The sequence below is a fragment of the Cyclopterus lumpus genome, chromosome 15 (genome assembly GCF_009769545.1).
Source record: "Cyclopterus lumpus isolate fCycLum1 chromosome 15, fCycLum1.pri, whole genome shotgun sequence".
Classification (NCBI taxonomy): domain Eukaryota; kingdom Metazoa; phylum Chordata; class Actinopteri; order Perciformes; family Cyclopteridae; genus Cyclopterus; species Cyclopterus lumpus.
In genome coordinates, this window is record NC_046980.1 from 21,613,572 (window position 1) to 21,685,660 (window position 72,089).

General features: G+C 43.6%; 2 protein-coding genes across 5 annotated transcripts; one reads left to right on the forward strand and one right to left on the reverse strand.

Moving 5' to 3' along the window:
- Positions 1–10,347: 10,347 nt before the first annotated feature.
- pik3ap1 (phosphoinositide-3-kinase adaptor protein 1) lies at positions 10,348–23,928 on the reverse strand. The gene is made up of 17 exons (XM_034552083.1): positions 23,698–23,928; positions 22,666–23,082; positions 21,826–22,070; positions 21,459–21,603; positions 21,213–21,355; positions 20,483–20,615; positions 20,032–20,228; positions 19,771–19,948; positions 19,625–19,687; positions 19,290–19,544; positions 19,142–19,198; positions 18,270–18,463; positions 18,097–18,169; positions 17,804–17,977; positions 16,467–16,537; positions 15,220–15,317; positions 10,348–11,090 (listed from the first exon to the last, which is right to left on the reverse strand). Exons 1-17 carry the CDS (start codon positions 23,726–23,728, stop codon positions 10,973–10,975), a joined length of 2,592 nt encoding a protein of 863 aa, XP_034407974.1. The 5' UTR covers positions 23,729–23,928; the 3' UTR covers positions 10,348–10,972.
- An 18,487-nt stretch (positions 23,929–42,415) lies between these two features.
- On the forward strand, positions 42,416–57,821 carry fam204a (family with sequence similarity 204 member A). 4 transcript variants are annotated; one of them, XM_034552586.1, is made up of 7 exons: positions 42,416–42,767; positions 43,265–43,358; positions 43,677–43,707; positions 44,279–44,384; positions 46,027–46,116; positions 57,015–57,124; positions 57,377–57,821. In XM_034552586.1, the coding sequence occupies exons 1-7, from the start codon at positions 42,543–42,545 to the stop codon at positions 57,426–57,428; spliced, it is 708 nt and encodes a 235-aa protein (XP_034408477.1). In that variant the 5' UTR covers positions 42,416–42,542; the 3' UTR covers positions 57,429–57,821. The 4 variants fall into 4 exon arrangements, with proteins under 4 accessions (XP_034408477.1, XP_034408478.1, XP_034408480.1 ...); XM_034552587.1 differs by having other exon boundaries at positions 44,282–44,384; XM_034552589.1 differs by having other exon boundaries at positions 43,271–43,358.
- Positions 57,822–72,089: the final 14,268 nt, after the last annotated feature.

Consider the following 72,089-nt stretch of genomic DNA (forward strand, 5'->3'; position numbering starts at 1 on the left):
GGACACGTCCCGACCAAATATCCAGCCACTACTGAGCTGTCTCTAGCAATGCGTTGGACTGAAAAGGTTTCTCCAGTAAGCTGTGAGAAAAAAGAAAAAAAAACGATTTAAACATTTACAGAATAGTTTGCGTGTTCTCCCCGTGTCAGCGTGGGTTCCCTCCGGGTTCTCCCGGTTCCTCCCACAGTCCAAAGACATGCAGCTCAGGTTAATTGGACTCTAATTGTCCCGTAGCTGTGAATGTGGCCGTGGGTGGTTGTCTGTGTCTATACGAGTCCTGAGATACACTGGCGACCTGTCCAGGGTGAACCCGGCCTTCGCCCCACGTCAGCCGGCATCGGCTGCAGCGACCCTGAGTAGGATAAGCGGTTCGGATAATGTAATGTAAAAATGGAATGGAATTTACATAATTAAGTAGAGTTAGTAAGCAAAAATTACAAGCAATGACGTGGGACAACTTTAAGGGAAACTTTTCTTTTTATATTATGAAAATGACGACTTCATTCTCTTAATATTACGAGATTAAAGTTGTGACTCGATCCTCAACATTTTACGACTTCACGCAGATATGTAGGATATACTTTGAATGTGCATCGAGTTTTAAACATGAGCAGAAATCGTGCTGAAACACATTAAAACTAATTAAAACTAACTCATTAAAAATACATCATGTATCATGTATAGGGATTACTTCCCCAGACAAAAGACACAAAAGAGGGAGGAGTAGATCGTGTTGACTCAGCAGAGATAATATGAAATGAAAATATTTAATCTACAGGTGAACAAATATTTTAAAGCAATACAGAACGCCTGAGAGCCTTCTGCATTGCATTAGATGATGAATTGTCCTTCTCATAAATAAAAGTCATTTCCACCAAGAATGGGTGCATAGAAATTCACCAGAACGCAGGAAATTAAGAGTTTGAAGCTCAAAATGTCCCTGGGGGAGGACCCCGAGACTCCTGCTTCATAAACCGTGTGAGCAAGGTGACTTACGGGGAGTTGTGCTCGGTCTCACGCTGCCCCCTTGTGGAGAGCCCTGGAGGAGACACACAAGGAGGCAAATATTCAACAAACCTGATATCTGGGAGGACAACCCAACATAAAAAGAGTGTGAATATACAGGAAGAGAGTGTCGCGGAAAACATGCAGCGAAGACAACCACGTGCCACAGTCAATATCAATATTTGTACAGGGCAGTTAAGTTATTGAAATGCCCTCTGGCTGCTTTGTTGGTTTTCAAGCTCCATCCCCGACCGACACGTGCGATATTAAAACGTTGAGTATTCATGTAGCGAATGTGGAAGTGTGGTAACCAGGCCAGTGCCTTGCTGCCGCGCCCTATCGTTGCAATAACGCTCGTTTCCTTTTATATATATAGAAATATATAAAGACAGAGGACATAAAAGATATCGGATTGTAATTTTGAGATTGGAGCAATAATCAAAAATAAGGAAAAGGAAAAAAAACATTCAAAAGAAAAGAAAAGAGTCAAATGAAATAAAAAAAATTTGACAGGGATAAAATTGAAAAAGAAACATAATAATAATAATAATAATAGGAACATAGTGCGTTTTGTATTATGCAAGATGTGAGTACTAGAGCAGATCCCTTGGCTGTAGAAAGAGAGCCGTCATTGGGGAACGTACACAGCTAATGAAATTGGGTTCGTACGGTGGTTTGGGGTTTCACACCGAAACCAGATACAATGCAGCCGGACGGGAAGGCGGTGGTCTGTTTAAATCCAATCCGGGACACACAAGACTTCATACTTTATTAGTAATCAATCACACGTTCACAGCTTTAACGGCACCATTCATGGGACAGCTTGCTTTGATGGCGTTACAAAGATCTACTATATAGAAGGATGGTTTCTTTGCTATAAAAATAACCTTGCTGATATTAAAATGAGTTAGGGAATGGTATTTTCTGTGTGTTATGATTCGATTTTTTTTGTATTTAACCTCCATGGTGACTCTGTCATCAGTTGTCGGAGCGCTTCCTCGCTTCGCCGGCCTCGAGTTGGATTTGGAGGACGCTTTAGAAGCAACTGTATCAATTCAAACGTGCAATCCGCCGTTCCCCTTTAAGGGGGAGGAGGGGGAGGACGTGAGGGAGAACAAACATATGTTAATCGGAGCTGCATCAGTAGAGCATGCGGAGGCAACACCAAGGCCACGGAAATTGGCTGTGAAACACTTCCCACTGCTCCTGTTGAGCTCGGCCAGCACGACCGATTTAGGAGACGTCCCATTTCAGATGCCGATTGAGTCGAGACACAAACACACAAACAAAAAAGGCACTCAAACGGTCAGTGGAGCACACAGATGATGGGGGACAGAAAAAGCAGGACTTGCCAAATCCATCTAGAATTCCTTGGACGGTGTCAAACTTGAGGTGCTTTTTAAAGTCTGTATCTGTGCTCGTGCCACTCCGAGTTAGCACGGGACGGCGTGTTTACACACGGCGGTAAATAAGCCAACCTGCAGAACAGAGGACTCGTGTTCCAGCTGGAAATCTCCAAAAATAGGCCTAAATGGAAGAAGGAAAATGGGAACGATACCAAACAAGCCCCCCCCCCCCCCCCCCCCGGGGTCACAAAGCTGCAAACCTTATACAACTTCTTCCAGTCTTGGAGCGGAGCTTGTTCCCTCCGAGCATCGGGAACTTTAGTTATTTCCCTTTAGAATAAAATTAACTTTAAACCCCCCCCCCCCCTTAACGGACATTCCTGTAAGGAGTGCTTACACAGGGGAGGGGCTCAACTCGCTGTGTCCTCATACGAACCCCGAGATGGTGTATATACAGAATAAAGAGTCTTTAAACCCTCTTACATGTGATAGATAATGGGAAGATGACAGTGTTCAACTGGCTGTATAAACACACCAGAGCAAAGACGCCCCCCCCCCCCCCCCCCCCCCCCCCTTTTTAGGAAGAGATGCCTCAGAGCAGAGCCAGACAAAAAAAATGACGTCCATCCAGCCCCGTGAAAAGAAAGAGGAGCGAGGGCTCTGGGACGTCCCGTACAGGCTAATAAGAGTCGACTTCTGTGAAACTGCAACATCATCAAATCTGAGAGGCTTTTGGCTGTCTCTTCTTCAAAAATGGGCTCAATTTGGAGAATGTCTCCGACAAATGGATGATGCTGTTAAGGAGATAGCAAGTTAAACCGAGGAGCTCAACAGATAACAGCGTTGTCGGGTTGACGTTGTTACATTAGACCAGCGGTCTCAAGACAGAACAGGATGAGAATCACGCAAGATGTTGATGTTTTCTTTAAAAAACAAAAAGAAGCCCCGATCTCAGACGTCTCCTGGTCGTCTCGAGACCCCAAATTCACAAACCCAACAAACCATTCGTATTCATGCACTAAACTAAAATGCCAAAACAAGCAACTGTCAACAAGACCACGGTCGTTCCAACACGTCACTGTGGACCGGGAGGCTCATTACCTACTGAATGATGGGCACAGCGAGTCCTTAGTCCACGTACAGCAGGTCCCTCTGAAGCCTCCTGGGGCGTCTGGCTCAGCTTTGAGGGTCTTGTCTGGACGGTGACGGTCCCAGCTTTGACCTTGACCCTCGCTATGTTACGGGGTCTGTTTGTTTTTGACAACAGGCGTGCCCAGATGGACCCGTCACCACATGCCACCTGGGAATGTGGCACCCACTCAACAACTGTGCAGACCACCATATAAAATCCCCCCCCCCCACCCCTCTGGAAAAAGCTCCAGCAGGGCCAATAGATGAGAGACAGACAGACGGCTGGAATTCACTACTGGATGAGTCAACCGCCCGCGAGGTCTTAATACTGCATGACGAACGACTGCAGTGACTTTTACTGACCGCATGCTAATCTTTAAAAATAAATACTTTTTTATTATTAAGATACAATGTATGTGGATACTTCAGTTTGAAATATATCAGGTAAAAAACTAATAGTTATATTCATTATCATTTCCACGACAAAAAAAACCTCTTCTAATTGCCATCAGTTCGAAAGCCAAAGACAATCAGGAAAGAGTGCGTCTTTACATTGTCGATTAGCTTAGCTTAGCATGAAGCTAGCCTGGCTTTCCTAAAAGCACAGCTTCCTGTTTGTGTACGAATTTACCAAATCGGATAAACCGTGATAGTGAGTGGGCTTTTAAAAGAGTTACAGTTACCGTTCATGCTAAGCTAAGCTAACTGGTTTCATATTGAGCGTACACTCATTAGACAGGCATCAATGTTCTCCTCTAACTATTGGAAAGAAAGAGAACGAGTGACTTGTGGATTGGGAAGAGATGGGATTGTCACTTTATTGTAATAAATAAAATAGCAAGAATCATCTTAAATGACCGTAATAAATTAAATAAAATGACCGCTTCTATGTGGCTGTGATCAGAAAGGAACTTCCATCTTATTAGATGGTATCCAACAAATGTATCTGACCACATATATTTGTTTGGGTTATTGATTCCCCCCCCCAGGAATGCTTAACGAGTCAATGTCCAGTGGACCAGAGCAGCAACAAATATCAGGCTCCAGATTCTATCTGCCCCCCCTCCCTGTGAAATCCACAGAGACCCCCCCTGTGATGGGTTTCACACAGGGGGGGTCTCTGTGTCGCGGTCAGAGGCCCCCTCCAAAGTGAGCCATGTTAACACAAAAGAGCTCTCGTCACACACTCAGCTGCTCTGGATGGGGGGGGGGGGGGGGGGGGGGGGGGGGGGGAGGAGGAGGGGGGTGTTGCGTAACGCCGCTTGGCTTCTGCTTTGTCAACAAATGGCAGAGGGGAGCGAAGCTGTCCAGCGCCGTGCGTGGATCCCACCAGATAGCTCCAAACATGGCTCGAAAGGGCCGCTCCGGAGCAGCAGCTTATCCCCCTAATTGAGAAGAGCCCCCCCCCCCCCACACACACACTCACCCACCCACCCTTCCAACTCTCTTCCATAAACAGCCTCCACGCTGGCCGGGCAGCCTGGGATTCTACACATTCCTCGACCGAGCTATTTGAAGTTCATTTCAAACAAGTGCAGCATAAAAGGAAATGTATGTAACTTAAAGGCCGCAGTCATTACGGGCCTCGAGGTAGGATTACGCATTCATGTTGATAATGGAGGAGATTACGCCGAGTCTATATGAACGGCGCTTCGACGGCTTCATTCTTCCGAGCTCACCTAATGAAATTTCCCAGACTTAACGAGTTTGTCGGGATCCAATGGCATCGCCGTCATGTTTGTGACCTTTAGGCATAAAATATCCTTTATCTGAGGCACCAAAAAAAACAAAAAAAAAGAGGGGCCCCCCTCAGAGTCCCTCGCAGCCTGCCAGCGTGTCCACGAGAACCCCCCGACGGTTATTGGAACGTGACCGTGGCCAGATCCCCGGGACGGGGGGGGGGGGGGGAGAGACGGACACTCGGCTAGCACGGTGTGAGGGTCCTCGGGGAGGACTGCGGCCTCGCTCCTAACGCGCCCTGCTAGGCTTTTAGAGCCAGTGGAACAAGAATGCCAGTGAGCTGACAGTTTACCCAGGGTGATACATCTTCACAGCGAAGGGCTCCAGGCTGCACTCCAAGGAGTGAGAATCACGGGGTGAACGTTAAACAGAATACTCAAGTAGCCCTGCAGTGTGGATGTTTTGACCCTAAATATAGCTCTCTGGGCACCTATGTGACAGGACCACTTGATAATTGAGTCATAGGATATGGCGGCTGAACGTGAATATGAACGGCGATGTGATAATCCAGCAATTCAAAGTGCCATAAAGGCATCTTCGTGTGAAGGGAGCGCGCGCCAGGTCTCCATCATCCGTCTATTTCAGGAATGCCGGCCCCGTCTGACTCGACTCCGTCAACAACGGCCCGGGTTCATGCGTAGCTGGCGGCGCAGATATTACAGTTTCATTATTGTTCGTCGTGAGTGATTTATAAACATGCCACGCATCGCTGTCGCCTGTTAATTCTGGTCCGGTTCGTGTGATGATGAGCAAGGACACATGCGGGTATATTCCAACAACTGGCGTGGTGATTGCTGTTGTTTACCCACCAGTCACATGTAACATGGGGGGGGGGGGGGTGGAGTGCTTCTTAAAATCCACCTCAAGCATAAATTGTCTTTTCACTGCCTCGTTTACATGCGACCCTGATGGGGGGCAGGGGAGGGGGTCTTGTCTTTGTGCCACGAACCTTGGAAAATCAAAGCATAACACTTCACTTTACCATCCACTTCAGCCCATGGCAGCAGATGGAGAAACCAGACGACTGCATGGGGGGGGGGGAGATGGGGGTTGCTAAGCAACCTGTTGTAACATCAAGATGAGTGAAAACAGAAACCTGGTGTTTAAAGCTATCTGTAATTCACAGCAAAGACAAGGCTCTGGTCCACGTCGCACCAACCCCCAGCTCCACTGGGCGGATCTCTAATAAATGAGGGTGATTTTAAGAGATTTACCAAGAAGAAGAGTATTTAATATCATTAAATCATGTCTGCTATTGTCCAGTTTTGTTCAAGATGACTCTCATTCGGAACACATGGGTGCAGTGAAGACAATATCTCTCTCATATGTGTCAAAGTGTCAGGTAAGAGGCGCTCGTTTGGCCTCAGCGAGCAAATTCTAATGGCGTGCGTGTTGATTGAACTTGAATACACTGTATTGTTCATCTTTTCCAATGTTTGGTGTCAGATTTCCAAACCAAACGGAGATCATCTTGGAAAAAAAGGAGGCCGACCTCCTCTGGTAAATCTTTGAAATTCAGTTTGTGAGATTCATGTCCCCGAGGGTCGCTGCTCTCAAATCTCGGGGGGCCTGCGTAACTTGACTCTGAACAAGCTTCATGAAATATTAACAAGTGTGCTGGGTTCATCCCAACAAGGTCCCCATGCTTACTCAACAGGTTATCATTTCTGTTCGTCCAGCTCAATAAGACTGAGATGCAACACGGTGACCTTGATTCGTTGTCTCAGAAACACCTCGATACTAAGTAGTACTCAAGTGCTACTTTTTGTTTTGTCAATCTCAACCGAAAACTCTGCTTCACACAGTTCAGATTATGATTTGCTGTAAATGGGGGCGTTTGCAGTGGGCCTCGGGGGTCCGGCTGCTCTTTGAGTTAATGACAAATAGCTCCCGGCGGAGCCACTATAGGTACCGTATAGGACTTCCATTTCCACTCGCAAATCTCCTCCGCTGAACGTAAACAACCCGAGGTCTGCTTCACACGCATCTGATCTCCCACTGACTTAATAATACTCGGTAGTATCTGTGAACAGAGTGAAATAGTGTTCCACAAAACGGAGCAGAGCACGCACACTGTCTGTTAACGAGTAGCTGACTGAGGCCCTGTTGTCTCTGGGTAAACACTGGCTAGAAACACTATCTCTATCCAACGTGTCCATAGGATAAGAGATATTTATTCCACATCGCAAAAACATTTCTTTTTTAGGACTTAGGCCTCCGTCCTCGAAGCGGTTGATGAATTATTTGTGTCGTGGGTTAATATTTCATCACGCTTGTGTAGCATCTTGTTACTCACCATAAAATCACCATTGTAGTAAAATAATGAACGAAAAGGCAGGCGAACAAGACGCCTACGTCTGCTGCGTCTACGACTGTGGAGCTTATTTTTATTTTACTGGGAGGCGCAACGCTGCACTAAGACATATTCTGAAATGTGCTAAAAGGACATTAGTATATTATGGATTATTCCAGTATTTGTTGGGGGCTTTTTATTGATAATGTTTTGAAGTGAAGCATTTGTTTTTCATATTTTCCTAATCCATGTTTCATTTCACACTCTAGAGCTTCCTCTCTGTCAAATATTTTGTGTGGGAAGAAAGAAAGAAAAAAGGCCTATTCTGTCCGCGCTTTGTAGCGCTGCAAAAGCAACAACAAAAGGGTCAGTATACTTGATTGTCTGCGTGTCTATATAGGTCCACACTTGTGCTGTGAGGCAGTTGTTCGTGTCACATGCAGTTCATTATGATGCCTCAGGCGGACCTGTCAGACTGGAACAGGAAGTTTAACATGCAGGTCCACTGTGTCAATAGCCAATAGCTGCAGAGACTACACACTAATACTATGGTGCAGTTACACACCACAGCTGCTGGTGCAGGCAGGCACGCACACACACACACACACACACACACACACACACACACACACACACACACACACACACACACACACACACACACACACACACACACACACACACACACACACACACACACACACACACACACACACACACACACACACACACACACACACACACACACACACACACACACACACACACACACACACACACACACACACACACACACACACACACACACACACACTACAACCTAAAACTTGAAAAAAAAAGTATATTATGGATTATTCGTTTCGGATATTTTGTGGGGCTTTTTAATGCTAATGTTTTTAAGTGTTGAGCTTTTGTTTTTTATATTTTCCTCAAGGCATCTCCACCTTCAAATCTATCCGATGAGGAAAAAAAAAAAGGCTGCGGTGCCATCTGACAACACTGTGCTAAAAAAAAAAAAAAAAAAAGATATTGAAATGCTCCTCGACGAACTTGTTTTTTTTTTTTTTTCTCCTCACACCTTCGTGCCGCATAACACGCGTCCATAACGGTCCCGATGTCACGGCCTTATTCCCCCATGCCTCCCCGTGACTCACTGGGACAGTCGCCGATGAGGCTCTCTGCAACCTGCCACCAGTAAAGAAAACAACCGCCTCATATGGAAGGATTCATTCAGTCATTTAAAGAAATGATACCGGGGCAATGTCGAGTCAGACTGGAGCATGGGGCTCGCCTCCTGGGCATTTGGCTTGGTCGCCCCGTGAGGACTGCGGTAACCGTCCCAACGCAGAGCGCCTCTCTCCTGGCGAAGTCTGCTGAACGCACGCTAAGTGGATGAGTGGTGACTCAGGCACATGCATGAAGTGGCGCTAGTTGTGCACGACACGGTAATAACACACAGTCAGCTGTTATGGTGCCAATTTAACAAATAAATTAAAAAGATGCAACTAAAAATGTTTAAAAAAAAAAAGAAGGTAGGCATGTAAATAAATAACCCATGTCCAGAAAACCACCAGAGCCGCAGCATCAGTGACGCAGAGCAGGAGCGTGCTTACCTCCGTGTGACGGTTATCCAGCGTTCAGCTCGCCGCCGCTGCAGACACACTTCGCTGCGCTCTGCCCTCCACCGGCGTCCCGTCAGCGCTTCAGCCCTCACCGGCTCGAGGCTGCGTCAACGCCGCCGCACTACGCAACCTGCACGGGGGGCTGGGCCACCGCCTCTTCACAATAAAAGACCTGGACTCAAGTCACTTTGTAATAAAAAAAAAAGTTGCAGCTACTAAAAGTGTTCGACCTGGTATGATGGAGCGTTATTATTGTTGTATTTGTTTGGGCCACTTGGAGGCGGCTGAACAACATGGCTACCACATGGGCTAGTTACCTTAAGGCCTCCAGGAAACAGGGGGCCTTATGTGACATCATTAGGAGTCCCGTGTCATACCACTTGATGAACACGAGTCCCGAATAGACTCCCACGAGCTCGTGTGTCGTAGCCATCGAGCCCTGACAAAGAATTAGCTGCTAAACGCACGCGCCGTGCTCACTAACTGTTAGCAGCTAGCTAACAGCTAGCTTTACCCAGAAACAGGGCTGGTAGTGACGGAGGAGCCTCGACCCAGCAGCGTGAAGCTGAAGAAAACTATTAGCTAAAGATGCCGACGTGCTCAGTGGAGTTGAGGGGAACTACGGATAATTAATTAATTAAAAAATATCCAAAGGGTTTATCATCATGAACACAGCCTTTACATTAGAGGTCAGAGGTCACTTGAACCATCTAAAACAGCCAATGCAGAGAGTCATTGATCAGCTTTGACTGGAGCACACTTTTTTTACAATCACATTGTCAATAATCTTTTACACTGAACATCTGCACTGGGTTATCAATCAAATACATAGTGAATTATTCAATAAACAGCACACCCTGTAATTTAAAGCATGGTTTTATGTATTTTACCGGTGAAGATTTTATTTTGAAAGTTTTGACCAGAAGTCCCAGCTGGCGACGCTCTCTCTCACTTTATACAAGTGTCTCTCTCCCCCCACAGCTTTAGAGGGGAACGATTTGGCAGCCAGGAAGATTCTTTCATATTCATAGCAGTGAAGTCATTTGAAATGTCTTTACATTGCTGTGTGCTTACAAATCTAAAGTTTGCACATTCATGTTAAATGTTAGTGAAATCCAAAAAGAGAATATGGAGCGCCATCAAGTGACCAAACGTCATACTGCACAAGAATACAAATACTGGTTGCAAAAGAGCCAATTAAGAGAACACATTCAAGTGCAGAAAATAAACACGTTTTTTATAATATTTTATGATGAAATTCAGAAGTTAGAAAAATTCTGATGTACAAAGAATGTACTTCCTAAAAGGTTATTTTATCATCGATGTAAGAAAGATATACAAATATCACAACCAAACTGTAAGTTCTTTCAGAGGCATAACAGTGACATCATTTGAGGTAAAATAAGTACAATATAATGCCAAAACAACTTGCAATTATGTACCAGCATAATTATAAAACAGTTCAACTCAGTTATCAGGATACACACTACCAATTAAGATTACAATTACCAAACCAATTATTTGCCTTTTTCCCTAACACATTAAACTTAAGCTCAATAAGAAAATGTTTACTTTACAGTTGCCAATCAAATCTGTAAATGTCCCATGGTTATTAGAGGTAAAACACATGTTTTTACGGTAAAAACACACCACACCACTGGATATCACAGACTCACTCCGCCCCCCGACACACAAACATTATGGGAACTCAATTAAACCGATACATGAAAATAACTAAAATCAAAATTCATTCATATTCGCATTGTCTTTACAGTGGAACACACCGTCCTTGTAAAATAATCCTAACTTTAGAAGCTGAAGCCGACGCGTGTCAATCAGCGCAGGCGTCGAGGTACCGGGGGGGCCGAGTTTGTGGGTCTCTGGCTGGGTCTTTGAGGAAGTGCTCGAGTCGGGCAGGATATGTAGCGCTCGTTTAGCATCTTCTCTGGCACCCTGCGAGAAACAGACAGTAAGGTCATCGACACGGATGCAGTCGTAGATGTACAGCTAAGGATGGCTAGACTGGGACTTCCAATTCTTGCCACATAGAAACAGAAACATCCAGACTTCGAAACTACTGGTTCATCCAATATGCCGGGCCATTTATTTATCCCTGAAATTCTGACTTTACAACTCACTTCACTAAATCCTCGATAAGCACATCATCAGGAAACACTCCATAAACTTTCATTGTTATGCAGACGATACTCAATTATATCTATCGATCAAACCAGAGGAGACCAACCAGCTCGCTAAAATTCAAGAATGTCTTAAAGACATAAAAACATGGATGACCTGCAACTTCCTGATGTTAAACTCAGACAAAACTGAAGTTATTTTACTGGGCCCTGAACACCTCAGAGATCAATTATCTGGTGATGTGGTTTCTGTAGATGGCATTTCCCTGGCATCCAACACCACTGTAAAGAATCTAGGCGTTATCTTTGACCAGGGCTTGTCCTTTAACTCCAACGTTAAGCAAATCTCAAGGACTGCATTTTTTCATCTACGTAACATTTCAAAAATCAGGCACATCTTGTCTCAAAAAGATGCAGAAAAGATGGTTCACGCGTTTGTTACTTCCAGACTAGATTACTGCAACTCCTTATTATCAGGCTGCTCTAATAAGTCTCTTAAGTCCCTCCAGTTGATCCAGAATGCTGCAGCTCGTGTACTTACAAAAACTAAGAAAAGAGATCACATTACTCCTGTATTAGCTGCTCTGCACTGGCTCCCTGTAAAATCAAGAATCACATTTAAAATTCTCCTCCTCACCTACAAAGCCTTGATTGGTGATGCACCATCATATCTTAAGGAGCTTGTAGTACCATATTGCCCCACTAGAGAGCTGCGCTCACTAAATGCGGGGCTACTCGTGGTTCCTAGAGTCCTAAAAAGTAGGATGGGAGCAAGAGCCTTCAGTTATCAAGCTCCTCTTTTATGGAACCAGCTTCCACTTTCAGTCCGGGAGGCAGACAGTCACCTCATTCAAGAATAGACTTAAGACTTTCCTGTTTGATAGTGCTTATAGTTAGGGCCGATATGAGCCGGCCTCCCACCTTGGCCCTGCTGATGCCCCGCCCCCCCTCCTCTCTACCTCCTTCTGTTTCATGGATTGGAGTTCCATTCATACATTGTCATATTCATGTAATGTGTTTATGTAACTTTGTAATGCTGTTCATTCTGTACACATGACATCTATTGCTTCTGTCCATCCGGGGAGAGGGATCCTCCTCTGTTGCTCTCCTGAAGGTTTCTTCCCTTTTTTCCCTGTGAAAGGTTATTTTTGGGGAGTTTTTCCTGATTCGATGTGAGGTCAAAGGTCAGGGATGTCGTATGTGTACAGATTGTAATGCCCTCTGAGGCTAATTTGTAATTTGTGATATTGGGCTATACAAAATAAACAGAATTGAATTGAGTCACACCTACGCGGTCCCAATGACCTTTGACCTATAGATCCTAATCAGTTCATCCTTGAGTCCAAATGGATGTTTGTGCCAAATTGCTGCAACCACGGCTATCGCCGGAGCGGAGGCATAATAAAAAAGGTACAATCTTGTTATGCCTGTCCAGGCTGATTATTTAACCCATAACAGTCATCGCAATAGAACCTACACGGTACCTACAAATAGGGAAGAAGAGACTAGAGGAAGAAGAGCAAACGTCTCCGCAAACAAAATGTGTTCTCTCAGCTCTCACATCCATTTGAACGGAGTTTGAACTGAAACCATTACAATAAATCTATTTACAATTTGAATACATTTAAATGTTTGATTAGTGTGGGACAATGAAGCTCGACAAGAACAACAACAACAAATCCCATGAATCAGGTGTTGAACGCTCAGCTGGCGGGTAATGCTACTCTGCTAAGCTAGTTAGCTTTAGCAGGGGTTTAACTGGGTTAATGGGGGGGGGGGGGTGTTCTACATCCTTGCATGATTTAGCTGCTGCCTCATTTAGTTATGTGGAGTAACAAATTGTGTGGATGTCAATTAATATATATATATTTTGTACTGTAGATAACAGCTAGTGTCGGGGTAGATCTGATTATGAATCTCTAGTTTTAGCGAGCGGTGGTTATCACTTCCTCTCACACTCACAGGTGACGTCTAGTCGGTTGTTGTGATGCGTGACGGCGTGTTCTTCCCTCCACAGATTACACCACCCGAGTTCAGTAACTGTGGCTTTGGGTTTTCAGCTCTGTTTGTTAGAAACAGCTCTGCTTCCCAACAGACATTATACATTTCTAAGGCATAATAACGGTCTAAAAGTCAGATTCTAAACACAAAGACGTTATTATAGCATTTTGCCGCTTATTTGAATATCCTTTGGCGCGTGAAAAGGTTATGATATATACATAATGTACTGTCTCGTGTCGTATACGCTGCATCTTATTGTACGGGTTGTTTAGTATCATATGGTGTCAGTTTATTTGCTTGTTGTGTATGATACAACTGTATCGCTGAGAAAGTAAACAAGGCAAATAGAATATATATATATATATATATATATATATATATATATATATACACACATACACACACACACACACACACACACACACAGTACATTATAACATGATACATGTAATGTTTTCAATGGCTGAACCAACTAAAAGTGCATCAGACTTTATACCTTCTTTTGCTGCAGTACACTCACGTATCACACTTTTTAAAGAGATACTAACACCTCTACCATTTCCCATCACACGACTGTAACTCTGCAGTCGGTTGCACAGAAAGTGATAGGAATTCATTTATCGTTAGACCACTTTGAGATGAGCTTTCACTTCCAAGTGTTGTCAGGTTGTGCCGTTCTCACCTCTGAAGATAAATATATCTTCACACAGCGTGAACGTCAATGCCTTTATTGCTTTCTCACGTAGGCTTCCTCCCTCATGCACAGCTGCGACTCACTGGTGGGTGAGCGTTTCCCCTTTATCATTTATTGTAAATGCTGCCCGTAGAGTATATATGGGTAAACATATAGTTAAATATGTGTTGGTTTCCCATTGGCTTTCTGTCACCAGTGAGACGTTAACGTTAAAACGAACGGCAGACAAAAACAATACGATTAGTTTGCTGCGCCGCATTGTTGTATGTACAGTTGTGTCAAACTATATTATTCGACGCTGCGTCGCATTGTTGTATGTACAGTTGTGTCAAACTATATTATTCGACGCTGCGTCGCATTGTTGTATGTACAGTTGTGTCAAACTATATTATTCGACGCTGCGTCGCATTGTTGTATGTACAGTTGTGTCAAACTATATTATTCGACGCTGCGTCGCATTGTTGTATGTACAGTTGTGTCAAACTATATTATTCGACGCTGCGTCGCATTGTTGTATGTACAGTTGTGTCAAACTATATTATTCAACGCTGCGTCGCATTGTTGTATGTACAGTTGTGTCAAACTATATTATTCGACGCTGCGCCGCATTGTTGTATGTACAGTTGTGTCAAACTATATCGTTCGACGCTGCGTCGCATTGTTGTATGTACAGTTGTGTCAAACTATATCATTCAACGCTGCGTCGCATTGTTGTATGTACAGTTGTGTCAAACTATATTATTCGACGCTGCGTCGCATTGTTGTATGTACAGTTGTGTCAAACTATATTGTTCGACGCTGCGTCGCATTGTTGTATGTACAGTTGTGTCAAACTATATTATTCGACGCTGCGTCGCATTGTTGTATGTACAGTTGTGTCAAACTATATTGTTCGACGCTGCGCCGCATTGTTGTATGTACAGTTGTGTCAAACTATATTATTCGACGCTGCGTCGCATTGTTGTATGTACAGTTGTGTCAAACTATATTGTTCGACGCTGCGCCGCATTGTTGTATGTACAGTTGTGTCAAACTATATTATTCGACGCTGCGTCGCATTGTTGTATGTACAGTTGTGTCAAACTATATTGTTCGACGCTGCGTCGCATTGTTGTATGTACAGTTGTGTCAAACTATATTGTTCGACGCTGCGTCGCATTGTTGTATGTACAGTTGTGTCAAACTATATCGTTCGACGCTGCGTCGCATTGCAACGTCAGTGAACTCAACCAGCGGTCTTGAGACTGACCTCTCCGGGATGCGCGGAGGAATCCTGGGTGGAGAAGTGAGGGGCGCCGCGTCAGGCGGCCGCGCGGGGCGTGGCGGGGGGCCAATTTCTGTCATGTCCTTTTGGATAAAAGAAAAACACACTTCGATAAGGCCGACCTTCCGTGACACTCCCATCACAGCAGAAACAATCAATTACTGGACAATCTTTTGAATTGACAAAAACATTTGAGTCATTTTTCAAGCAGTAATGCCAAACACGCTCTATTTCAAACTTCTCAGTTGTGAGGATTTTTGCTGCATTTACTTTCTTTTCTTTGGATTATTAATTTGTTTTTTTTTTTATGGCTTTTATTGCCCTTATTAGAGCCGATGAAACAAATCTGTAGGATGCCCCTGTTGCCATAAAATATGTGAATTAAAAAGAACACCTCAGCTCACCATCGAGTACCAGCTGCTACTTCTATTATAACGTCTATTGTGTTTTTAATGTACGTTAGTTTTAAACGCTCCTGTCTGGATGTCAACGTACCCTTTTTAATATGTAAACTATGGACACATTTCGGACTTTTAGACTCAAAAGGTAGACGGCAAAGTATTTCCTGTTCTATATCGTGTGTGACATTTTTGGGTATTAGTATCATTAATATTATTTTCAAGGCAACGCCTCGGGTTTTAGGAACATATTGATGACATCTAATCGTTTTTGTATCAAAACAATATGAATAAGATGAATGAATAAAAGAAGAAGAAAATATTTGTTGGTCGCAGGCCTATCCACCGACATCAGATAAAAAACACTTGCGATACGAGTTGGGAGTTTAAATTAGTTCAGTTCTTATTACACTCTGGTGGTTTCTGAGAAACCGCTGGGCCGTGCGTGCCAAGCTTCAAAGATTTCGCAAGAAAGAAAAAAAACGTGGGTGTTGCAGAGTGATTCTTTTTAATAACTTTTAAATTATAAGTACATCTGTTTTAGGAACAGAGGGGCCGAAGTGCCCAGTGAATCACAGTGAAGACCGGACCTTTACGTCTCCCTCTCTGTTGCACATTTAGTCACGTTGTGCATGTTACTTGTGCAGAGGACGGGGTCAAACACGTGCAGCGCCACAAGAGAGGGCGGAGCTAGGCTTACAAACATTAATGCAGCAATAATAACCCATCATGGAGCATCTTAGTCTCCAGTGTCACCCTTTCTGATGTAAAAAAAAAAAAAAAAAAAGACTGCTGTCTGCACTGAAAATGCTCTCGTTGTCGATTCAGGCTCACCTCAAAGTCGGGCTCCGTCCCGCTGCTGTAGCTCAAGGTGCTGTGAGTGCTGAGTCGGTTGCTCTCGGTACCTGATTTAAAAAAAAAAAATGGGTCAATGCGGGGAGAAAACACGTGATGTTGAGCCTCGACGAGGTCAGCGCTTGTGGTGAAAGACGCTGAACCAAATGTGGATCGAAATACCCGTTTTGACGCTACGGTTGTGTAACGATCCAAAAGCATATTCATTTGCACTTTTCTGGTCATTTTTCTTTTAGTTTGAAGCAAGTTTGAGAAGGAAAAAAAACAACTAACAAATATGATATTCAATGTTATTCAAAAATGCAATATGGGCCCAATATAAGTGTTTAAGGGACATTTTAACATTTAAGAGCAGAGCATTGACGCAGACTTGCTCTCCGGGGGGGTTCTCAGGAAATCTGTTGTGTAATTGGTCTTTGATGCATAGATTTACTTATTCAGAGACAATGTCGAGAATAAGGAGCGAACCTCCTCGAGACTAAATACCCATTTGTATTCTCTGTTCTTTCTCCCATTCAATCTAAATTGTATTCATAGAGGGAGTGGAAACAGATGCTAAAGTGTCAAATACATCTTTTGGAGGTCAAGACACCTGTCGAGATCAGAGGGGGAATCCTTTCTTCAGAATAATTTGTGAGCGTCTAGTTTCCCAGTGCGGCGAGAAACCAGTATCGGATCAGGATGCATTTCAAGACCGTCAGAGAAGGAATAGCAATGGTGTTAGGATGCCAAAATACATGCAATGAAGTCTCAGTGACATGTAGTCCTTATTAATTTTTTTTATGATTCATATTTGGACTTCGTTGCCTTCACTTTGGGACCTCCAAAGACAGACAGGTAATTGGGAGAGAGAGGAGACGCCACTCAGCAAAGGGCCCCGAGTACACGGTGGTGCTGGCGATAAACTAAATTCACTGAACTCTTAATATTTGTATGAGTGCCAGAAGCATTAAGTCACTAAAAGGGATTTTAACATTTTTTTTATAAATGGTGCAATTTAGTGCATTCTGTCATATGCAACCACATGATTTTCATCCCTAGAGAAGGCACCAATTCATGCAGGAGAATATCATAAACTATTTTATTTGACCAAACTATTTCTCTCCTTACTAAACAAACAGCATTTTAACTATACAACTTATTAGACAAATTAAAACAACAAAAATGTCTGTTAAGGTAACCAGAGTCTACATTTTGTAAGTGACCAGGTTGTGTGGTGACGAGAGCCAGAAGTCCCTGAGGTGATGGTGTTACTGGATTTAGTTACAGTTCTGACCACAAACAAACAAAACAAACAAACAAACAAACAGACTCACTGGATGTGCTGGACGTGCTCCCCGTCTGCCAGCTGCCTCGCTGGATGCTGTGCGGCGCCAGAGGAAGAGGAGGCGGAGCCACCATTCTGGGTGCCGAATCGTACACAGAGCACTTTAACGCCTCATTGGGGCCCCAGTAAAGGTTCCTCTGCAGCGGAGCACTTATCTCATAGTCTAAGAGGGGAGAGTCCACATCAAATTGAAGCATTTATTCTAAATAGACGATCTGCATTCAAGCCATTTGATTCACAATGAATAAAATAAATATTCAAATAATAGTCAAATTATTCTACCGAGGTCCTTTCCGGTCTTCTCTCTCTCCTTGTGGCGTCTGGTGATGCTATCTCGTAATCGCTTCAGATTTTCCTGAATAAACAAACAAAACCAAACAGCACCCATGTTAGACACCCTTTTATTGACCACCAACCAGCACTGAGCGCCCATGAAGTCCACAGCGTGCATCTACCTGCTGATAGCGTATGGAGCTGGATCTGCGCTCATGGTCAAACTGCCAGGCCTTGAACTCTTGGACGGCCTCATCCACGGTGATCTCCCCCACCTTCACCCTCTCCTGCAGAGAGATGAGCTGCCTCTGTCCAGGTGTCTTCATCCCAGCGTAGGGGTCATAATCAGGAAAGGGCGGGTCCGCCCCAGACTGAGCTGGAGGGGTGGAAAAGGTCGTCGTGAAATGTAATTTCATGCCTTACTAGAAAACAACGAAAGGCCTAAATAAACCCCTGAAATGTTAACATGTACGGGCGATTAGATGCAGTGGCGGAGGAAGTATTCAAAAATGGTTCTAAAGTAAAAGAACCAGCATCAAAATGTACTCAAAATACCCACTTTAAACAGGAACAGTATTTTAGAACAATTGATGTTACATTACTGGATTATAACTTGATATCTTTCTCTACACTATGAAGGCGGGGTTAATCTACGTTACTTTATATACTGATATAACACATCAGATTGTTTTGGTTTACCTGGTAACTAAAGCTGCCAAACAAATGTGGTGGAGTGGAAGTATAAAGTAGCATAGAGTGGACATTCTCCTTAAGTCGAGCACTTAAGTAAATATACTCGTGACATTCCACTGGTGATTGGTGTACAGATTGTGTTTTCGTACATTACTTTAGTGATATATTAAAAAACACCCCGACGTACTGACGCCACATTGTTAGTATTCCGAGACAACGTTTACAAGATAATAAACTGGAGCTTCTGTGTCTGTCTCTACGGCCTGTTCTACTAACCTTCTTTTGTAGTACGTTACAACATCAACATAATTATGTTTGGCTCCTTCCAGTTTGACTAAAGAAACAATGACTCAAACTTTACCTGCAGGACATCCCGTTTCCATCGTTCTACTCTGGGATGCAGCTTTATCTGAAAACACTGTCAGAAATATGACGTTTAGGCATGGAGAGCTATTTGATGAAAATCTGATGTGATTTTGGGACAAAGAAAAAAAGAGACCGCTCGATACCTCTGGAGATGTAGGTCTGATGCTTTTCAAGATCAGACATGGACTCGGGTCTGGGGATGGGGGCTGGTGGGCGGTTCAGGATTTCTGGGATGCAGCTGCTGTTTGGATCCACAGTATCATAGATATCCTCCGGACAGACGTTGTAAGGATCCTCCTCTTCTTCGACTTCATCCAAGTCATTATGACTTCCCTTTTCCTCTTCCTCACTTTTAAGGCGGTCGTTGTCGTCCTGGTTTACACCTGCATGTGGTTTCGCTGAAGGACACATTCACCCACATTATATTATAAATGTTGCTTTTAAAAAAAAAAAAAAGGCAGATATTTCGAACGCATACCTTGGAAGAACTTCCTCAGCATTGCTTCTTCTGGGTTCTCGTCTACTGCGGTCATCACCTCGTCTGAAAAAATGCAATTGTTTCACCAGATGTTTTGTCAACGTCGCCATTGTCAGAACGAATGAATAAAACCATGTTAATCTTACATAGGTCCTCTGCACATTTAGGGTCAATCCCCAGCATGGACTCATATATGTCCTCTGAGCAACCCGAGTACTTCATCATGATATCTTGAGAGTTCTCTGACATCAGCTCATACACGTCGGCACCTTCCTCCGTGTGGATGGAGTCCTCAATGTGGGACTTGAGCATGTCTGCCGTCTCCTGGGTTAGTTTGGACACGAGAGAGTGAACACAGAGTGAAGTGAACACATCCGACAGGTCGTGCGACGCGTCACCGGACTTACGACAAACTCGTCCATGAACTGTCTGAGCTGGAAGAAGCCGCTCTTCTCTGCCAGCGTGTTGGGGTAGTCTCCTGACTTGTTCATCACGCTATAAGCCTGCAGAGCCCCGGGACACTGAAGCAGAATGGTGGTCAGCTTCTTCAGGCCGTACTTAGCAGCGAAGTGGAGCAGCGTGGGAAGCTCCTCACGACGCTGATCTGAAGGACAAAAGGCAGTCAGATAAAAAAATGCTCCAAAGACTGTGTGTTGACTCCTAAAATAAGCTTTTACGCTCCGAGATCCAAAAACAGGCATAGCCGATGTGGATCTGATATGCTTTCAGATGCTTCCAGATATGTTCTCCTGACAGATCTGCAACAACGGCACATCTGTGTCGCCACCCCCCCCCCCCCAAAAAAAATATTTGGGGAAAGCCCTCGAATAAATTAGCTTTGGCATGTGTTGTACTCACATGCCGCCATATTGTCTTCTTCAATCTGTCTGATTCCAAACAGCTGAAAACCGGTTGCAGGCATCATGGACTTCAACGAGTCCGTGAGCATTTTGTCCAGTGATTCCGTTGCATTGGACGTCAAGTCGAAGGCCTGAAAGTACACGCATGACATGGAGAGCTATAAATACGATCCATAAGTTTGACGTCATAATGGGCCTCATGCAGGAAGCAACATTTCAACACATTTCCTCTTATTTGTGTTCTTATTTTGTTAGCAGTTCCCGTAGCATGTCTATTTATGATTTTTTTTTGTTGCTGCCGTCTGGTTGAAAGATACGATGACAAAGAGGCCTTACATTGTTGATCCAACACGAGGAAGCATACGGATCACAAACGATGCACAAATATGTTCTTACAATGATTTAATTACTAAATTGTCGTGGGCAAAAAAAAATACTTCTGGTTGGTTGATCCCAATTAAAAGTATGACTCAGATGACTGGCTCTTCGATGCCTTTGGTTTTTCCTGTAAAAAGGCATCTCACGTTTAGGTTTATTTAACGCTGCCTCCACTTCCCTACTGCTGCAGTTCTTCTTCTTCTGGCTTTTATTGAGGGGCTTCTTTCCAATCGTTGGACGTGTGCCAGAGTATTTAACACAACGTGTTGAAAGGAGGCGATATCTATGCCAATAATACGCAATAAGCCAAATGAGAAACGAAGGAGGATGATTCGCCGTGAGGCTCCCACCTGGCAGATGAAGTCCACAGGATCTGCAGCATCTTCAAGAAAGCGACTGACTTCCCCCATCTTGGTGTAAAACATAACGGGCGTCAAGCTGACGCAGCATTGGGAAGTGTACATGGTGAGTGACACCACTCCGGCAGGCATATCTAGAGGGGAGAAACAGAACACGCAGTCATCTCGGATTGCAGTTTTAAAGATGGTGCCACCAACACACAGCTGAAGGTCCGCTGACTTTCTGGAGACGCTTACCAGGCGCAGTGACACTTATAGTGTACTCGTTCTCCACAGTGCCCGGGACCCTTTTTGGAGCCACATTTTCAGATGAAAACTCCACCTCCGGTGCCGTCCGATCGTCTGCTTTATGCGTGAAAATGATAAAAAGTGTCTCCCGTCCCTAGAAAATAGAATGGATAAAGCTTCTCAGTGATTATTTTACCTATTCATCAATGCATATTTCCACGGGTTAATCGTCTATCTCACTCAATGAAATTCAAGAGACAAAAAGTACGAATTAGTGCTGAATCAAACCGTAGTTACACAACGTATCGGCACGGAGGCAGCTGTGGTCCGTATGTTATCTTTTGATGTTCTTATTATGTAATCCCTGCAGTCTTACCCCACACAGGAGCCTGTTTGGCTGAATGGTGAGACAGGTGAGCTGCGTGGGTGTACTCGGGTGCTCGCTTGTTGAGTCCGGCGCGCTCGCCGGTTCTTCGTCCCTCTGGGCGGCTTCTTGGCGCTCGCCTGACGCCACTTGCCCCGTTTCACCGGTGGCGAGATTTTCAGTGGAAGAGGCAGCTGTGACGGGCAGCTCTGACGCAGCGACAGCCTCGCCCACATGTTCGGCCTTCCGTCGCCCGCCTTTTGAAGAGAATTATAATCCAAAATGAATTACTTTCATGCTCACCCAGATATCCAGTGGAAGCTAAAGGCTCAGTTTATGCACAGAAAATACATTTCCTCTGCCGATTGTTTCAGTTTGATATGCTGAAGTACCTGAAACTTCTAACACAATCTCAACCCGATGTGGGGGGGTGGGGGGCATTTGATAAACCACAGTTCTATTCTGAAAACTGCTAGTCCTGTGGATCAACCTAATTAACCAGGTCATTGTTCCTGGGAAGGCGAGATGACGATGATGAGTATGAGTATTGAGTATTGACTGACGAGCAATTTTCAAACGTTTCCTGTTTTCTTGTCAGATACTGTATGAAACTGTCTGCTGCAGTGGCGTATAGTTCTACCTTTAACACATAAACCAGTAAATGTGGCGTTTTTGTCGGTTGGCTGAACCGTCTCTGTAATCGTTTGCTCTTTGGACCTCTAATCAGCTTTATCTGAACAATAAAAAAAAGTCATAACCTGTTGGGGAGGGGAAGCTTCAGAAATACAGCTATAATAAAAACGTCTTCAGAGGCACACAAACAAATCAATAAGTGCGATGGGCTTTGCGTACTGTCAGCGATGGCCTCCAAAATGGTGGCGACGTAGAGGGCGGGCTCGTCCTCGGCGTACAGTTTCCTCCAGCTGGGCCAGTCCTCGAAGCAGTCCGCCGGCACGTCGTCCTCCGACACGCCGCACAGCAGCGCCACCATGCGGTGCGGCGGGCGAAGCGGCCTCCGCAGGGGCTCCCGCGCCCCGGGGTCACGGAGCATGTCGAGGAGCGCTCCGGTGAGGAGCAGCACGACGCACCCGCAGCTCCGGAAGCGGTCAAAGTCGCCCCCGCGGAGCCGAGCGTCCGGGTCGAGCGCGTGCAGCCAAATGGACCGCTTGCGGAACTTTCTGGAGGATTTCAAGATCTGCTGCAAGTAGGTCGCCCACTCCTGGGCCTCGGCCGCGTGCAGAATCAACAGCTCGTGCGGTTCGGGTTTCCCTGAAAAGCAGAACGATCAGTATACGGACAGAGCGTGCATTCAGACGGGGCGACATCGATCGCCGGCTCCCTAAACACTGCTGCCACGTGCCATCAATCACAACCCCGTCCACTGATGACACGACACCCGCCATATTGTGCGGCAGCAGCTAATGTTTGCTGTGGAAAAGGGGGGGATGTCAAGGTGACTGGCTGGAGAGTGAATGTCCGATTTGTTTGACATACCAGCGCCGAGCCGGCAAGGAGCAGTGCAAACATCGCCCCGTGTCAACACTGTGGGAGTAATTTAGTTTGACTCATTACCGTGTAATCAGGTCACCTCTGTAGCGCTAACGGGGACAGGAACCGGGTTTCTTAATTAGAACGTGGGTCCAAGTCAGACTCTAAAATAACCTTCATGTTCATTTGACCATTCAGGAAGGCCGAGACGCCGGCTTCCTCTTTTTTTTCTTTCATGAAGCGCGGAGAAGTGTCAATGGGAGTTAAATTGCGTAAAAATACATTTCATGATAAGACATTGTTTACAATCCATGTTGGCGTCAAACGAGACATTTTCTTCACCATGTGAAAGTGACTAAAAAGACCGTTGCTCTGTAGAAGATGTGTCGTATTTACCTGATCCAACACCGCGGTGGGGTTCCTCCATGGTCGCCGAGTGTGCAAAAATCACCCCACGAAAGGCATCATTTGTCCAAATATGTCCTTTTGGTGTCTGAGGTTCACTGGAGCTTCTGTCCTCTTCAACTGAGACAACATCAGCTTTCACCAGCTGCACTGCAGCCCTCTGCTCAGATGTATTAATAGCAACACTTGGTTTCCTGATTTTGGTGACACTGCCCCCACTTCCTGAAACGGTTAAAGAAGTGAGTAAATGCACGTCTTGTAACGCATAGCATTATTCACTTGTAGGCTGTGGATCATTCAGGGGGGGGGGGGGGGTGGGGGGGGGGTGGGGGGGGGGTGATTTAGGGGATACAAAGAAGGGGTAGCTGGCTGAGTTCAGGCACAGACAGTGACGCAGAAAACAGATTAATACAACGCCTTTAGTCTGTTGTGTAGGACGCACTTTTGCTTTCTGTGTATTAAAACACACACACACACACACACACACACACACACACACACACACACACACACACACACACACACACACACACACACACACACACACACACACACACACACACACACACACACACACACACACACACACACACACACACACACACACACACACACACACACACACACACAGTTCACCTGTTGTGTGAGTTGCATGTTTCTTCCGGTTTTTTTTCACTTCCTTTACCAGGTGGCGTGTGCCTGGCGTTTTAGAGCCGATATAAAAGTTACTGTTAAACTAACACAGCGGTACTTAAATGGCAATAAAACTGACTCAACATGTCGATGCATTGTGTGTGTACTCGCACACGCACACGCACATGTAATATGTGTGCCGCTACACTCAGGGGGACAGTGAAGGTGTGTCTTTAGGCTTTTTGCTGTTTAAATGTTTAGGATGACACTATTTCTTCCATGATGTGATATTAAGTACAGTTATGTGCTTAGATGCTGACTGAGGTGATCACACACACACACACACACACACACACGCACATGGACACAAGCGCACACTGTATGTGTGTATCAAGGTGAATGAATCGTCTGTGTGGTGTCACAATTACTACGGACTCCACTAACAAGCGTCTGCAACATCACGAGGCACCACACCGACACAACCACTGGAGGGCAGCAGTGACTCACTTCCACGGTGCAGACAACTGCCAGAAGAAAGCAGTGGCTCCAAGGCAGGTACCTCTAAAAAAAACTGTGGTACTCTACTTCAGCAGTAATATCCCACCATAGGTATTATTGAAAGGCATTTGGAGGGTTTTAGACAGACTCAACGACGTAATTCTAACTGTGGGGAGTCTTTATAAAACACCAAGACTCTCTCTTCAGTTTAAGATGGAAGACTGTTTGGACCTCTGCAGGCCAGGATGATGGGAATGTGGATGCAGCCTGTCTTGCTTTGGAGAGGCGGACTTCTACTGTTCAAGGGAAAGGCCAGAACTTTACTCATTTCTAGAGTATTCGTACAGAATTTGGGGATTTGTTTTGCTTGAGCAGTATTTTCCTTGCGTGGATTGGACCACTGAGCCACTTTACAGGCGAGGTAGCTGCCAATAAACACAGCAATCATCAGTGATCACTGGATGTGGATTGATAGACCGACGAAACCACTGAAACGGCTTGAAAAGAAAAAACACGTCTCTTGCAGAATTTCTTCAACGAACTTCCAGACGCGTGTCGATCCAAAGCCGAAAAAGCCGTTCTTTAAAAGCCTCTTTCTTGTTGGTGTTTGGTGTATTTTGGCATGCACGTGTACGTTTGCCCTGTCTTCAATCTTCATTTTCTTTAATTACAGTTACAAAACCACGAGACAAGAGTTTATCGACTCGCCTGACTGTGACCCTTTTTTTCTCTCTCCAATAATGCAATTAGTTTTGTTTCTGCTTTGACCTCTTTTAGACCTTTTAATGGCCGCAGCAGAAGTTCACTCTCCGGCTTCTGAAGCTGCCTGTGAGGAGCAGGGTGATCCATGACCCGCCTTTAAGCACAATTTCCTGTTGGAAAAAAAAATCCCCTAATTTCTTCTAACTCTGCCATTAGCTACCATGAGCATGACCGGCCCGTTACCTTTTGTTTGGGCTTCCTTGAAACCACTATCTATTAGGTGGCTCAAATCAAATCCCCGCAGCCCGAGTTTATTAAGGGAATATTTTCGCTCCTTTGTTTTAACCTTGTTATCCAATATCCTGTCTTTTTAGTGAGCGGTGTGTTTCCAGTTCACAACAGAGACCTGAGATCCTGCCTATCGGAGCACAAAGGTTCACGCAAGGAATAAAAGCTTGGTGCTAATGCGCTATGCTGGCTCTGGATTAGTCACTGATACATACATTAACAGTTTAATACTGACTAGGCTGTTTTTAGTTCAAGTCTCCCTGAGCCTGATGGTCTCAATCGCTCGTTTCAAGTCTGGTCATGGTGTCCATTTAGTAAATTATGGTCACATTCAGAGTCAAATAGACCGTAAAGCAGGGTATGCTTTAGGGCGGGGCTACCTTGTGATTGACAGGTTGCTACCACGGTGTTGTGCGGTCCGGAGTTTGTGTTTTTCGCCCCCTCTCGGTGGGTTACTTCTGGTTGCAAAGTAACAAGATGGCGGCGGCCCGAAACGCCGAACTTGAGGCTTCGAAACTGACACATCACTTCTTATATGCAGTCTATGATGTTAGCTGCACCGCTAAATATGAGATTCACTACGACTCGACTGTGTTTTGCCGATTTCTTGTTTTTTTTCCAAGAAATTAAACTTTACATTTCCTTTTTTACGAGATATTTTAAAACGTCGCAGTAAGGATTTTGCAACTTTTCTCAGTTGAACCTGTTGTTACTCAGGAAAAAAAAAAGAACGTCCTGTAGCTAACAGACACACAGTTGATCAGTTTTCAGTCCTCGTAATGTGCCTCCTGGGTGGTAATTTCCCAAAATGTAATTGGTTGAGTAGCGGAAAGAAGTGCGTATGTATTTATAGACTTGGAAACAGTTCCACGAGCTCACGGAATTCGCTCAGTTCACAGAGAAGCGCCTAGAATGACTATAAATCGTGACGAGTGAAGTTACGGAGCCCCCGAGCACTCCCGAGGGAGGGGGAGTGGAGTAGGCCCTACTGTACTTCTAATATTGCCGACATAACGCTCGCGTTACCGTCTCGTTTTGCTGTACCCGTCTGTCCCGGGAAAGCTCCACCTCATATCTGCACCGCCTCCGAGGCCGTCCGGGAGACTTTTCAAGCGGAGGAAGCCCGAGACAAAAGCACGTTCCGAGAACACGGAGTGCAATCTTGAAATGGAAAACTGAAAATGTGGGGGGGGGGGGGGGGAAGGGTCCCGAGCTGAAATGTTATTTGGATGATAGCCTGCATAAGAAAAGGAACTGTGTTTGGTTTCTCATTGAGAGTCACCAGCAGGGCTCATTGTGATAAGAAAATAAGTCTAATGTTACCTGATCTGGTATAATGTGGACCAATTACCACTCCATTGCACTTCATTACAGGACTGTAATAGGGCCGGGGGTCAGTGCTTGAGATGGAGTGGCAGAGGAAAATTGAGTCGTCATTGATAATATGATAAAAACTGACAGTGAGAGGCCCCTCCGACAAATTATTGAAATTTACAGTTGATAGGGAAACACTATAACCTCATTTGGTAAGCAGCTGGCAAGCACTTGTACAAAGCAGGTCCTCGAACACAATGGGAGGCTTATGGAGAGGGAAATCCAAAACTATCACCGAATAGTTAGAGGCTCCTGCTCATTGGCCTCTGGCACCGAGTGCGCATGGATTCCGTTTTTAGAAATATCTTAAGTCACACAAACACTGGATTGTGTTTGTTTTCTTCCATTCTCTTGAGCAGGTACAGGCGGATTGAGGAACCCATTAAAAAGGTTGCTAAAAAACTAAAAATATATATAAAAACATACGTGTCCGAGCGACGTTATCTTCACTCTCAGTGTCTCGCCGCAGTGGAACAGAGAAGTGCGTATAGGCTAACAAAATATAAAATCTCAGCGTCTCCTCAAACCACTCTGCTCTTGGGGAACGCACGGCGGCCATTTGTTTGCCTCACTTAAAGTGCCTCCATTTGAGGCCCCTTGAATAAATAAATCAAATAAACTACCGTCAGACATACATTTCCAATCCATCAAGGTAATCAGATTCTGTTTACCTGAATGGGAACTATTCTAAAATGTTATTAAAAACTTAAATGGAGTTTAGGTGTGGAATAACCAGGCACAGGAAATGATGAGCAAACAGCAGGATAAGATTCCAATTACTATTAAACAAGCATCGCATTGACTAGTAAAGAGGAAAATAGCTTTGACATTTTCCACAGCCGGAGCTCCCACCTGACGGGCTTTGTCCTATGAGAGCACGGCAAATTCAATGCATGGGCTTCAACGCTGGAATACCTCCTTCTATATATCGTATTAAAGTATACGTGTAGACGAAGACATAAATATGAGCACGTTTCATCATCACATTGCAGGTTGAAAAATGTGTCTCTTCCAGTTCGTGGTGGTTTTCCCGAAAAGCATTTACAAGAAGTCCCAACAGGAATTCAACGAGGCCGTAAAGTCATTACCTCGCACTGGAGGAAATATAATTTGCGAATCATTTAGAGGCCCAGTTAAGTTTATCTCACATATCTAAATAGGCAATATATTGAATGCATGCTTCATTGATCAAAACTGTTGTGGAACAACTTATCACGGGGGCCATCTTTAACTCGTATTTAAAGATCATTCCGCTTTCATCTCCAGTGCCCACTCAGCTGAAATCACTTCGACATGATAACGCAGTCAATTTGGATGTCAGCTCTGGCTCCAGTAATCACACCGGCCACCAGATAAGTGTGACTTTATTTATTTATATCGAGCCCCGTGCGTGTCTAGTTGGAAGATAATGGTTTAATTTTGCTAGAGAAAGTTTGCCAGCTGCCCTCATTGCGGAGCAAATGTGTCCCGATTTCTGCTTCATTAGGATTCGTCAGACGAAAATCGACAAAAAAGCAAAAAGCACGAGTCTGGTTGCATTGTGGTGTATTTAATAATAACTCGTGGTAACTTCCGTTGCGTTGTCAGGATTCATAAGCGGCCTGAATATGGCTTTGAATTGATCTCGCAACTTGCTTTCTTTTGAATTCGAATGATTTATTGTGGTAATATTCATAAATATTGTCGGCTTCTTGAAAGGGAGCTCAGTGTGGGTATTGGATAATATATAGCAGGTTAAACATAGTTGATGAACTGCACATTACATCCGACACGGACGTTGGCAAATAAAACTAACAGCCTTTAGACTTGATTTTTTGGGATCATACCACACTTGTAAACTATTATTTAATGATTTTAAAAAGCCCATAAAAAGGGCATAACCACTTGAGTTTGTTTTGTAGAAACAGATACAGCAACACTTAGGTGATACAATGCTTCCACATCAGCTGGCGTTGTTAATGGAGGCTCCATCAAACACATTTATTAAGATTCACGTCTCCTTTCCGTCACTATATATATATATATATCTTCTGGCATTTTTTGGAAATCTTGGACCTTTTGGTCATCAAACTGGCCGGTCATCTGAGGCCTCTTTCGGGGACCATCGGTGACGGACTCCTGGTGCTTCTAGTTGGCACGGTGCCAGGCGGGGTTGTTTGTCCACGTTAGCAACGGTAACATTGAGAGGTAGGAACTCATCCTGCTGCTTCACTGCACCTGCCTGGAGTTAAATCAGTACTTTTGGACGGTTATGTAATATCTAATGGCACCTCTGCTTTTACCTGTGTGCGGGAATGACGAGTCGGGGAGGTCAGAGGTCGTGGAACGATAGAGCCACACGGCACCACAAGACATATACCTTCATTAAATGCAGATTTGACGATGACACCGGCTCCATATTTAGTTCCATTGCGAGTGGCTTCGGTGTAGCTTCGACCAGCACCAGCGTGCGTCCTTTCAGAAACTGATAAACGCTCCTTCACAGTTCCAGTGTGACATTTTTCTTTTGGGCTCTTCAGAAATGTGACCCAGCCCGTCCGTGTGCCATTGTGGGGGGCTTTTCTGGAAGTCACCAGAGGGGTTCATAAAGTATATGGAGACTGGTGAAAGAGGCCTCCGAGAAGCTTTAATTTTTCAAAGTGCATACTTATAAGATATTGCATTACAGAGCCCCCTCATTGCCACCACTGCCTGGTGTAGCGTGAGGATTTTGCACTTCCACAATGAGGCACAAGAGGTCAGAGCTCCACTACAAATACTGCGAAGCGCCTCGGCGTCTAATCCGCAGCATGCGAGACATGTCACCAGGGCCATTGCCTGAAAGATGTCTGCTGAAATAAGTTTGCTTAAAACATCATTACAAATCCAATTAATAGCGTCATTAAACGAGATGAAAAGAGTGACAACATTGTGCCATGTGAATTCTCTGAAAAGGCAGGAAGCCCAACGGCTGAATAGCAGGTAGCAATCGACCTCATCAGGGGCGTTTTAAATGTAGACGTTACAGAGGAAAAGCGACCGCGATGACCAGCTGCACCGCTTACACCGAATTATCAGATGGATTGGAGATTTTTTATTATTATATATATATATAGCTGGAGAGTATGGCCACATTATATTTGTTACCACCAGTAATGCTACATCAATCATATCGAATGCAGTGTGAAAATCACATTTGTGTTAAACTCACTTGTTTTCATTAAAAGCCCACACGGTCCGCGGCGTGCAGGCGTGACCAGGCCTCAGCACACAGAGACGCCGCAGCATCATCATCATCATTCATGCCTCGACATTATGTACACAGCACATCCATCGTTTGGTCGTATGGTAGCGCTTGTTGTTATTTCCTGAAATGATCTTACGTTCATATGTTTTGTATTTTTTTTCTCGGGACAGCTTATTACTGCATCTTGTATTGGACTGCGAGGCACAATGTACTTTTGTATGAACGCAGTAATACTATAAGCTGCCGTTATTAGTCTTGAACCTTAAAGCGCTGCAGCTGTGGCCGAGGACACGAGAACAGTATCTGTTGTCTTTGCTGTCACTCTCCGATTTTATACACGACAAATAAACTGAGAAAAAAAAAAAAATAATTAGAAATGTAACAAAGACCTGTGCATGTATCCGATGTACAGAAGGACAATGCAGATGTGACAACTCACGGCTGACAGCAAGCATTAAACAATTCTTAAATTAGCAACAAATACAAGCTCGATAATTATCTTTGTCGGCCAACGTCACACATTTCCTTAAATATTCTTCCATTTCCAAATCGAGTAACCTAACTCTCTCACGTGGAATCATCCGACTCCTTTTTGCTGCATTCTGAGACACCTACAGTATATAAATAACATTTCAGAACACTCATTTAAAACAGTCATGATAATTCATACTTTTATCTTATCCCCCCCCCCTCCCCCCCTCTCTCACTGAACTTTCTGATCTCGTTTGTAGAAAATGGAAGATAAGCGCTCACGATTTAACACGAAATTAAAACACAATGTTCTCAAAACGTTAGCTCCTCGATCATGCGAGCTTGGTCTTAAAAAAAAAACAGCCTTGGAGCTAATATTTTTTATTTTTTTCCGGAGTGCCACACGTCCAAAGCCCACAGGAGAACATGAATCCCATGTATCCCATTAAAAGCTAATCTGTTGTCTCCTTCTGCTGTCAGAAAACGTCCTCCATCTGACGCGCCGCTCCCCACTTCCTCCTCCGTCATCGACGCCATTGACACTGAAGAGGATTACGAGGTAAATCAATAAACACCGGCGGCTTCATGAATGAGCACGGTGAACTGATACCTTCACACCAGGTCAGGTCTATTTACCTACGATACCAATCCACAGAATCCTCATACGGGTAAGATTAGACGTCACAAACCCCCACGGCAGGTGAACACCAGCTCCCCCCGGTCGGAAGCACCGTGAGCCGCCATATCAATAATGTGATCTAACGCAACAGAGCCTTTGTCATCCGGCTCATCCTCTTCTCTTTAATAAGCTCGGCATCTTTTGCACGTCTCCTACTTTGGCGCCTCGGTGCTCGCGCGCAGCCAATAAATCGAACGTCTTCCACTTGGCGTTCTTCACTTCCTGCAACTTTGGCAACTTCCTATGCTATTTTTTATTTATTTCCCCCCGTCCCCCCCCCCTTCTCCTTCCAGTTGGAAAGCAGATCTCTTAACTTTCAGCAAATGGCGTGGTGGGACAAGAGGAGGCGAGGCTGCCGACCAGACAGACGAGCGTTCCACTCTCCAGCTCTTAACAAGCATAGTAATACATCAGTCAAAAGCAATAATTTTACTATTAATGAAATTCCAATTTGCCTTCAGTGCATTTCACGTTGACATTTTCCACATTGCAACAGTGCTTTGATAAAGTTTTTAAAATGCAAAAAAGCATCTAAGAGGCTAAAGACCAGCCGGGGTGTCAGCGTGCCTGGCAGAGGACTATGGTACTTAATTTTTATCGCCGTGTGCCCGGGGCATTGAAAGCCTGAATGTTAACATTGGCTCCATTTTCATTATCATCACATGATTATGGATTTTACTGCATTTAGCTGATAATACAACTAGGAGCTCACCTTAAAAGAAGTTGCTCGAAGGTGTTTCATTTCTGCCCAAATGAAATTTTCATTTGACAAACAAGTATAATTAGGCTGCACTTCTTGTTCAGTGTCAGTCTGTTTTCTGATTGAACTTAGACCAATTTGCTGCCACTAAATGAGTTTGAATAATTTCCATCCCGGATGTCTCGGGGACATTAGCTTTAGGAGTGCTAAGTGGCCGCATGCTTTTTGAAGTTGCTGATTATTTGATGCCACCCCTGTCTACCTATATGTTGGCTTTTTTTTTAGCTTACTTCAAAGTTAACGAGGAAAAAGGAGGAAAAAAAAGGAAAAAAAAGCGCTCCACGGAGCTGTCCTCGGGAGCACAAGGAGAATTGGAAAGTGTTTTTGGCCAGGTCTGGGAGGCAAAGGGAAAATGACTTTAATAAGTGTGTAATACACTTCGTTAGCTTCAATGCTCTTTGCTTCTTCACTTTATTTCTTTCATGTGGCCACACATGAAAGAGCGGATTGGTTTCTGTTGAAACTGTGCACCTAATAACTAATGTTGCAGTATCTGTTTCATTAAAAGCGCTAATTATAAATTAATGAATTATGAATTATGAGAACTGCTGCAGCCGGCGCTCTCTGTTATTGATAATAAAGTGACACCACAATGTTTAGTATACATTAGGAGAAGTGGTGGAGCTGTTTACGACTGGTCGGTGTAGCCTTCATCCACGTGAAGTGTTTATTTCCTACAACACAATAACCGTAAATATATTAGGACATAAAACTGTTGCAGATTGCCTACTATTAATAGCGCCGTAAGCCTCAAGAGCAGACCACTGTGGATGGCAGAGAAAAGTGGGGTTATTCGTACATTTTCCCTTAATGGATTTGGTAGATGACCTAAAATCTGGGTAACAGCTATTTCAGTAGGTTTAATCCAGTCATCCTCCAAAAAATAAATAAAATAAACAGCAACGTGGAGTGAAATTGAACGAGAGAGATGGAGGGAATGAAACGGGGCGAGGGCAAAAGAAAGAGAGGATCACAAATAAAGCTCAACGTAGGATTGATGAGAGGAAACGGGGATTTTGACAATGTGATTTAGTAATGCTTTCAAAATGTGGAGGAAACGGTAATGTCAATGAAGGGCGGAATTACATTTCATTATCACATATAAGGAAAAACCAAACTAGGCTTAGTTATGAGGAGTTTACACGCTGGTGAGCCGAAGACGCTCCTGCCAGATTTTCTCCTGTTGGTTGCATTTGAAGATTTCCTCATTCATAAGAAGAAGAAGAAGAAGAAAAATGTCTGCGGCACTGAACAATTTAACAATACTAAAAACACATTGTTGAGTTAATTCTATCGATATTGAAAAGAGTATTTTCAAAGCAGCAAATCCGGCGTCATTATGTGATCAAATCTATTTTCCATGCTTTTTGCAAAAAGGATCTCTGTGTCCATAAAACACAAGATCAAGCTCTCTCCTGTCTGCACGTTCCCAAAGTGGCAGTAAATAACAGAGCAACGCCGGTGCAGTACAGAGGACCCATTGAAGGCACACGACAAAGGGCTCAGAGACCAAAGTGGATATCATGCTGTGGGTTCCACTCAAAAAGGCAGAATGACTGTGGATCCAGAAAGGATCGCGGCACATCTGCGATTCATGAATGAAACCGAGTTGGACTTACACCACGATGTCCCGATCGACACAGGAAGGCACATTTGCGATGCACTTTAATGGGACAATAAACGCTGGCTTTTTACATTTGAGCATCCCAGCAATTTTGCGCCGACTTCCCGTTTCCCTTTTTTTCTCTCGAGGTCCCTTCATTTAGCTGAATTCCAATAAACTCCGTGCAATCATCGTTATGAATTATGTGTCAGAAAGCGGTGAAAAACACTTCTGAACACTAGAGTACCGACTTTTAATTGACATGTTGAAATTGTATGCATGACTTTTTATGTCTAGAGTAATTCTATGCCAGAAAGTGTTGACTTTTGTAGGTCTTACATCTGCCATAATGATTACCAAGAGCTCCGCTGCATCGTGGAGACAGGCTGCTGCGTGTTCCTCTACCTGCTTTTGACATGTTGGTGCTGTGTGCCAGAAATAGTTGGAAAAGAAATCATGACATAAATAAATCTATGCTGACGACTTACTACGTCTCGACCAGAAGCCACACACACACACACACACACACACACACACACACTATACTATACTGCCGTTCCCGACACCCAGTAGCGTCTCATTAGCGGACAAGAATTAAAAACACACAGTTGCAGCTCCAATGCCAAGTCAAAGATATGAATTATTTACTGGATACCTCAACCTGACCACCATAACCCCTTGTTACCTCTCATAATAATAAACATAATTCAACTGTGCTAATGCAAGCATTGAGAGTGCAGCGTAATGACAGCATTACATGCCATCCTACGTCTACCTTTTGCCGACTGCAATGCAAACCCAAAAGTTTTTTAGAAGTAATTAGAGCAAGTTAGAGATGATTTGTCATCTCCCCATGTACGGATTTCCAAAAGATGAAATCTCTCTACACCCCACTCCGCAAAACACAGACAGCGATAAAGCCCCCCAAAAATCAGATTTGGGTATCTCCAGCGCACAGTTTGCATCCCCAACCAAAGCAAAGCTGCTTAGCCTAGCTGGCAGCTAGCGCGCGCGGATCGCTCCGGCGGTAACTGGTGCAGGAGACCTCTGAACCGAGCTGCTGGGAGCGTGATGAATGAATGGGAGGAAACAATGCAAACGATTTATAGCCATAATTACTGACGGCCTTAAGTAGCCTTTTCATCATTAAAAAGGCAGAGCTGGTGGCGCGCTATTGCTGCTGGGAGTTTACCCGGCTTCAATGAGCATCAACACTCTCCCTCCATTCAGATCTATGGCTAAATCCCAGGTGAGTGACAGGTGCCAGCTACAGGGCTGTTAGGAGAGAGCGTTTGTTGATAGAACCGTGTTTTCCTCTTTGAGCGACTGATCTGCAAAGGTACACATAAAGGCCCTCCTTCAGCAATGTACACAGAGCACTTCGAAAGGAGTACATAAAAATGCCCCCACCTCCTCCTCCTCCTCCTCCTCGCTGCAACATTAAACAGTGTGGAGGGGGTGCAATGGGAGGCGTGGGCAGGGGAGGGGGGGGGGGGGGGGGGAGCTGGGGGCCTCAAACAAACGCTTGGAGAGTGGCAAGTTTGCATTCGCCCATACCAACAAGCTCCTATCTCATTAACAAACCGCTGAAATAAAAGAGTGCTTTTTTTTTTTTTTGGCTCACAGCTATAAAAAAAAAATTATCATAGTGATGATGTTCCTCAGCCGTCAACAGAGCTGTGATAACGTTGTTTGATGATGACTTTCCCATGAATGTTAAGCAGCCGCCGCGGCAGAGGAAAGGAGCTTATCAGCGTCTAATGCCCATCTCTAATTCCTGCCCTTCTTGAACTAGCCATTTTCTAACAGCGTTAACTGTCAAATTTACATCCCGTCTTAATGCCACTAAAGAGTACGGGGGATGAAGAGTAAATGACAGCAGTGTAATGAGGAAGGCAAGGCATTCCTTCTTACTTTCTCTCCCCCTCGCTTTCTCAAAGGGGAGAGAGATTTCCACAATATGGGGGCTTTTTCTTCCTCCTCCTCCTCCTCCTCCTCCTCCTGTGCCGTGATGGAGGGCTTACCTGTGAACCTACTGTAGGTGCACATGAGCTTAATTAGCAGTGGGCTCTTATGTGGAGGAGGAAAAAAATATATATTTATTTTCTAAAATGCACTGCAAAACAAATACAGGCATACATTTTTTTTTTACAATTACACATTATTGTTGAGCCCTTTTGAGTGATAATAATACTGCCGCTGCTCTGATAAACACAGTTGTATCTTAAATCATATCCCTGTTCCCCGATCTCTTCTCCCAAACTCCTTCCACGTGTTATGCATTACGAGTCCGCGGTGCCCAGTGCACATAACGGAAGAAAACAATGAATTACAACAGTGTTTGGATTCAGCACAACTGAGCGCGTCTTATCAGCCAACTGACCACTTTCATTCCCTGTTTTTAAATTGGCATTTTGTCCATTAAGTCAATTAAAAATGCTGAACTTCTGAAGGAGACAATCACTTTTGACATTCAAAGCAAATAATGGGAAAATAGCCACAACTTCATTGTAAAAACAAAATTAGTTTTAAATTGATAAGGGTTTATATATATATATATCAAAAGGTTAAACTCTTAAACATTTTTTATATATAATAATGTAATCCCACATTGTCTTATCAAAAGGTGACAACAGAAAACACGTCATATATGTAGAAGAAACACATCAATCCGAGTTGAGACATTTAACCTATTCCTTCTCATTACTGCGACATATAATTTCCACAATAAATTGGCCAGGCTTCCCAGAGACAGTACTTGCCCCTTTCCCAAGGAGGCTTCCTATTTATGCACACTTCTGCTTCTTTTATGCAAATGAGACAAGTTGAAAGTTTTCTAATGCCCGCATGTAATTTAAGATGGCATTTAAGCCTCCTACCCTAGATGCTATCGTGGTAATTAATTCATCAGGTAATATTTCCCATTATTTTATGTCAGGCAAGGTAATGAATCTCTACGAGGGCACGCACACTATTTAGCTACAAAACGCAACGGTGTCTGCGGTCCGGATGAAACGGAAGACTGCTGGAAATGACAGAATATTCAAAAACCACACAATCAGCGGTGCGGTGGCGTAACATGCGGACTGGGTGGTTGTGTGCAAGTGAATGTGATTTCTTCATCATTTAATTTGGCCCGGTGAAAGATGAGTTCCATGTCATTGTGTCCTTAGGTTTCCCACTCAAATCGCATTCAATATTCAATCTTCCGTCTCGCACGGGAAAATTGGCAGAAAGATACACAGAAGAAAAAGGTCGTACCTTCCATCTACGCTGTCATAATCAGCCATGCAAGTGAACCTATGAATATGTAGTCCATTTCATCTGAGGGGTCGGACTCTGGCGGGGCAGGCCGGCCGAGATTAAATCTGGGCCCGTCTGATTGGACCGTGCAACGATTCAAACTGAGCTAATTTCATGCCAATCTGGTTGCCTCCAGTGAAACTCTCCGAAAGGCGAGAGGATGTCGTGATTTGGGGGGAAAAAGGGAGAGACAACAGATAAACGGTAAAAAATGGAGTCGAGGGGGCCTTCTTACCTTTGAGAACGAAAATGTTTTAATTTAAATGTATCACTTCATCGGGGGGGTGGGGGGGTGGGGGGGGGGGAAGTCCTCCAGCTTCGCAGCTCTGAGATTACGCCAATTAAACATCAAATATGGCAAACTAACTGCGAACGAACGAATGCCCCGCGTGCTCCCGTTTAAAAGGTCGGCTTCGGGCCGCTCAGAGGCGTTCGCGCGCAACCACAATTAGTGCCAGCGTCACGTGGTGGGCGGGCGGGCGGGCGGGGGGGGGGGGGCACGCAGCGGTCGAGTCGGTCAACTGCAAAAAAAAAAACGTTCGATTCCAAAGGCCGCACCTCCATTCACGGTGTCAGTCATTTAGAAACAGTAAATATGTGCATGCACATTACTGAGTGTAACAAGATGCATCCTTGTGTTCGCTTATGGAGGAAGGAGAGCGCGTGGGCTATGCTGTAAATATTCGACACTCAACAGCCACCTCAATATATTATTAATACATTTTCTTTCCATTGTTCTGTACCACAACCCTTATTCATACTGTACAGTTTCCATCTCTCGTTTGCTTGTCTTTGTTTGGCTGCATGTCTTTTCATCCTCCAGTAAATGTGTCTCTATCCCTCCGATTCCACATTTCGAAGTGAGATTCAAGACTCGCGCTTTGGGATCTGATCTCATTTTGAACTCATGATCAGTGAGCCAGCGTTTTGACCCCTCACTAAAAGTCCATGGCTATTGCACGAGCAGGTCTAGTGGCGAAATGGTTTTTTTCCGCTCCGCCAATAGGTAGGAGGTCCCCCGTGTCGGCGTGGGACCGACTGAGCGAAGCAGGAAACATCCGGAGCTGAGCTCCTCCTGTGAGCACAACAGATTTGACACAAGAGTGCTGATGAATCTCATCAGTTTAATGTGTTTATGCTCGCTAAGCCCTAAAAGCTTATTGCTGTTCAATGGAGTGCTACAAAGGTACCTAATTCCACCCCCCACCCCCACTCACACATTCGGTTGTTTCCTAGCACGCTGCCATCGCAGACTCCCAATAACACGATGCAGTCTGCAACCTGTGGAAGACCGAGGCCACGCTGTGTCTCCATGATTTGTGTTATCGGGCGGAGAATAGACCTTGACAGAAATATAGTGAGTTTTCTTTTTTCCCCCACCTTAAATTCAGCCCATGACTGTCTCTCTCTCTCTTTCCACATTGATCCCTTTTTACAGCCTTTTTTTCCACACTAAGTACTTTAGCCTTATCTTCGCTGCCCCCACCTCGCCTGTCTCATACTCTACCCAATGATGCCGGCTGCCTATACGACAGCTAACACCCAGTATTAATTAAAATGTCATGCCTCCAAATCAATATAGTAAAACAGTTCAAACACAACTCATCGCCACTGCTGTGATAAGTGCTTTTGGGTGACAGGTAAGTGCAAAGAAAGAGATGCAGGAGAATGGTATGACGGAATTATCCGGAGCGAACATGTAACATTAAAATGCATGCCCCCCTCCCCCCTCCCCCGCCATATGTTACTTCATCACTCACAATTGCAAATTATCCACACTGTCATGAAGTGTGCGCGGTGCTAAACTGACAGATCCATAAAGTCAGCAGCAACAGGCCAGGAGGCTCGACGCGAGAACTCTTTAGCTTCAGACGTCTGACTGCGACGCGTTAAAAGTGACTAATGCACACTCATTTGGGAAGGAGGCTGTCAGAAGGGGGATTTATCAGTGCTGCTAAAAGGAGCTCCACTCCATCTGATTACGCTGGCGTTGACGCCGCTCCGTTAGCACGAGGATACGCAAAAAGAGAAAAGGAGGCGAGTTATCGGAAAACTGTTTTCAGAGGACTTCTGTGACATGCTTTTTTTTTGCCATAAAAAGTTTCCTCGAATGAAGCCATTTTTCTCTCTCTCTCTCTCGCAATATTCCAACTATTATGAGTGACAAATGGGGTTTGATTCAAAACTTTGCGAGGCCGTACGCGTCGGTGCATACACACTGAAAAGACATTGTTCAAAAGCAAACGCTCGGGATACGGATAGAATGTGACAAATTCTGTCGGAGTAAATATGGTTTAATAAATGAATTAGCTTCATAAATAATGGCTGTAATGACATTTTAGGGGACAATAAGCCTCAGCGTTGTCAGGAAATAGTTGATGTATGAGTTTCATGCCTCAGCGGTTCCTCAAAATGAATAGGCTTGGGAAGATAGCAGGGGCCTGCAACCAGCCTATTTCCTCGAATTATCTACTTGTTGTCAATTTGCACAGTGGAATTACACATGCAAATTGGACTGCCTGCACAAACACCACTTGGAGATGATAAAAACAAATTAACAAAGGCTATAGAAGGAGGATTTATTTCACTGGCTAACCCAGGTCAAGCAATACATGTATTTTACAATTGTGTGTACCCAATTTTGGTGTAATTATATCAGCAAATTATTCTTTGTAATCTTATTATTTTCCCCCCAACCTTCTCCTTACACACATAATTAACTTCCTCCGTATCCTCGCGGGGAAGAAAAAAAAGAAGAAAAATCAAGCTCGCCTCTGCATCAGAGCAACACGGTTTAATCTGATTCTGGGGGTTTGGTCCTCGTCACCTTCGTGCAGCTGCAGCCGAGAGGAAGGTGAGAGGTGGACAGTTTAGCGACACTGTTTAGTGTAACCGCTCGGCGAAGGAGCCGACGGATCTACAGAGCAGAAGTCACAATGTTAAAGTCGAAATAATCGCCTCTTCACATCCTCCCTCGTATTGGGGAGGAAATTAAGAGTCCCCGGACCTCCACGTTTGCTATTAGATATCTCATTTACTTTGTACACACAGTGCTAATCTGCACTAATGAATTCTGCCACACCAAGCCAGATCGAGATGACTTAAGAATTATTACCACTTGCAAAGATATGCCTTTCCTCATTTAAAGCTCAATTTGGCTGGCTCGCAAAAAACAGTCTGTCACAGTAAGATACTAATAATTAGGGTTTTAAGATGATTAGTTTATCTCTGTGCTCTTACGGTCCTGCCGCTTATCCGCCATGGCCAAAACTTAATAAGAGGCTCTAAGTTTTAAACAGCCAACTCCAAATTACCAAGAAATGACGGAAATAATGAACTGGCGCACATGCCAGAGAGAGAGAGAGAGAGAGAGAGAGGGAGAGAGAGAGAGAGACACAGGGATGGATGGCGGGAGAGCTGAGAGACATTAATTCAAGTGTGAAATAGAACACAAAGTCGAGTAATCAATAAGGAAATGATTCAGACCTGTAATGCCAAAATTGTTTAGCATTAACGGGACTTTGTGACTCTCATTTTACCTTCAGACGCCGCCGTGCTCATTAACTTGTCACACCAGTAATGGAAGTCACAATAATGCTGAGTGAGTGGTACCAAGTTAGCGGGTTCCATATTTTAGAGGATGAGATCGAGATTTTGCATGTTGGAGACGACGATTCAATATAGCGTAAGCCTTATCATCCCGGGTTTAATAAGCACTGCATTTTGCAAAGCCGAACTGCACGACTCTCGTCTTCGGGGCGCAGGAAGGTCAAGGAGAGGTCAGGGTTATTTTGGTAACATTTGGGCAACAAGAAGGAGCTGGTTGTCAAAACCTCAATACCTTTTTTCTTCTTCTTCTTTTTCGCGACAAACGCGTATCAAAAACAGAAGTCTTTCCGGTTTTCGGACGGCTGCAACTTAATATTATTTTCATTCTCGATCAACCCCGTCGATTAGCTTTTCAATTAAACCGTCTTGTCTTTAAAAACGTCAAAAATAGTGACATATGCCAATCACAAGATCGCATGGCCCACAATGGTGTCCTCGAGTATTGTGTTCAAAGACCCAAAAGAGATCACGTTTAAACTGAATTTAGTTTATCGTTTCAGGAGAATGCAGCAAAATACTCTGTAGGAATGTTTGACTTGATAAATTGATTTAAATGATTATTCATTTGTCAATTTTGTGGTTTGTGGTTTATTGGTGTAAATGGGCAGTTGTTTCAGTCCCATCAGCTTTAAGTCACTAGATGCTTCACATTCGAGACATTTTGGCCTCTTACGTTGAATTCAAAGAATAGTAATCATCAAAAAAAAGCTGTTTGTTTTGGCATTGGCACCAAAATCACACTGCAAAGTATTGAACCAGTATCGAATCCTTTCACACACGTCCCAGTCAGTCCTGTACAACCTCACCTGAGATACTTCTTCTTCCTCACGCAGCATCCAGCCTGCCTGGGCCTCTTGAGAGATATATATGTATATACACACACACACACACACATATTGGTGCTATAGGTCTCACTCTTTATTCTGCATTCATATGGCACACAAAATAGAGGCTATAATTTATGTAGATTATTGGCTTTGCAATAAGATGCAACAGAAAGAAAGCCTAATGTGAATGAGTGTGAAAGAGCAATTTAAGGGTAGATGTGCCTGTGCCAGTGCCAGGGGCTATACAAGATTTGCATGCTAATCATTCTAATAATAATGTAATGCCCGCGGCGCTTTGAGCAAATTGCTAACCACTGGTCATAGAAGGCCGCTTATCTCGCCGAGAACATGACACAAATATAGGTTAGCCTTCGAACGATTCCTGGTAATTCACGGACCTGTCAGCAGCCAGGCTCACCTCAATTAGAAAAGCTCCACAGCAGCCGGCTCTTGACTTCACGTCGCTGCAAAGACTTTCTTATTCGGAGCTTGTAAATGTCACGAAAACCGAAAACCTTGCAGTATAAAACCGCTCTGCTAGCCCCCAAAAAACCCCTGCACATTAAAAACCAATACTGTTAAACACGGTGCTTAAAAACAGCCAATGAGAGCTTTAGTTTGTAGCCCTCGTGCTTCGCTGCCCAGCGTTTGTAAGTACGGTTCCGATTGGATCGTGCGCCGAACGTTCTGGGTTTTCAGCCAATCGCTGCTCGCTTACTATAAACGTCACCGTGTTTACCCGGAAATGAGAGCCTGCTCCGAAAAGCTGCTGTCAAAATCCCTAATTTACCCATTTCTGGCCGTTTATAGTCCAGCCAAATGATACATTAACGTCTAATCCGATTGTAATCTTCTGACTCGGAATGTACAGCGGACTCTTGCCCAAAGGTTTCACCGAAGACGACCTCAGTCCGGATGAAGAGAAGGGTGGCGTGGAGGAGAAGAAGGAGGGAGAGAAGTGTGAGGGCTCTGCTGGGGGAAACGCATCGGTACCGGTGGCGGAGGCACAGTCGACTCACACTGCGGATGATGCAGACAGTGATGCGGCGACAAGCAGTGTGCCCGGTGTATCCCAGGAAATGTGGCAAGTACGTGGATTTGGCACGCGGAAGCTAAGATTAGCATCCATTCTGTGAAATACAAGCTAGCCGTAGTGTACCTGTGTTGTTGTTGTTGTTGTTGTTGTTGGTTGTTGTCTGCAAGTGAGGGCTATTTCTTAAAGAAAACACGTTTACCACAACAATGCATTTATAATTTCTGTTAAATCCCCAGTCCTTTTTGGGTTATCGACATGTGAATAAACGGGGTTTGTGTCGCCCTGTTGGACTACATGTGTGTATCGTAAAATAATGTGTACAGCGGAAGTAGATCAAAGGCTGTAGTAGCTTCAGTGTGTGTGTGTGTGTGTGTGTGTGTGTGTGTGTGTGTGTGTGTGTGTGTGTGTGTGTGTGTGTGTGTGTGTGTGTGTGTGTGTGTGTGTGTGTGTGTGTGTGTGTGTGTGTGTGTGTGTGTGTGTGTGTGTGTGTGTGTGTGTGTGTGTGTGTGTGTGTGTGTGTGTGTGTGTGTGTGTGTGTGTGTGTGTGTGTTTAAGAAATTCCAGGATCTACGTAAGAAGAATGACGAGATGAAGACAATGAAGGGCCCCGGACGGAGAAAAAAAAGAAGACCACATAAGAAAGGTGTCAGTGATAATATAGCTTGATACCGTCAGTTGATGTTGAGCCGCAAGGGTTGCTCCTGTAAGTAGCCTGTATGTATGTTGAGAAGTCCAGTGGGTACAAGTTTAATCAGTCTTTATGACTAAAGGAGAGAAACATAATACAATAATTACACTCTCACTCATATTAAAATGTTAGCCCCCCCCCCCCTCCTTCTTAATACTAACAGAGCACCTTACTGGCCACCCTGTTATACTTGAACACTGCTGTTAAGCTGATGCTTATTTGTATCAAAGTATCCTACAAACCAGTAACTGTGTCTCTTGTGTCAATCAACAGGAACAGGGAGTGAGGAACCCACAGAAACCAGGTACCACATTATTAATATCCAACGAGTGAAATGAATTCATAAAGGAAAAAGATTCAGGTACTTCTTTGCTGCCAGAATCAAAAAGCTTGTAAAATGCAGCCAAATCTCAGATGTCAAACGGCACGACCACGAAATGACAACTTTCTTGAACAAAGAGAAAAAGCAGACGTGATTGCTGTCACGGACGATCTAACACGAACCAGTACGCTCGCTGTCAGCTGACGTTCGTAACTAAAAGGACCGGAATAGAATACAATGTCTAAAAACATGTGAAAATGGCAGTAGACGTGATTTGTTGTCGGCCTGCAAGAAACAGATCATTTATAGTTAAATCCTTTTCTTAATCATCTAGTTTGGATCATCATTTAATGAGGCAGAATGTGCCAAAATGATGCTTTTGTATTTTTCACCAGCACTGATGGTGTTGCCATGCTGCGCGGTGGACATGCATATGTATTCTGACATCAGGATATAGCGACAGAAGTCCAGTGGCAAGATGGACCGCGGTAGTTCACCTCATCGCGGCGCCGGGCTGCATGTAACAATCTTTAACTCGCATTCTGTCTGTCAGCAGAGAGCGGAAGGAGGAGCGGGAGAAGCACTGGGACGATCTGAAGCAGCACTTTGGTGCCAACGATCGATTTCACCCCCCCGCATGCTCCAAACCCCCTCCGAAGGTAACAGAGGCTGCTGCCTCCCAACTTATCCGCCGAGGTTTAATGGTGTGTCAGTCGTAGCTGTTCGTAACACCTTCCCATCCTTTTGTGTTTCCGTGCCACTGTATCCCCTCATTGTTTTACATGATACGACATGTGGATTAGAAGAAGCCTTACGCTTACCCAACCTGACACCGAGATGAATATTAGGGATTATGTTTGGCTACATTTAGTGATAAGATTAGGTTGAATCTCCTTTCTCGTGTGCCTGAGATTAAAGTGAAGTCTAGGTTTTTCCTTCTGCGCGAAACCTAATGAAAATCAAAATGCTGCTTGACAAAGAAGAGAGGGATAGAGCACCTGATGCTGTGGCTGCGGCTAGAACACTTCTATTAATTGTCAGATAATATATGGGCTGTGGAATTCATAATTGAAAGAAATAATAACTTACTTTCTTTCATTCTGATACATTTCTGCACTTAAAGCTGAATGAACGCTTTGTGCGAAGGCTTGCAAATTGCCAATGAAGCAAAAAAATAAATTTGCAAGCTTGATGAACATTATAGCTGACCCAGTGAATGGGAACTGTTCTCATTTCAATTTGAAATCCTTTTAATGATTATTTTGGAGTATTTTGTGCTTAATTTATCTAAGAGCAGCATAAAATTGAGTTTTTGCTGATTTTAGCCTCCTTTTGAATAGGGCAAATATGAAAGGATACAAAGAAATGATTAACAAGCTGAATGAAACGGAACTTGTCACATCAACATAATGAGGGGGCTCCTTCATCCCTCAAATGCAGTTCCTTGTAATTAATATATCACATTTTTTTGTATTCTGCCAAGTCTTTCACACAGTCATTTGAGGAAAAAGCTGTCATAGCAGCCAGATGTCATTAATTCATCTCCCAGCGTTTCTTCAGTGACCTTAAAACGTGTTTCATGGCACAAAGGATGATGGGCTGTCAGTTAGAGTTGTGCGATACAATAGACGATAATCGAGATCACAAGTCAGGTTGTGTCAATGTCGGCTTCAGTTTATATGCAGAGTAATAAACTATATAAAGCAAAATCAAGCAACTGGAGGTACGGAGACATTTGTGATACTAATTCTGCGTTTTTAAGCCTGATGGCATCGTCCTCGTACTTTTAACAGTTGAGTCAAGGTCCTCAAACAATACATCAGAGGAGACGCATTAATAATAACACCCTCTTTCCAGTGTATTTTCCGTCTTCTTTTTTTTTTTTTCCTTCTTTTTACCATGATGACATTTTGGAGGCAGAAGAAATCTGGTGCTCCGCTTCCTCAGATAGGCTCATCACAGCAGAACTGCCTCGCCATCAGTAACCGGGGGCCTCTCTGCACCCCCGTCTGCTTAGGCCTGTAATGGAAATGTGTAATTAAAGAGTCACATTTATGTTTGGTAATCTCCTGTAGCATTTCTAAGATTTCCCCACTAATATCCAATCAAAAAAGGTTTTCATTTGTGAAGGAAAAAAATCTACATATTTGTAGTAATGGCAATCATATTAAAAAAAAATAAGGCCCTGGGGACTTTTGAAGTTACTCTTTGATTTTTTTCTCTCTCTCTCTAACCCTATTTCAAAAAAAAAAAGAACAGCATTTTTTTTCTTCTTCTTCTTCTTCTCCCCCTCTTCTGCAGTCCGGCCTAGAAAAGAGCATGGAGACGGCCGTAGCTGAAGGGGACATTGCAAAGGCGGAGGAGATGAGCGACAGACTCGCCACTCGAGAGGTACGTTGTGCTGATAAGAGATCTTTGGGGGTGCTCCCGCTGTGACAAATCGGGCTAATGGATCCGTGGCCATTTCTGCTGCAAAGACATTGAGGAACAAAAACACACACGCAGACACCCACCATTCAGTCCTGCAGCCCTTTTCCATTGAGTTAATGGAAAGCCCTCCCCTTAGTTTTGAAGTGCTGCAGTGTCTAAAGGACTTTTGGCTCTGCTTTTTAATGAAGGGTACATTGCTTTCAAGCCGACTGTTAAATCATTCTCCAGGTAAGAGTTTCATACCTTTGAAGTGTACATGTCCCTAAATGCAGTGCCTGAAGTTTTGTAACTAACCGCCTTGGCAGGCATCAAGGATCAAGTGGCTTGAAACTAATTTTACATAAAATGTAGCCCACACACACACACACACACACATGCATGTAATTGGGACTAAAAAGACATACAGCTGCGGTGTTACTCCTCCACCGGGGGAATCGCCGTACGCATCAAAGTTAAACTTCTTTGTTTCATGATGCATGTTGCTCACAGCATCCCATAAGCCTTTTCATTTTGTAATGATAGCAACACAAACGCGCGGGAAATTGTTGGATTGCGATCGTTGCAAAGAAGGCGGGGCTGCTGGTTCAGGAAATATTGTACCTCAACATGTCCCTATATTGTGCTATATAGGTTTATGTTATGGCCACCAGGTAAGAAATCCTATTTTGTCAGGACAATACCCAGAAGCCTCTGTTGCCGACGCTATGGAGGAGAAGCGAGTTAATTCCAAACGTTTCATTGTTACAGTTGCCATAGTTGCTGAATTTATTTCAAAGAATTTATCAAGAATCTAAAAACGTAATTAACTTTCTGGCAGAGAGAGATGAGAAAAGACTGTCACGCTAAATATGAAGCGGGAGCCAGTTAGCGTAGCTTAGCTTAGCATAAAGACTGGAAACCGCTAGTTAGGCTCTGCAGGAAGGGGACTAACAGCACCTCAAAAGCTTTAGTGCAAAAAAATAGTTTGCCATTTTACATCTTAGTGGTGGCCAGTAACTTCCTGTTTGTTGCCAGGCAACTGCTCCCAGCCACATGACCGAATGTTTAACCGCTGTGATTAGATGTTTCTCATCGATATTCACCTTTTTTAAGAGTTATAGTCAACTTCTTTCCTCGTGTTTTATTTGGCTTGTACCTTTTTTTTGGTTCTTTTTTTTGTGTCTTTTTTTATCAAAGAACCTGGGTTTATGTTGTGTTTTTTTTTTTGCACTGATGCAATCCAAAACGGACTCCTTCGCTTCAACTATACTATAGCAGTAGGCTATCTGACCGTCAGACGATAGATGTGTCGCCCAATGAGATTCAGTCAGCAAAGCCTTAAAGCCTCACCCTCTTTAGTGGGCTCTGACAACAGGGATCTGTGTTTAGACATTTAGAGTTGTACTATTCATTGAATTGGCACTACGCGCGTGGCCCCCGGTATCTGCAGTGTGTAATGGACATTAGTGTGCAGCATCAGAGCCCTTTATATTACCATCTTAACCGCTCGCAGAGTGGTCAAATACGGGGACGTTAAATGAAAGCTCTAGCGAGTGGCACCCGCGCTGTACTTTTGAGAAAGCCTCTTAGAGCGCCGGTGGATTGTTTTTTTTAGCCTGAGCCGAAAGGTTCTCTCCTCCCTGGCACCTGCCTCGCGTCTTGCCAGAAGCGTGATGGGAACGTGACAGCAGTCTGGCAGCCACGGCGCATTGTTTAGCAGCGGTAACTTCCTTTCACGAAGAGCCGAGTCAATTGAAAGTTCTTTATCGTTGGCTTTGCTGAATATAAGGGGAGCGTGAGGGGAGACCGTGTGTGTGTGTGCAGCTGAAAGGCCAACAAAGTTTGAAGGATTCTGAATAAGTTGGAAAGGATTATATAATATCTTAAACGGTGCAGCCTGTAATGCAGATAGCATTTAAGACCAATGTTTGTTTACCGCACTCCGGTTCCCTTTTTGACAGGAGCGCTCTGACAAACATTTAGAGGATCAATAAGGCCCCGCTGTGGCCAGAATCAATTTCAAGGTTATAATTGAATGCCTCATTTGGTACGGAATGGCTTAGATGTTTAATTTGTTTACGGTCATAACACCAAGACGTGATTGTGGCAGGCTTTTCACCGGAAGAATAGGAACAGGTTTTCTTCGCAAAAAATGCAAAAGCATTTCGACAGCTGTGAAGAACTAAAGAGGCCTGTTTGTCCCTCTAGGCATTGTTTTGTGAGGCAAATGCTGGTACACGTCGGATGACAATGTTTCAGTGTATTTTCATCCTCAATCTAACGCTTTCCCACTTATCTCCTCAAAGCAACGGGAAATGGAAGGAAGATAGAGCTTGCTGTCAGAATCCCCCCCCCCCTTTTATGCGACAGAAAATTGTTTGTTTCTGCTGCTTTTGGCTCCCTCAAATCAATTAATGATTTCCATTTGCTCCACTTTCTTCTTTTTAATCTGAACATTAAAACAATTTGGTTTTAAAGGCTCCTTACAAATTCTGAGATATGTGTTCTTTCATCTGTCAAACTTCTGAGCAGCGCTGCGCGGATATTGCAGGTTGGGTTTTTTTTTTTTTTATTCTCATTACAGTTTAAAAAAAATATATATATTTCCCAAGGCTGCAAGTCTTTTGTTTTAGATGAATTCATGGAGACACGCTCCGCTTTTTAAGAGAAAGTATTAACGCCCCCGAAGACTGCGCAAAGACATCGTATCCCCCTTTTCGGTAACAAAATATTATTTATGTCTACATTGCTTAGACAAAGCTCCTTAATGTATTCCTTTAAACAGTGCAGATAGGGTGTCTTTCCTCATAAAGATGTCTGTTGATCCTTCTCAACGCGTTTAGATTTCCTTTCACACGCCTGAGAAGACACCAAATAATGTAAAAAGCTTCTGGCCTCTAAAGTAGTTCAGTAGATTAAAAGGTGCAAGTCCTCCAATGAAGAGGACTGGGTCTCCATCTTTTGACTGCTGCAAGTAGCATCTGGGCTAACAAATGCAGCGATTGGCATAGCGTAGAGTGACTGACACATCTCACAGCCTGTCAGGAGGCTCGCTGGCATCCGGCAGCTCATATTTGACGGATTGATTTTGCAGCTAGTGCAAAGAGGTGATGACTCGTCAGTTCTGCACAGCTTCCTCTGTCATCTAGTGTCGTGTGACCTGTAGGAGCATGGGGTAACGTATCGGTTCGGTACGCACACAAAATACACAAGTACATGGTCTTAATCACTTTACAGCTGTTTTACAAACTGCAGTAGACTCCGGGTAGCTCAGGTCATCTGCTAAACTGTTTCACACTTTCGGATTTTGATCTAGTAGATCCACAGCTATGAATATGGGCAGAATTTTGATTGTGCCAAGTATTATATCTAAGCTGCTATTTAGCACGCTCAAACACCTTAAAATAGTCCAGTTCCAGGCCATTTAGGCGCATATATAAGAGTAACGTACCTAAGATTGATCCTTGCAGAACTCTGTGTGACCAGTCCTGAATAAGATTACTTGGGTATGATTTTAAACCAACAAACTACCAGGTCATCACCCCTAATGGCCAGGCATTTACTGCATCAAATTAAATAATTTACTGTGTTTACTAAACATATGATGATTCCATGCAGAGAGAATTTGTATTGGCGTCTTCATTTAAAAAAGTTCTACTTCGTCACACTAATTAGCCTTCTCATTGTAGTATTTCATACATCAGCCTTACAACAACTGAGTTCTCCCTGGCTCTTTTTTCTTTGTAAAACACAGAATCCACCTCGGTCTTTTGAACTAGTCAGGAGCTGTACCTTTTATATATATATATATATATATAGTAAGTGGGCATATTTCACCACAAAAGACTGTCACGCCACGTTAGAGTTTACAGTTCCCCCATAGCACTCACCACAGCTATTAGAGTGGCATTACCACTTCAAAACAGAAACTCTCTTAGTCTCAAACAATACGGGGTGTCAAGTCCATTTCATTACTTCCAGGAGCTGAAGAACATGACACATAAAAAGCATTTGCATGGCTGCTGGCTTCTCCTGAACCAAGGTGAAAGAAGCAGAGCTGCGAATGGAAACCACAAACAAAGAAACACACAGCATATGTTCTAAAAGGCAATTTACATTTTCAGTCTACACAGTGAGAATGTGCCATAATATACAGAGTATATACATTGGAAATGGGCCTCAGATTGTGAACCTATTGGAAAGGGATGATCACATAATAGAGGAGATCCTTGACTGGCCTAATTCCAGTGCACTGCCCTTTGAACCAGGAGTTTTAACAGGTGTGATCAATGAAACGGTTTCTCTCTCCTTCTGCTGTAGTAGTGATGCTTTCCTTATTGAGGTAAAAGAACGCACTGAAGGGCACTTCTGTCCAAAAGGCTCTGGAGATGTCATAATACGTTATTGTCATGTTATATTGCTTCAGCACAGCAACGTCATACATGACGTTTAGTGGTGGGAAGTCTTGACAATTCCCATTATCCTTTCTGAGAAGCCTGATGCTGCTCTGTCAGAGAAGAGAGGCCAAAACACACTTTGCTTATTCTGTCTCATGTCCAGTTGTTTCTGACATTTTTCCCAGAAGTAAATAGTGACTAAATGGTACGTTACAGTATAAAATCACAGTATTGCTGTTCTTCGTGCCCGTGTTGCGTTGGCTTGTCAACGTATTGCCTGACACCGTCTGGCTCAACGACCCCTAATCTAGCCTCATTTTGGACCAGTGGCTTCCTGTACTCTGGACCGGACCCCCCCCCCCCCCCGTTTAAACCCAGATTAACCTGTTCCGCCTAATCTGTTTTAAAGAGTGCCCCCTCCTAATTGGTAGATCACTTAATAAACAATACTTAACCTGATGAGTATGCATTAACGGGAGGCATTTATGGTTTCTGCAGTGTTTGAACTGGTTATAATATCCCTTCATTATGTCCCAGGTCGTATTTCAATCGGAGCGGCGGCTGAAAGGAAAAGCCCCAACCGTCCTTGAAATCGACCCTTTGGAAAGCCTCGCTTTAAATGCGGTGAAACAAAGGTGTCGCGGCATTTTGTCGGAGGAGACACGGCGGCTTAGTGGAAACAAAGAGCTGAACTAAAGAGCGTTTCATGATATTTATATTATTTAGCACCTTTTTTTTTTTTCTTCTCCTCGCTACCTTCTCCCTACCATGCCCCCCCCCCCCCCCCCTGTTTTGTAATCAAAAAATTAATGAGCGCCGCTTTTGTGGGAAGTGAGCTTTATCAGATTCTGACTATCCCCGCCCCACATCTGAGTAGAAGGCTAACCCCCCCCCCCCCCCTCCAGGCCACATCGCAGAGAGTTTAGGGAAACTCTCCTCTTTGTTCATTTTTCCTTCAGCATAAGCAATTTATCACTGAATGAACTTTTATTGTATCTCTGGATGACTCACATTAAAATTCTCGCCCATTAATTTTTGAAATGGATGTTGAAATGGGTACTAAGCTTTTATCAAATGCCTGGGAATCTCATTTGGATTATTGTATTCCATTAATTACTTGATAGACAAAGCATACTTTTCAATGTAGATTTGTGTGCTGTTTAATTAATTAGCATGTTTTCTCTTTTAATTAAAGCATTTTTTTTTCTCTTCTAAATTAAAGCCCACAGCAAAACACATATATAATTTGTTTGTAATTAGGCCTTAATTGGTGGTAGTGGAAGCTTAGCACCCTCTGTTTCTTTTTTCATGATTGCCATTTTATTGCCAGTCACTCATTAATTAAACTGTTTTTTTTCTAATTAGCTTATAAAACTGTTGATGGCATATTATTGTAAGTGTGAGTTCAAAGCTTGCTAATAAGCCTACCCTACTCAGAAGAGCCAAGATAATGGAGTGTGCACAAAGCAGGCAAACTTTTTGGAGACGTCTTTATTTTTATTTTTGTGTCTACTCCCTAAAGATGTCATGTCATGCGTATCTCGCATCAGATTACTAATAGAGAAAAATGTCGACGTGGCGTTTTTTCTTTACCGTGCCTTCTCCCTGGAGTGGCTTTCTTTCTTTTTCCTCTTGCCATGTAATTCTGTTTGTGGAGGACGGATTATATGAAGCGACGCGGAGGTGTCGTGTTTGGACTGTTGTGATTGTTCATGCTTCCACATTTACACATTGTTTAACTATTAAGTGTTCAAGAAATTGAAGCGGAGGAACACAAGTCGCCGTAATTGATATAAATAATGTACTTTTTACTCCGCTATATTGATATACAGCTCTTGTTAGTTTTAGTTTAGTTCTTATTTAAAAAAAATGTTTAAAAGTCATGCAACGCATATGATGATCTGATGAAATATGATATATATATATATATATATATATATATATTATATTTTTAAACTACCCAGTAGTGTGGTAAATATGAGCGGAAACCAAAAGTTGTTTCATCGATTTTAGTCGACAGAAAAGGAATCTGGAACTATTTTGATGACGGGTTAATTAATTGTTTCCATCCTTTCCCTTTTTATTATTTAAATAATTGATCAATTGGTTGGACAAAACAAGCTGTCACTCTGGGGAATCTTATTTATTGACGTTTTCGGACCAAACGATGAACATTTAGCAGACCAATCAGAAATGAGACCAATCAGTCGTGGCAATATCTACATATTTACATTTCAGTACTTTTACAGCGAGGTTTTGCAACTTTCACTTGAGTAAAGAATCCTTAATGTTTCCTCCATAACTTGGAAAACATTAATATTATAGAGTTGTTTTGTTGAACCCGTGAGGTCTCATTCTTTGTGTTTACTCCAGTCCATCACTTTTCCGTGAGTCCAAATGAACTAACCTTCCTCTTTAATGCGAGCCGGGTGGTATCGATTGACCTCTTTGACCTTCCCGATGTCACTGCGACGCCGGGGCTCTGCGGCCCAGGAACACATTTTTCTTCCCCCTCCTCCACCTCGGTTCCAACAAATTACGCTGAAATAACACACAAGCTGCCTAATCTGATATTCATTCCTTTCTTATATAGCCCTGCTTTCCCAAAGTTGACTAAGGCCACATTATTTAGGCATTAAGGTAGTGTGATAAGGGAATTAGGCTGGTCATTAATCGTTTACACGTCAAATGCAGCAGAGCAGCTCGGGGAGGTGATTTAGCGAGGCAAAGCCATATAGCCCTTGTTAATCCACCTCTCACACGTTTTAATTGGAAGAGGCTTCCTGGATAGGAAATTTATGAATGGGTTTAAGGCCATTTCTTCCTTAAAGCCATCATTTATTTTGTATTGTTAATAGGAGCTTTCACTCTATCCACACGGAGATGTATTTGTCTCCTCTTTCATTCAGCTATTGTCTTTTTGCACTTGCTGTTTAATTGCCACAGTGTTTTTTTGTGAAGCCTGCGCGGCTCATAAAGACTTCCTAATGCTTCTTTTCTTCGTCAAACACCTCAGAAATGATGCAATGGAGCAGATGACAGCAGAGTGTGAAACTGTCATGAAGATAGACTTGCTTTATCTTGTGTATGGCTTCTACAGCAGCAATGCAGAGGGCTTTTTTTAAAAATGTATTTTTATTAAGGCCCCATGTTTGGGTCTCCACTTGAATCTCCATGACGACCCAAACATGAATGAACAGAAAACGGCACTATTGACTTAACCCTCCTAGTGGCCCTAAGCTGCTGCTGCTGCAGTGCCAGCATTGTGCATGATGATTTTTCTTTTGCCCTCAAATCTTCTAAAGGTCAGAGTATTAATCCTCTGAATAAACCTTGTTTTTAGCAGGGCTGTGCCCAGGCCACACACGAGAGAGAGAGAGAGAGAGAGAGACACAAGGCACAGAAACACGGCTGTGATGGACACTTAATATTTACACGTGGTGGAGTGGGAAGAATTTCCTTTTTTAAGGAGCCACATAAACAAAGAGCGCATGAGGTTTCCCGTCTCCTGCTTTGTGCTTTCATTCTTATTTTTCCCCCCAGCCTCTGATGTGAAAGGCTTTGGCACTAAGATGCACGCAAAGGGGAGGGGGTGGAAGGGGGTTGTTGGGGTGGATGAACCCCCCCCCCCCCCCCCCCAAAGAAAATCCTGAAAAGTGGATCAAAAAAGTAAATGAAAAATAATGTCATATTACTGAAAATATGAGAGGCTAATTTGTGCCGACTTTTTGCTAATTTTGTTCTCGCCACAGAAAGAGGAGCCGTCACCTGCTCGGCGCCGCCGCGCTGACAGTGCCAGTGATCCATGAAATAAGCTGCCGCTGGCTTTGTTCAGATAAGAATGAACAAATCTGCACAATGTACTGCTCTCGGAATCTCATTTTCATACTTGCATGCAGGCTAAAAGAAATAAGCTGTTTGCAGGCTTGATTAATCAGACATTTGAGGTTTTTTTTTTTTTTTTTTTGTCTCTTTGATCTGTTCTGTCTCCTAGGTAACTTGGTTGACATTAATGTTGAGCCCCAGTAAAGACAATCAGGGACTGGAGACTAAACGGATAAAAAAAATTAAAAAAAATAAATAAGGAAAAGCCCTTTTTAATGCTTTAAATATAGTAAACGCTATGTTGTGAATTTTAAAAAAAAAGAGGGGGAACTGAGGGGCACGGACGTGGGTTTTAATTTAGCTTTTGGTGAATGTTTTCCAGACATTTTGCCACAGGAGAGCAGGTTAATGTGGGTAATCCTGGTTGTCTGGGAAAAAAAAGAACCCGCTCTGGCTGTGAATCTCCAAAATGAAACCATTTAGCATCACGGTTTCATTTGATTTGCTCCCAGAATGAGCTAAAGTGTTTGTTTTTCTTCTTCTTCTTCTTCTTCTTCTTCCAAGCAAACACACAGAGCAGGAAGCTGCTCTCTGATTTGTCAACAATTGAATAATCGTCTGGCCTATGATCTCCGTGCGCATCGCAGACACTCGGATGCATTTAGCACCGACACCCCGGTTTGATCTGCTTGAAAATCTGCTTGAAAATGTAAGAGCATGTCAGCCGCTATAACTCTCTTTAGAGGGGGGGACATGATTTGAGGAATTTAAAACCTATAAAATGGCAAAGAACTGGAGAGCTGTCATAGTATGTACGCTTCAGGTTATGCAGACGCTTTCACAAATCTTCCAGTGACTGTATAGATGAATGCCTTGAGGGCCCAGCCGGAGCCCAGTACTTGCAGCCAGCCGAAGCCCTTATCTTAAATCCAAAGCAAAGTACCATTAATCTTTTTTAAAGACCTTTATGGCTTTTAATGTATCCCAAATTAGAACATTTTACACCCTTGGTTCCTGAAATATGGTGATAAAAAGCCTTTAGAGTTTAATTTTTCCTGCCTGCTCGCTCTGACCTGCTTAATCCCAGCATGCATTAGGAGATATTTTAGTTTCAGTCTTTCTAATAAAGTTTATCCCACTTAATTATAATTGAAACATTTCTTTTTTTCAGGTCTTTTTTTTTTTTTCTCCTCTTCTTTTCTTCAAGTGGCGCAGTGGTGGCACATTTCTTCATTACCTTAAGATCCCCCCCACCCCCACCCCTTGATTGTACTATGAATATTACAGAGAATTACCCCACGGTTGGGTGAAATTGTTCCAAGTTGTTTATCAAAGTTCTCCTTTGCTTGAATAATAAACCTATCTCAGGAGTGACGGAGGAGGCAGGGTTTTGCTCTTTGTCTCCCGTGCTTCCGTGCGACCGGGGTTATTGGGATTATTCTGCTTCACAATACATACGTCCTCCACGGGATTTGAATGTTTTGCCTCTTGCAGTCACGGTCATTCTCTTCACTTCTGATTTCAGGGACTGCCGGCAGTCCTCGGAAAACAAGAAATAATAAAAAAAAATTTAAAAGTCTCTTTTTCCACTGATGGCGGTGAGTGTGGAAAATGCCAGTGCGAGGGTTTTGAGACGGACGGAGGGCGAAATGCTGAACGTCGTTTCTCATTGTTTTATTTATTCATTCCCTTATATCATTTGCACATTAAACAAGAAGAAGAAGAAGAAGGCGGGGGGGGGGATGAATGAATCAAATAGAAACAATAAGAGCCTGTGAGCAGGGAGCTTTAAAATTGGACCTCCTCTTAAAACGCCTCAAACAAAAGGCAAAACAGATCAGTCGTTTTAATAAAAGGGTTCTCTTATTTATGGAGCTACGCAACACTTTGTCCTGCATCTCGTTACATTGCAGCTTTTTATTGACTATTGCCCGAGACATGTTTCAGGTTTATAAACGGTTTCTAAAAACACTTTTTTTTTTTTTTTTTTTTTTAAATATAGGAAGGACTTCAGAACTACTGGTTGTTTTCATTATTGATTAAGCTGCCAATTATTTTCCTTAATTTGTCGTTTTGGTCTCGAAAATAGTCCAAAAATAGTCTTCAAAATGCTTGTTTTTATTGGCCAACAGCCCAATACCCACATTTATTCAATTTACCATCAAAGAAGACTAAGAAAGCCATCATATTTGAGAAGATGGCCACTTTCCTTGAACTAATGACTAAAATGATGCATCGTGGAGTTGGAAAGGGACCGCTTGTCGTATTATTGCATTTGGAGAGTAAACGGTTATCAAACTGAACTTCCATGTTTTTCAGGATGCTGTGAAAATGAAGCCAAAAAATGTACATAATAATTCTATCTATATATATATGTGTGTATCTAAAATGGCATCATGTGCTCATTCCGCATGTCTAATTTCCCGATGTTACTCTTCACCTGTCCCACGTCTTTCCCATGCTGCCTCTTCATCTGGTTGCATCACGCTCAGCGTTCGCAGGACAGCATTCATGTGTCGTTGAGCTGGTTGCCGCGGTGAGGAGGAGGAGGAGGAGGAGGAGGAGGAGGCGGCGGCAGCAGCAGGGAAGCAGAGCGCTTCTCCTCTCCAGACTGGTGTCGTTCTCTAACGGGCCTCTCCTCTGTCTGCCTCTAAATAGCTGGCCGTGAAAATCGCTCAAGCCGCCGATTGCCGTGACTTTGTGCGACGCAAACAGGAAGAGGAAGCTTTGAGGGCAGCGCAGAAAAGGAAGAACCAAATACCCTGGGGGTAGGACGTGTGTGTCTCTCTATCTCTATCCCCCCCCACACACCCTCTCTCTCTTCATCAACCCCCCCCTCCCCCCCCTGTCCTCTTGTTTGTGTTTGCCATCACATCTGCCTTTGACACTCTGGGCTCGAGCACAGTTACAGCCGGACTTTGAATGATCCCTCACTCAGAGATTGACAGCAAAAATGTATTCATAAAGGGTTCAGTCACTCAACATCTTTCTTTTTTTCTTTTTTTTACTTCTGCTTGCAGGTTTGAGGCTAAGAGACGATGGGAAACCAAAAGCAACATGGGCTTCATGTGACCAACACGGAGGAGAACCACTGGTTGTTTTTAGTTTGAGTTTTTTTTAAACTTCATTTGATAATGTTTTTCTTTTCTTTTCTTTTTTTAAATTTTTTTTTATGGCAAACTGATCCTGTTTCTTTTTTATTCTCTTTGTATATTTTGAAGACTTGAGTGTTGATATTGGGGGGAGGGGGGGGGGGGGGGGCAGCCAGCCACACAGTTGGCTGAGGGAAAAACCAATCCAGAGGGTACAAGAAAGAGAGAGAAAATTATGGAGCATTCAAATTAATTCCTAAGGCGCCCATTGGTGTCTGCATTGTGTTATTTTTCATTACATTTCAGTGATTTGAGTGTTCTGGCCGCCCCCCCCCCCCCCACCACCCTCTCAAATTAAATCTGGTGTACATTACTGGATGATGCGTTTATTTATTGCTGTAAAGTGGGTTAATCATGAAGGCGCTCCTTTTCTTCTTCCAAGGGAGAGAAAGGAAAGATTAGGGCCCTAATGCAATGTACAGGATAATGTGCGATAGGATTTGGGAGAAGAAAATGAAAAATGTTGGCTGCCGTAAACAGTTGTTGTAAACGGGAAGTTGAGTGAACGTTTTGGGTGTTGAGACATGAAACGGAGGCTTTGCCTGTTGGCCCTCACCCATGTTGGGAGACGAGCTATTGTTCCTCATCCCGAACAAGAGGCCCGCGCCGCCTCTCGCTGCTCATTGTGCGATGAGCTCTCTTCAGCATCCGTAAACTCCTCGATTCCTCTCGCCGCCACTTTGATCTTTTTCCATCGGCGGCGTTTGCCTCGCGCTCGATTTCCGATTCCCACGAAGTGTTAATTGCAAATGGCACGCAAAGAAGCACGAGAATGAGAATTACTTTTATTTTATTTTTTTTCAACCATAGAAAATGATTGCTTTGCTTCAAGGTAATGAGAATTAAAAATGAATCCCACCTAAGTTGTTTGCGTTGCACTTGTGTCCCCTGGTGGGGAGCCGCGTTGCTGTGTCGGCTGAAACGCTGACGAGGTAAAAAACAAACTAAACATCAGAACTAAAAGTTTGGGGGCAATCCGTGACACAAAAACCTGAACAAAAGCTGGATGGCACGAAAAAAACCAATTGCTGAAATTTGACCAAAAAAATAATAATAAAAAAACCAGCTTCTCCATCGTTTTCCCATCCAAGCGAATCACGTGACCGCGTGTCTGAGCGGCTGTCAGTCGGTGAGAATCGGTGCTAATTAAACTATTAATTATCTCTGTAATGAGACGCGAGTTAAAACTGCGTTAAGCACATCAAAGGACAACGTGGGATTTCTTCACTTTGATGACTGCTATGAAAAATATATCTCGACTGAGGAGTGAGGGAACATCAGAGATGCTTCATTAACGGGACAGAAAGTAGTCGAATTTCAGAGCCTTCTGGAGCGTCGGGGGGGGGGGGGGGGGGGGGGGGGGGGTTATGAGTCGTTTTTTACTTGCAGGTCTTGATCGCACGCGCCGCATCTTCAGAACTTTTTTTTTCTCGAAGGTTTTCTTTAGCCTCAGCGGAAGAACAAAAAGCATCTGAGTGTGTGTGTGTGTGTGTGGGAACAACATGTAGAAGCCATGTACCCATTAAGTGAGCGCGGATCCAACATCAGCGCGGCGCCGTATCAATAGCATCTCGCTTTATTAATCTCTAGGAACACAGAACGATGCCCTGAGCAGAGATGATTCTGCTCTTAAGCTGGAAAATCCACTTTCCCCTCATCGTGGTGTCGGGGAGCGTTTCACCGGGTTTCTTCCTGGAGGCCAATCTTAGCCCCCTGACCTGGGCGGATTTGTTGTGAAACGCAAAGGAGGCAAACTCCTCGGGCACATCGTGGAACCACTTCTAGGAAAAGTGTTGTGTTGTGTTGTGTTGGGGGGGGGGGGGTGAAAAGAAACCAGCAACAATCCCATTAAATGGTTGGAAAGCTGCTGTTGTATGAAAGGGAACATGTGTCGGCGGTAACACGACATCGCCGGCTAGAGAGGATTAACGCCGCGATGCCGCTGATAAAGACGAGCGCCTTCGCGCGTACACGCGTCGCTTCGTTCGGGCGTGTTGTTGTTGTTGTTGTGACATATTAGCGTCGCGTGTCTTTTTATTGTGTAAACCGCGACTTGTTACACTCGCTGCCGTTGGACGTTTCCACGTGTGAATAAAGGTTTCAGTCGTTATTACATTAACCGAATGTTTCATCTTCATAAGGGTATGCCGGCGGACATATTTTTTTCCCCCACTTGTTCCCATTGGGGAAAACTAATGTACGGCATAAACCACAACAATAAAACCCCGACTTTCTGAAAGCAAAACAATAAGGATGGGTTTGGGCTTTAAGTGTTCTGTCATGAGCCCATTTTAGTGCACACAAGGTGTATTTGTACCGTCCTCTCATTTGTGAGCGACAGGCAGCAGCGTTGGATGTTGACATATTCCTCGGCTGATTTAATGACCTGTTTTAATTCTGGCACGTCTGCAGCGCCCCCCCCCCCCCTCAGATGTTTCGCCATTTTAATTAGTGTAATCGTCGCTCTTGAAAAAAGGCCACGGGGTTGTTTAATGGGTCGTGTTTGTCAAGATGCACAGAATTATAACACAAAAGATACGCCGTTTAGTCGACGCCACAGTCTCCCGGTGATTACGGGTGTCACAATTGATAATTAGAGGAAGGAGTGATTCATCTGAACGCCAGAAATGAAGCTCCGCGGCGTGAGGAAATGAGTTTGACTGTTTGGATGAGCGGGTGTTTACACGGCGGCGCGTGGGAACACTTACTTACTTACTGCCGTCTCCGGACAGGGACGAGTGCAGACCTGTCATGTGACATCTTGGGCGCAGCAACTGGATGTTTTTTGCACTAATGGCAAAAATGATGAATGTGTACGGTTTTGGTTCTGCCTGCTTTTGTCAAATGATAAGCGGAGGTTATGGTTTCAGGCAGCTAAGTACAAAGTGCTTCACGCCGTTTCCCCCTCGCTGTGGGAATTGGGTCAAGCTAACATTTACAACGTGATAAATGTAATGTTTAAATGCACACCCTCGGTAATTAAAACCCATACTGTAGCACCCGGGTCACTCATGTAGCCCCTTTAATTGTTTCTTAGTTTGAAACTGCTTGGAAAGCATCTATTTTATCATTTAGCATAACTTATAGAACAAGAAAATGAACTTTCAATTAATTTTCTTCTTTTGCTATCGCAAAACATATATATATATTTTTTAAAACATTCCCGAGCACAAATATGCTGAGCGTGCACCCATTATGCGTTCATCTGCACTCTGCAAAACTACATACTGCATTTTTATCTGAATGAATTATTAACCGCGTTAATGAATATTTCATTTTTCTTTATGGAACCATTTAACGGTCCCAACAAGAGGTAATGACGTCCTAAGCAGTGACAAGTACCTGAAGAGAGAGAGAGAGAGAGAGAGAGAGAGAGAAGGGAGGAAATAGGTGACGATCCGCAACATATGACAACATACAATACAACATATTGTATTGAAACGTCCAGTCCGTCTTTTTTCCACCAACGAGTTAATTTAAGCTCCTCCTCTCTTCTTTTTGTTATAGTGTATAAACACGCCGATATAACTTCCACGGATCTGGTGTTTCTCCCCCCCCCCCCACCGCCCCCCCCCCCCCCCACACACACACACACACACACACACACACACACACACACACACACACACAGGACCTGAGACCCCTTTTTGTATCTTTAAGAATGGACCCAGCGTGATCCAGAGCAGCCGGGGGGGATTTACACTGAGCAAATGAATTGAATGGGTGTAATTAACGTTACCTTGATTTGTCCCAGGAAAGACCTCGGTATGTCGGGCCCGTGTGGTCATTTATTGCGTGGTTCCTTCTGAAGAACACTCATTCTCGATCGTAAAAGGGGGAAGAAACCGCTCCAGACTTGTTATTGATCGATTAGTACTGAAGTTGACCTGCAACAAGAGCATTGGATTAATCCTTCGATGCAGAGCCCCTTTGAACCTACACTCTGCACACAAAGTTTGCACAAAATAATGATCATGAATCGCTCCGTGTTGTTTATTTGATTGTTTGGTTTTTTTTATTTAAATTTTATTATCAATTTATTCTCAAGAACTCTAATTTTGAATCTGTGTTTAATGTTAACTTTGCCATTAAAAGAAACAAATAAAACACTAACAACTCAATGGGATAAAAAGCTTCGAGGACTATGGCAGCATCATGCAAAGTGTGACATCCGAATGCCGCGTTAGCTACTGAGCTACATGGTATCTGTACAGGTATGAGTTAAAGTAGGCTAATACGTTTATAATAGTAGATACTCTATAACATAATTAGAATAATTGCGTCGCATTTCATGAAAGAGAGATCTATCAGAGGTAGCAATTTATTTAAAAATAAAACACAGATATAACTATTACGTATTGCTTATTAATGTGTCAAAGCAGCTAAGGTATGGTTCACAGTAAGCACAGTAAATACTGCGTAGACCTGTCAGAGGAAACTGATACGGGTGATAGGATCCTATAAGTCTTAGGAAATGCATACGAGTCATTAAGAACCGTTGCAACATTACATATTGTAGAGGAAATCTGTATTATTTGTTCAATTATTGTGTGTAAGAGTTTCACCACTGATCTAAGCTTCCATGTTGACTCCAAACCTTTGCCAGCACTAATGTCGCCGTGTCGGCGGGTTGTCAGAGCAGACCCGATGAGCTGGGAACCAATTTGCGTCCAAACCCCAAGAAACTGCGAACTCTCCCAAGTAATTCCCTCCTTTCCGACCCCTTGAAACCTCGTCTCGACACAAACAATAGCAACGCTTTGTAAAAGTGACTCTAAAACCTCTGCCAAGCATAATTTATCATTTGAATGACAATGGACCACTTAGCACTGCCTAAATTATTTCTGTGCCCTATCTGCTTCTTGACTGTCTTTGTGTTGTAACAGCGGACGATCATTAACGCCGCGGGGCGACGCGCCCTTATCTCTGGCTCGGTCCTCAGAGTTCACTTTAGATAGAAGCTGCTCGGCCATGACGGCAACAGCTTGTTTTGTTTTTTTCATTCCAGGACTAGTCTAAGTTATGACTTATTAGATTTAAGAGTAGCAGAGTGAACAATGTAGGAAGTTAAATTATACTTTTATAGAGGTTTGACATGTGAGAGGCTTCATATGACTAGTTCACGTTTTGGAATGAGAGAACAGGGTTCAAAAGAACGAGTTGCAGAGAACCTGAAAGAAAAAAAAAAGACTATCCAGCTGGCAATCGTTTTATTTGGTTTGATGGGCGAGAAACGTCCAACTGGAAAGAAGGCGCACGTTTACGTCCAAGCAGGGTTCAGTGAACGGATGGAGGAAAAACAAGGATTCACTGTCGCTGACGAAACACTTGTGATTCATCTCAACCACTTCAACTTTAGTTTCCCCCCTTCCTTACCCTTACTTTGTTAGGGTAAGGAAAAGATCGTGAATTACTTTGTTTAGGAAAAGATCGTGAATTACTTTGTTAGGTTAAGGAAAAGATCGTGAATTACTTTGTTTAGGAAAATATCGTGAACTACTTTGTTAGGTTAAGGAAAAGATCGTGAATTACTTTGTTTAGGAAAATATCGTGAATTACTTTGTTAGGTTAAGGAAAAGATCGTGAACTACTTTGTTAGGTTAAGGAAAAGATCGTGAATTACTTTGTTAGGTTTAGGAAAATATCGTGAATGACTTTGTTTAGGAAAATATCGTGAATTACTTTGTTAGGTTAAGGAAAAGATCGTGAATTACTTTGTTTAGGAAAAGATCGTGAATTACTTTGTTAGGTTAAGGAAAAGATCGTGAATTACTTTGTTTAGGAAAAGATCGTGAATTACTTTGTTTAGGAAAATATCGTGAATTACTTTGTTAGGTTAAGGAAAAGATCGTGAATTACTTTGTTAGGTTAAGGAAAATATCGTGAACTACTTTGTTAGGTTAAAGAAAATATCGTGAATTACTTTGTTTAGGAAAAGATCGTGAACTACTTTGTTAGGTTAAGGAAAAGATCGTGAATTACTTTGTTAGGTTAAGGAAGATATCGTGAATTACTTTGTTAGGTTAAGGAAAATATCGTGAACTACTTTGTTTAGGAAAAGATTGTAAATTACTTTGTTAGGTTAAGGAAAAGATTGTGAATTACTTTGTTAGGTTAAGGAAAATATCGTGAACTACTTTGTTAGGTTAAGGAAAAGATCGTCATTTCGGTTTAAATATTCATGGCAGTGCCGTCACATGATAGATAAATCAACATTGACTTCATGGGGTACGGTCAGTAATCTCCTGGCTATAAAGATGGCAGTTTTTTGCTTCAGTGCGGAAAATGGGGCTGGAGCTGAGAGACAAACTAACACATTGTTGGTTTAGTTCTTCTAAGATTTGTTTGCAATTAGAAGCATATAGAAGAATGCCAGTCTCATCCTTTAAAACTCCTTTTTCATTTTCAAAACGACGAAACCGAATAAATGAAAAACATATTTACAGACGGTGTGTAGTAGAGTGTAGTATTCAATGGGCGCACCATTATATCCATGATCTCTATGTGACAAATCTGGTGTCTTTTGAAACTTTGGTATTTCCATTAAAATGAAGTTCCGTGGGTTTGGATGGTGTTTAGCCAAAGACTACGGCTCAATAATTAACACATTATATCTCCTTTGTTTAATCCCTACAAAAAAAAAGTTAAACTGATGAGTTGTAGCTTTAAAGAGGTTGATGTGGCGGACTCCAGGAAGTCACTATTGATTAGGGAGTTTTAGTGGCGCTGGGAAGGTCGATTTATTTAACCTTTGACCGGAGTTAGGCGACATGTTTCCCTCCCACTTCCAGTCGTGATTCCAAGTTAAGTTAAGTGTCTCTCTGCTCCAGCAGTGTCGGTTGTCACATGTAACTCTTGGCAAGAAAACAATATAAGTATATTTCCCAAAAATGTCAAACTATTCCTTGAAGTGGTCATGAAATCGATATTTTCTCCATCCCATTGCTTACTTTTGATGCAGCAGCGTAACTACAGTGTGTTGTGTGTCCTGTAACAATAATCATTGAAACAAAAATTCCCATCACGATCTGACCTCACAGTAAGTATCATGTTGCGCGTCAGACAGGTACCGCGTGGCTTTGTGGGCCCGCCGTTCCCGTCTTGTTCCCCCATACAGTGATAACTGCCATAATGAGATTTGCCATTAAGAAAGAGAAGAATGAAAGAAACCCCGGCCATCTGTATAGCTCACCATGGTAAAAGGCTGAATGCTATCACGCCACAATTCAATCGCTGAATTATACCCTCTTTGTGTGCGTCGGGCTTGGTGAGTACCTCGCACTATATTCATTTCAAAAAAGGCCTCAATTTAATTAGTTCTCATATGTTGGAAAAAAATTCATGAATTTGTCTGCAAATCCCGCTGCCATTGTTGGGAGCGACTTAAGCGCTGGTGTTATGCTTTGAGGCAGTTTTGCAAGGGAAAAAAATAGCCCCTAACAAAAAAAAAGAAACAACTGTTTATGTAAATAGACACTGCGTGTTTACTTGGTGGAAGAAAGCGAGGGCCCTGAACAGAGTGCTAAGCTTAGCGTAGCTCCGCCAAAGGGGACCTCTCACCATCAACTTCAGTCTTATTAAACTGATTACCAACTCCAGCTAATTAATCAGAGACAGTGCCCTTTCTTGTCATGCGGGGAGGGAGCTCTGCACCTCTCTCAGAGTTCCTCTCCCACCGCCTCCCCCTCCCATCTGCTCGCCTCTGTGCGCCCCCCCGCCACCCCCCCATTCTCCCTTTTCTTTTTCCAGCTTTGATTGAAGTAGGGGAATGGTAATTTTCATGCATCATCTGGGCCGGCAGGATGGGAGGACAAGTAGTAATTACCTTAAACAAACAAGGCCGAGATTGCTTGAGAAGCTACCTCTTTATTCAAGCTCTGGAAATAGGAAAACAGACTGAGAGCATAATGGTTTCAAAACACATTTTTACGGGCAATTCTGTTCATTGTTTTTCGATACGGTTTTCATCTTGGATGAAAAATGTTTTAAGGGAAGACTTGAAAGCTTTGTCGTATTTTGGTTCCGGTGCTGTAACGTTGACGGTGCTGTGCTTTTTGAAAGGTTATTTGTGGTAGAAGGCGTGCGAGTGAATCGCGTTCCTACCAGAACCCGCGATGCAAAGGGGGATGCCATTGTTTACCCTGATGTACAGTAACTGTCACATGTGGGTTGTCAGGACCTTGCTTGGTGCGTAAAACTACATCTTAAAACATGTTGTGTTCACCTGAAAACACACGTCAGCGCTTTCTTGATGTGTCAAATTATTCAGCGTTGTGCTAGCAGATCTGTTAGCATTGCACCGTGACTGTACAGGTAGACGGAGAAGATGATATCTGATAGAATATCAACAAAAAGTACAAGTATCTGATACATAATTACTGCTTTTCCTGTTTAGTTTTTTTTTTTGCCAGTTGGTTTGTAAATGGCACAATTCAAACAAACCTTTAATTGAACGTCCATGCATGTAAACGTAGCCGTCGTGTTTAGCCCCCGCTTTGCAGCATGTATGCAGTCTTTTCTTCCTGGAGTGCTCTTCTTAAACTGCTAAATCTCCCAGAGGCCATTGCCCTCCACACTCCCCCCCCCCCCCCCACACGCTCCACACCGGACAGTTTGATTGCTACTTGCGACATTTGCAGCTGTTTCTCTAGTCAGTGACCTCCTGTGTTGTGTCACATCATCTAATTGCTTTATGATAATGATTTATTTGACCGTTGCATAACTGGCCCGTGTGTGTTGTGTCCACGCCCACGGAATGTTTCTCCTCTTTTGAACTTCCTGAACTTTGCCTTCCCGTCTGGTGTGTGCAGGCTTTCCCCTTTCCCATCAAGAGACGTTTAGCCTAAATAAGAACCTTCGACTAAAGGAAAGGTAAAATAACATTCTTAAAGGACGCCGTGGATATGTGAACCGCGTGTCTATAGAGGAGCAGGTGTTCGTAACAACCTTTATTAGAATAAAACAGTGGTGACATATTTACTTCAGACCAGTGAGTCTGCGTTTCCCGAAGGAAAGATGTGCTTTGTGTGTGAACGGGGCTTGAGAAGCTCGGATCCCCATTCTCCCAACTCGCACTTCCTGCTGTTCTGTCTGATTGTGTTGTCTTTGTCTTAGCCTGATGTGCTCGCCTCCTCCTCCTCTGGAGAGGCTAATGCCGCCCTTTTTCTCCTCTCTTTCTTTCCTCCCCCAATCTCACCAAATGCCAAGTGTAACTGGTGCCCCTATTGCTCCTAATTAATGTGTGATTAAAGAGTGAAATAAGGGATTCTTCCAGCGATTTGTTTTTTTCTTTTTTTCTTCCAAGGAGTAAGAAATTAATCCCCTTTGGATCTTGCAGAATCATTTAAGGATTCTCCTTGTTCTGTTTATCAAATAAACCAAGTAATTAGAGACTTTAGATAAGTAGGCTAAATTGATGCCCGCCCTATGTCTTCCCGAGCTAGTGTTCGCTGATAGAGGCAGCTGTGTTGCTCTGGTAATGTGCGGCATTATACTTGTCCAATAACAATGCCCTTTGTGTTTGGTAGGCACGTAATTACGCCGGGGAGCCTCCTTGACCTTGGTAAGCACATCTATCTTACTTGTGGATCAGTGTATTTCACTTCTTAACCCACAAAGATACATCACAGGGGAGTTTACTGACATCCCCGTGAATGTAATTCAGAGTGCAGAGTACATTACTGGCAATGCGCGATTGTGTGGAATGCAATAGTGCAGTTATCCGGGCTGATGATACACGCGCCGCCTCCGGCTACTCGGCAGCGTAATCCTCGGCTAACTTATTGTAGCTCTACTGTATCTGGAGAGGCAGCAGAGTGATTTTTATTACTTTCACCTGAGTACCCAGGGGAGGTATCTTATCTCCCCACTTGGTTTTATGCAGTTTGGCTTTGAAAGGTCTTCAAATGTTGGAAATTTGAATTTAGGCTGCATGTCTGATCAGGTAGACACATGAGGTGACTTCACTTCGCTCTTTCGCCCCCCCCTCTCCCCTGTGATGGAAGGGGGTTCGGACATTTCTGGTGTTGCATCAGTGTTTCCAACGCTGCACCTGCAGCAAGTGTCCAGTCTGAGACCTCAAACGGACACTTTGAAGCCGAGCAGGGGCCGGGCTGTTCAAATGACTTCATCCTGTCTAGGTGGAAGGGGAAAATGGTCGATTTCTGCATCACAAACAACGAGTTTTCTGGCTCTTTGCAACATTTCTGGTTTTGTTTTGAGTTATTGCCGTATGAGTCGTAGTCTATGAAGCCATGCAGGTGTCCGGAATTGTTTTAATTTAGCATGTGCACAAATTAGAAATGCTTACTACTGAATTACTATTTTGTGGACATGAATTAGTCATTTGTGCTCATTGCTCATGATGCTGTAACAGTAGTGGCTGAGGTAATCAATGGCTGTATTAGCATCCCGCTAGCTCTTTGCCCTGCGTACAAATAGTCATGTCAATATTGTTGGGCTATTGTTTAACATTACCTTTTGTACATTTTCAAAAATGATTAATTTGATAATGAATTAAAGGTGTGTCGAGTTTACGGTTTCCGTTCAGTGTTTCCAAAGACATGGCTCCATAGCGCTACTAGTGGACAAAGACTCCACAGGGGACCTTTAACCAATTCAAGGGCAGAAATAACTGATTTGTGCACACAAACTACATTTCTTTAAACCATTCTAGGCTCTGTATCTCTCTGAAAACAATATATCTGTTGTTTCACAAACCTGCCTCGCGTGTAACATGTTGTGAAACTGTATCTGTGTACCCGGTAATTACCTTCAGTTTAAAGGTGCAATGTGTAACATCTAGCCATCTGCTCCAAACAGATAGGGGGCAGCATTTCACCTCGACTACTGAGTCCAGACAATCTTAATTCACAGTCATCAGTTATACAAAGAAAAAGCCAACAACTAACTAACAGCAGGGCAAGAAGAGACACCATTTTAACCAAAGTGCTGAAACTTAATTAGATATCTCCGCAATATAATACATAAACGTCATTGACATGATATCTTTGAAACGTCTTCACATTCGATTTTTGTTTGTTCATTTTCTCTGACGTTTTAAAGAAAGATTTTGGCCAGATTTTACACATTGCACCTTCTTTTTTTTTAAGAATTATGTGGATACTGTGAATTGGAATAAATTGCATGATGCAACATTTGCTGCACTATTACCCTTGTCGGCTAATAAAATGCTTCTACGTCTCCCGTAATCAGATTAGCACCTAAAGCCAATTAGCGCCATGCTGTCCAGCTACCTTGTTGGCTTGCGAGTATCCAGTCTGCTTCTGTCTTTTTTTTTATTGCAGCTCAATATGTTTGTGTAGCATTCTTGGAGAGATGTACATGTTTTTGCACACATATATAGTATTACAGTTTAGCCAATAATCTGGTGAATAGATTAAACATGTTAAAAAATATACACACCGTTATACTGATTGAGAGTGGGCGGATAAGATCAGTGGTCAGCCATGTTCACCTGTTCAGCTCACTGTGCACTTGTTTCTCCTCCCTCCTCCTCTTTACTTCTCTCTCTCTCTCTATTTCACTGACTTCTTATTCCCTCCGCTCCCTGGGCACACGGTCTGCCTGTGCTCTTTATTCTTTTATGGCAGGCCTAGCGCTGAGCCTCCCTCTAATTAGATCAGGAACTATGGTATGGATTAGGTGATGGAGGGGCATGCCAGTTCCTCTGACCATGGTAGCTATTTCAAGTCACCATTTCAAAGTTATGTGTTTAATTCCTCCCCCACAGCCCACCCCTCTTTGCTTTGCATTATAACACAGCTGCAGCAAGAGTGACAAACACTGTTAATCTCTTGTTTGCTGGCAGTCCATTACAAAGGGGTAAAGCGGGATTTTTCTCCAGCACTGTAAACACTCAAAATTCAGCATTGTCCATTACCTCTTAAACACAGCTGATAACAAGCATCATTAATTAAACTGTGGGAGTAAGTGGGGTTACATAAATTGAAATTAATAATCGGGCGCAAACAGAAATAGAATGCATGTTTCCGAATTGTTTCCTCAGAAACTCCCGAATGTCGCCACGTAGATTAAGGAGGTTTGGCTCCCGTTTTGCCTGTGATGTTTCCACCAATCCTAGGGATAGGTTTAGTCATGGAGTGCTCTTTTAATTTGTTTGCCACATTCTCAAATTTTCCCAGAAAAAAAAAAAAAGATCAAGTAGGCATTTAATTACTTTAAGAAAATAAATCACCTCCCATAGCTATTGTGTTGCTGCCAAGTCTATTGCACATAAGCTGCAAAGAACATGAAATATTTCAACGCTTGTATTTGAAATGCCTACCAATTTGGGGCAGACAATGGGGGGAGAGGGGAAATGTTCACTCCGGTTTTTTCAGTTTTTCGGACTTTCTGGAGGCTGATCGACCATCGATATGCATTGCGTCACAATCGTTGGATTCCTGTGTGCAGCCACCACGTATGAGAGACGTCAATGTCTGAGGCGTGATACAAATCAAGACTAGCATGTTGTGTTTCGAGTGTTGACATTACACGAAACCCCGGCGAGCCCTCCGAGGACTTCAACATGCCTGACTGAAGACTGTGTTGTCGGGGAGAATCGAGTCACGACATGCCCGTCTCCATCTGACGGCAGGGCGAAGAACGGTACCAACCATTGTTTGATTTCTCTTAACAATTTGAATTCATTTTATACATTCGATTTGCGAGACTTTCATCATTGGACATGAATATGATCCACAATGTTGAATCAATTTGAGCGCAGTTTTTTTTTTTTTTTTTTTTTTTTTTTTTACAGGTGAACAATGGCGGTGGCGGCGGCTCCCATGAGTGACTGCTGGAGCTGTGGGCGAATGAGAGATCCCTTTCATGTATAAATAACAGGCCACATTGGGCCGCGATTTCACCTCTGGGATAACACCAATCCACCTGATGAAGACTGATAATCAAAAATCCGAAACTCCCAAAAGGTGACACCAAATCCCTCGCGCGGCAAATTGAGCGATGGGTTGGACAAACATCTGCCAAAAGCCACAGTTGAAATCCATATGGCTCGGAGTTAATTGGCGCGCGCAGGCCCGGGCTTGACGCGAGCATGGATACATAACAGCCTGTGTGGGTGGGCAGAGGTGGCTGGAGGTTTGAGGTCGAGCCTCGCCCCCCCCCCCCCCCCCCCCCCCCCCTCGTACCATTTCACACGTGTGTCATGGAGCTTATCTGAGAGTGAGGGGAGATCTTGGGGGCACTTCCTGCAAATGGCATGTTAAATGTCTCATTAACGGCGTTGACCTCAGCATCGCAGCCATTAGACAGTGGCTAATCAGGCAGACATGGAGTGATTTTTTTTTTTTTCTCCAGATTTTAAAAAAGGTCCAGGTTTGTGTTTTGTCACTTTGTGATTCCAGTCATCTGACATAACAAGAGTGAAGAGGGATCTCTGGTGCATTTGGCGGGTTTGCTGAAGCCTCAGTAATAAAGAATCACAGTTCCCCCCCCCCTCAGGTCCTTCCCACAATGGAGAGGCTTGATTCATTAGGACAGCAGGTCTCTTGAGGGAAATCTCAAGGGTCTTCTAACAATTCAAGTGACTTGGGACAACACCAAAAACACACAGGGAAGTAAAGGATACACCTCCCTTTACTTCACTGGAGCACGAGGGCGAACACCATTTGCATGTCGGATCTTTTCATTTTCCTTTTCCAATCTTTTTCGCATTCATTCACGGCAAAACAAATGAGTGCTCACTGTCAACAAATTGCCATAAGCGCCCTCCGGCAGCCATGGGAATTTCCATTAAAGGCGTTTGAGTCAGAATCGGCGTACAAATAAATGACGCGCTCCTGGGAAATCACGGTGCAACAAGCAGATACATGTTAAAACTCAGGAGGGAGCTCCTCGTTTGAGCTGGAGAGGGCTTCTTCCCAAAATCCAGATGTGGTGGAAGCGCAGACTGGGGCTCAGGCCTCCTCGGCAGTAATGAAGCAATTAGAGACACAATTATGAACACCTGTGACGCTGATTGGCGCCGCGCGGCTCAGTCTCCTTCCGCGGCGCTAAAGACGCCTGAATGTTGCTAAAGTTAACCTCTAACAAGGCCTGTAATGACGGCGAGGGCCAAAACACACCTCACCATCTCTCTCTGTCTCTCACTCTCTCACACACACACACACACACACACACACACAGGAGGTTCGCATTAGGAAGACGGGCTCATCCCACACAGACGGTTGCGTCATGTATTATTGAAGCCAGTCCTTGTATAAACACAACTCCAATAAATTGAGGTCTCAATTTTTCAGCTCCATTAAGGTTAATGCAGTTTTAATTAGTGCTTGATTTGGAGCCCATTAGACGCAATTTATAAAGGCCTTTTTTCGGGGACCTGCAAAATGACGTTTGCGTGGGATTAATAAGATAAAAAGCACAAGTTGGAATTGTCGGGGATTCCCCTCTTTTCAATGTAACCACTTGTTTATTTGCACAACCGCTTTCAGGCACGTTAAAACAATCTAATGAATAGAGAGCTTTGGCTTCAGGGATTGCATCACCCATTGGATGGACAACTGTAATGGTGGTTATGGCCCGATTTTAAAAAAGG

Coding starts and splice junctions, on each gene's coding strand:
- pik3ap1 (XM_034552083.1), bottom strand. CDS start 23,728: ATGGAGGAACCCCACCGCGGTGTTGGATCAG. Junction 19,949..20,031: donor AGTTCATGGACGAGTTTGTC/GTAAGTCCGGTG, acceptor AAACTAACCCAG/GAGACGGCAGACATGCTCAA. Junction 15,318..16,466: donor GGACGGAGCCCGACTTTGAG/GTGAGCCTGAAT, acceptor TTTATCCAAAAG/GACATGACAGAAATTGGCCC.
- fam204a (XM_034552586.1), top strand. CDS start 42,543: ATGTACAGCGGACTCTTGCCCAAAGGTTTCACCGAAGACGACCTCAGT. Junction 43,359..43,676: donor AAGAAGACCACATAAGAAAG/GTGTCAGTGATA, acceptor GTCAATCAACAG/GAACAGGGAGTGAGGAACCC. Junction 46,117..57,014: donor ACAGACTCGCCACTCGAGAG/GTACGTTGTGCT, acceptor GCCTCTAAATAG/CTGGCCGTGAAAATCGCTCA.